Source organism: Acipenser ruthenus, chromosome 2, assembly GCF_902713425.1.
Source record: "Acipenser ruthenus chromosome 2, fAciRut3.2 maternal haplotype, whole genome shotgun sequence".
Lineage (NCBI taxonomy): Eukaryota > Metazoa > Chordata > Actinopteri > Acipenseriformes > Acipenseridae > Acipenser > Acipenser ruthenus.
Window position 1 is genome coordinate 86,326,307 of NC_081190.1, and position 72,089 is coordinate 86,398,395.

At 39.2% G+C, this 72,089-nt stretch overlaps 2 protein-coding genes across 2 annotated transcripts in view; both read left to right on the forward strand.

Moving 5' to 3' along the window:
• Positions 1 to 11,061: 11,061 nt before the first annotated feature.
• Positions 11,062 to 42,102, forward strand: LOC117408741 (neuronal acetylcholine receptor subunit beta-2-like). The gene is made up of 6 exons (XM_034014011.3): positions 11,062 to 11,332; positions 35,243 to 35,388; positions 36,016 to 36,060; positions 37,371 to 37,480; positions 38,106 to 39,057; positions 40,609 to 42,102. Exons 1-6 carry the CDS (start codon positions 11,281 to 11,283, stop codon positions 40,753 to 40,755), a joined length of 1,452 nt encoding a protein of 483 aa, XP_033869902.1. The 5' UTR covers positions 11,062 to 11,280; the 3' UTR covers positions 40,756 to 42,102.
• Positions 42,103 to 53,647: 11,545 nt separating this feature from the next.
• The window catches only part of LOC117409480 (neuronal acetylcholine receptor subunit alpha-3), a 25,257-nt gene continuing 6,815 nt past the window's right edge, over positions 53,648 to 72,089 (forward strand). The window contains exons 1-3 of the mRNA XM_034015602.3: positions 53,648 to 53,775; positions 66,437 to 66,576; positions 66,955 to 66,999. Coding sequence (XP_033871493.2) covers positions 53,718 to 53,775; positions 66,437 to 66,576; positions 66,955 to 66,999 — 243 coding nt within the window. The 5' untranslated portion in view covers positions 53,648 to 53,717. The remainder of the gene's footprint in view (positions 53,776 to 66,436; positions 66,577 to 66,954; positions 67,000 to 72,089) is intronic.

The following is a 72,089-nucleotide window of genomic DNA, read 5'->3' on the forward strand; positions in this document are numbered from 1 at the left end:
GTACTGTAAATCATGATTTTTACTGTTTAATCTTTTGGAATTACAGTCTGTGATACAATTTATTATTATTTTTTTTTAATTTAGTGGTCACCAATTATTTTGATTGTTTTTTTCCCCAATTTAGTAATGGCCGATTATTTTTAGGCTCAGCCAACCGCTACCACCCCTTCGCTGACTTGGGAGGGGCGAAGACGAACATACGCTGTCCTCTGAAGTGTGTGCCGTCAGCCACCCGCTTCTTTACACACTACAGACTCACCATGCAGCCACTCAGACCTACAGCGTCGGAGACAACGTAGCCCTGGGCAGCTTACAGGCAAGCTTGCAGGCACCCGGCCAGACCACAGGTGAGCCAAGGAAAACGAGAAAAATCCTGGCCGACCTAGCCCTCCTTCCTGCTGGGCGGCGCTCAGCCAATTGAGCGCTGCCCCCTGAGAGCTCCCTTCCTCGGTCGGCAAAGGAATAGCCTGGACTCGAACCGGTGACGTCCAGACTATAGGGCGCATCCTGCAAACCTCACGGAGCACCTTTACTGGATACGCCACTCAGGATATAATGATATAATTTTGCAGGTATATATGTGGGATAATTAATAGTGTGCACATGAATCAGATCATGTTTGAGGCTGAGAGAGTTATCATGAGAAGTATATGAACCATAAACATGTGTGTAAGCAGACATGAACAAAGTGGTCACAAAAAAAGTGATCGTGCAAAAGTCAAGATATGAACAAATTAATTTTGACTAAATATGCTTAGGAGTTTAGTGGTAGGTTGGTAGAATTAACCACCACTTCTTGAGAGTACCATTTTTGCTAGGTTCAAAAAATCTGCTTTAAGATAAGGAAGGAAACATTGACTCTCCAATGTAACTGGATAGTGGAAGTGCCCATAGCATAGTTGGCTACCATGTTTCAAAGCAAGATCATTGGGTTAACCCTGCAGCTACCTAAGTCCAAAATTAATAACATGTGAGTTTGAGGCTTAGGTGGAGCCCTTATACCTACCACACAGGGAGATGGAAACCATGTGGTTAGGATTACAGTAAGTTACTGTGATCATTGAAATTAACTGACTTTACCCAAGTCAAATCTGAAATACTTAATCATAGGAATACTGTAAACAATGAGCAGGATTTTGAGACTGTTGTCAAGAAGATCAGAAGTACAATAAAAACAGATTTGAAAACATTGGTTTTTATTCTTTTATCATCCATAAAAGTTAATGTGCCTAAAAGATCCCCCATGATTGATATAGGGAGAGATTAATCAAATTTCTACTATGAATATCAATTAAGTGAGAGCAATTTACTAGCAATTAAACTCCTATTTGTGACATGTTGTGTGAAACGAATGAGGCAAAAAATTTGGTAGAATTGAGGCAGTATTAAAAGCTTGACACATACTGTAAAACAAATATCTTTAATGAAACATCCTTTTCAAATATTTGCATACTCTTAAACATTCTTGCACCAATATTGTATAGAAAATATTAAGTTTACAGACAAAGTTCCTGTTTAGCTTTTGTAAAGTTCCTCAGACTAGCTGTACCCCCCCTCCGCTCCCCTGTTTCCAGAGCCCGCTCCTTCTCCACCCGTGCCCCTCAGTGGTGGAACGACCTATCCACGGATGACCGCTCAGTCCCTTACCACCTTCCGGCACCTCCTCAAGCATCTGTAAACCTCACAACTCTCGACTATACTGGACTATATGACACCCAATTGTACCAGTACCTGCATCAGCTTGTACTTGCACTGAACTGTTCCATACCTTGCTGCATTCAACTACTGCTTTTAATTATAACTACTTCCTGTATCTTGTACATGATTTTACTCTTATAGGTATCCGTATTCATTTCTTGTAATTGATCTCTGGCACTGCTCTGGCCTGGTTCTCCTCCTACCTCTCCAACCGCACTTACCAGGTAACCTGGCGTGAAGCAACCTCCACACCTCTCCCTCTCTTAACAGGAGTCCCCCAAGGGTCAGTCTTGGGTCCTCTCCTCTCTCTACACCCGCTCCCTGGGCCCCCTCATCGCATCCCATGGTTTCTCATACCATTTCTATGCTGATGATGCTTAGATTTTCCTCTCCTTCCCCACCTCTGACTCCACCACCTCCTCCCGTATCTCTACTTGTCTCTCTGCTATTTCCTCCTGGATGCACTCACCTCAAACTCAACCTCGCTAAATCTGACCTCCTTTTTTCCCCTCCTCCTCCTCCCCCTCCTCTGATCTCTCTATCTCTGTTCCTCTGGAATCTACCACACTCTCTCCCTCTTCCTCTGCTAAGAACCTTGGCGTCACCCTGGACCCCTGCCTCTCTTATTCCCAGCACATCTCCACTCTGGCACACACTTGCCGATTCTTCCTGAGCAACATCCGAAGAATCTGACCCTTCCTCACCAACTACGCCACCCATCTCCTGGTCCAGGACTTGGTACTCTCCCGCCTAGACTACTGAAAATCCCTCCTGGCTGGCCTCCCTGCGTCCACCACCCGTCCGCTCCAGCTCATCCAGAACTCCGCTGCCCGCCTGGTGTTCTCTCTGCCTCGCTTCTCCCACGCAACTCCACTACTCCGCTCACTCCACTGGCTCCCGATCACCGCTCGCATCCAGTTCAAGACTCTTGTACTAGCCTACAGATGCCTTGACCAGACTGCACCCAGCTACCTCCAGACCCTCATCTCTCCCTACACCCCCACTCTACCTCCTCTACACTCCCCTGCCTCCAGAGCCCGCTCCTTCTCCACCATCACTCCGCAGTGGTGGAATGACCTTCCTACAGATGTCAGGACTGCCCAGTCCCTGACCACATTCCAGCGCCTCCTTAAGACTCACCTCTTCAGACAACACCTGTAGAACTCCTCTGTTTTTCCCCTGGGACACTTATCACCCTTCCTTAAATGCGCTTTACTTGCTCTTATCTGCCCCCTATTTTACTGCATTTAATCCTGTACTTCAGAGTACTGTAATCTGCCAAGTGTTTAACCTGTAGTATTTTGTATTTAATCATATCCTGATGTAACTATCACTGTTATCTGCTGTATTATTGAATTGTATTTTGTCACACTTGTACTTGCTTGAACCAAAGTCATTGTATTTATCTTGCTCTTAATTGTATTATTACTTGTACTGTAACACTTGAAATGTATTTGCTTACAATTGTAAGTGGTCCTGCATAAGGGCGTCTGCTAAGAAATAAATAATAATAATAATATTAATCATACTTACTACGTGCTCTTACTGGACTTTACTCTTATAAGCACATATTTTTCTATAAGTTAACTGCTCTCAGTCAAACTCATCCTTATATGTAATTATTTACTCTTACTCGTATTTGAATTTGATCTTATCTGCTACTGATTTTCTTGTACTTTATAACTGCTCTTATCTGCAATGTGATATTCTGTAATGTGATACTCTACTATAATATTTTATTATGTGATATTTTGTAAGGTGATATTTTGTAACAACTGTAAGTTGCCCTGGATGTCTGCTAAGAAAAAAATAATAATAAGAAGAAGAAGAAGAAGAAGAAGAAGAAGAAGAAGAAGAAGAAGAACATAAGAAAGTTTACAAACGAGAGGAGGCCATTCAGCCCATCTTGCTTGTTTGGTTTTTAGTAGCTTATTGGTCCCAGAATCTCATCAAGCAGCTTCTTAAAGGATCCCAGGGTGTCAACAACATTACTGGGGAGTTGGTTCCATACCCTCACAATTCCCTGGGTCGACATTGTCAATACCTTTTAGAATTTTGAATGCTTGAATCCGATCACCGCGTAGTCTTCTTTGTTCAAGACTGAATAGATTCAATTTTTGAATCATAAATACTTGATTTTTGAATCATAAATACTTAATATTTGAATCATAAATACTTGATAGTTCATGAATTATCTGAGGATGTGCAAAGTTCTATAATGAGAAGTATGTTGTATTTTAGTTCACATTCAGCTCATGAATTGTATGATATACTCTTATAAACTTACGTTGTGAAGTTCCACAGTTCAGGTTATAGGGCAGGTCAATGTGTAAATGACACTAACAACCATGCTGTACAGTGTATGTGTTTGTATTTTCATAAAACAAGCAAACAAAAACAAAGAATTCCTTGTCACTCCATGTGTTTACTTCAATTAAAAAGCAGAAAGCAAGCATCAACAACAATGGTGAAAAAAGGTAAAGGATCACTCAGCTGACATTGCTGCTAATTTCATTTAACCTGGACTCTGCTGAAGCCAGATCACAACTGTCTGTTCTCCATCAGAGGCTTTCCTTTCTAAATGGTGCTTTCATGTTTACATCTATTCAACTAGGTAGAGCATGCTTAAATATAAAACAAATGTGATTTGACAAATTAGCTCACATAGTTGCCAGCTATTCACCAGCAATATGGACTCTCCATTGGACAGACACAGTCAAAGTCTCCAAATCTAGAAGGGATGTTTTTTTTATTTAAAATGTTTGCCAATACATGTAACTAGTGAATAATTACACTATGAATAACTATGCATCTAATTGTTTCATTTCTGGTTCAAATAAGTAGCACTTATATGTTACAGCCATGCTATCAAGTCAGACATTTAACCAACTAACTAGAACTTGTCAGGATCTGGCCAAACAGAATTGCATATTATCATATATTTAATTTATATATTTATTGTATTTATGTAGTGCTTTTTATACAAAGGTATCGCAAAGCACTGTACAGTACATAACAGAACAAAGAACAAACCACAATACATTTGTATAGCATGTCACACATACAACTGCCATAATCAGACCATTTAAATAACATATTTAGATAACAGTATACACATAATACAAAAACAACAATTTAAAAGTTACATTAAAACCCACTAAGATAAGAAAGCCATTTTATAAAAGTGCGTTTTTAGTCTTGACTTGAAAACTTTAACGGTCCCAGCTTCCCTGACAAACGAAGGCAGAGCTCTACAAGAAAAAGCCCTACCTCCCATGTTGCTTTTTTGACCCTAGGAATAACCAGCTGCCCCACATTCTGTGATTTCAGAGTGTGGTTTGGAAGATATGGGGTCAGTAACTCCTGCAAATAATGAGGTGCTAATCCATTCAGGGCCTTGTAAGTTAACAGCAAAATCTTAAAATCAATTATATACTGGGAGCCAGTGTAAAGAGGCCAAAACAGTGGTAATATGTTCACTTTTCCTGGTTTTAGTTAGAATTCTAGCAGCGGTATTCTGAACAAGCTGCAAGCGGGATAACACATGTTTTGGGTCACCAGAAAAAAGTGCATTACAATAATCAATTCTAGATGCATGCATTAGTCTCTCGGCATCAGATACTGAAATAATTGGTCTAATGTTTGGCTATATTTCTCAAATGGTAAAAAAGATAGTTTAGTAACTTCCCTAATATAAGTCTCAAATGATAGATCAGGATCAAAGATGACCCCCAAACTCTTAGTTTCTAGTTTAAATTTTGATGAGAGACTGCAAGGGTCGAGCTCATGTAATATTTCCTTTTAGTTGGTTCTGTGAGCCCACCAGCATAACCTCTGTTTTATCTGAACTCAACATTAGACAATTTTGTGACATCCGATGCTTGATGTCTGTAAGGCAAGTAGCTAATAACACCCTGTGAAAGTGATGGCTGACGTCAGACCAGAAACACAAAACCAAAACAAACAGGTAATGGCGAGTGAAACTGAGGCACAATGGTGCTCAGTGCCTTTTATTAATAAACAAAATATTTAAACAAAACACAACTACACAAAAGAAAAGGGCACACTGGCCAAACAAACAAACAATAAAGATAACATCAAACAAGTAGTCGTGCTGGTTTGAACCCACACAAATAGCAATTGTTTACCTCCTAACTCCTCACTCGTTCTCCACTCTCGAACCCTTCACTGTGCAGCCAAAGCTGCAGGTTCTTATAGTGGTGACCGAGGGATTAACTAGCTATTAATTATCTTGTTAACCCCTAAAGATGACTTTAGGACTGACTGTCAGCCAGTTCAATAATTACTAGCTGACAGTCACACATGCTTACAAGGAATTAAAACAAACAATACAAAACAATAACTTGGCGGACGGCATCTTGGTTAAAATCACCCAATAAAAGAATCCTATGATATTTGTTTATCAATATAGATAGCAGATCCCCAAATTCAGTCAGAAATAGCGGGTTTGACTTAGGTGGTCGATTAATAATTACAATATGAACAGGTAATGGACAGTTTAATGTCAAGGTTAAAACTTCAAAAGATTAATAACCTTCAACAATTTCCTATTTGATTCCAAGGTCACTACGGAAAACAGTAGCAAGTCCACCTCCCCGCCCAGTAGAGCGAGCTTTCTGGAATTTCTGGAAGAATAGTTAGGTGGAGAAGCCTCAATCAGGGAAACATTGTCATTCGGTCCAAGCCATGTTTCAGTTGAAGAGAGAATGTAAATGTTGTAATCCTGAATAAAATCACTAATTAACGGAGCGTTATTAGACAGAGACCTGACATTAAATAAACCTAGGCGAAAATTGGCCCATTCAAGAGCATGTGATTGAGCAGGGGTAATAGGAATTTGACAGTTACTGTAGCTCACACCTCTGTGTTTACACAGCGGGTAGTGGGAATGGCAGGATACTTAACCTGAATTTTTGCATGCCTCTTTCAAATGCCTGGTTTAACAGAATGACTGTAACATCTGTGTGTGTATGGATACTTTTATGTGCAATATTAACTCCAAAACAGAACTGAATGTAAATTCTGATATCATAGTAAATCAACAGAAATACTACTAGAAAGTATCTACCAAAGTTCAAACAGTTCTTTTTTTAATAGCATCTTAAAACCAAACATTCTATTTTTTAGTTTACAACAGAGAGGATCACAGAAAAGCTATGTGGAATGTTCTAAAAAACAATAGCCACCCACACAGTTAGAACATGGATTTTACAGAATTATACTATACCATAGGAAAACATGAAAATGAATACATTTACAGTAGCTTTTTTAGAAGATAATCTAAATTGTACCAAATATGAAGCTACTGTATTGTAAACCAATCTGAAAAAACAATTTCAAATCCAGTTTTTTTTTGTTTTTCTTTAAAGGGGAATATCACTTGTGCTGGTCGTGCGGCTTTCCTTAACTGCATCCAATATCCCTGAGAGACCAGCCTGAAATGATCATTTCTTTTTTTCTCAAATTCGTGGAGAAGACATAAGCCAGTTTGCATGCTTTGGCTTTATTGTGGATGTTTTCAGGTCCACATCAATATCGGTAATGTCCTTGCCAGTAGAAAGCCCAGCCTGGATCTGCTCTGAGTACCACATGGAAAACTGCTCTTTCATTGCCCTCTTAAAATCAGAATTCACGGCAACATCAAGTGGTTGCAATTCTCCAGTGCATCCACCAGGAACAAATACAACGGCAAAATTCGCTGCCTTCAGATGGTCGAGAAAATTGTTGCCTATTTCTATAGTCCCTCCATGTTCAGCTAACAGGGACGGATCATGATATTTCACTACACCTTTAGCAGTGCAAACAGTTACAGTGCTGTTGATAAGACACCCCCCCCCCGCACAGCGAAGTCGCTTAAGGTATTGCTGTACAACTGCATCCAGTTTACCCAGTTTCAGTGGGCAGCCCCGAATGCAATGCTCCAATGTCGTAACTTTGTTGGGATCCCCTCATTCCTTCAGTTTGTGACATTGCTCACTAGATACACACACAGTAAGAGTAGGCTACTTACGCCCTCTGAGTCAACCATTGGAAGCATTTATATATTGGAAACATTTACATATGCGCCAAAAATGTTGGCGATTTTTTTTAATACGCAAAAATCGCATAATAAAAGGCTTGCAGATATTTCTGGAGTAACAGTATCTTGCTTGTGGTAATGTGAGGGAGACTTCCATGCATTTGTGCACATTTGCTTAGCTTGCTGCACAAGCAGATGGTGGACAGCGAGGGCAGCAGTGATAACGGGTGAGAATAGCATTGGTTTAAATGGGTGCACATCGCTCCAGAAGGAATTGCTGCTGGAGTGTGAGGGTGGCATTGTAATGGGGGTGCATATATCGAGGGAGGACTGTAAATGTATAACTTTCTGATTTTGCCAAATTTGCTTACTTCAGTGCTTTATGAGGCCTTTTATCTTGTAAAATGTTGTCTTTGGTATAGTTGTTTATCACCACTAATCACTTCTGGCATTATACAGATACAGATTTATGCAATCATGCACTTGATAATATGCGCTTGTGGCTTCCTCCCACCATTCGAAACATTTAGACATTGTGCATTAACACCAAAGGTTAGGTTACATAGAGAAGCTTAGGCTGTTATTACAGACTCAAGTCCCTGAAGGCTGGCTAAATACTGTATACAGGGTTTAATGTCACATACAATCCATCCAAGTTAAAAAAATATGCCATTACAGACTGCAGTGTCCCCTAGTCATGAAAAATGCACTATACTATAGCACCAATATGATTGGCTGTAGGAAAGGACACTTCCACAGCAATGTATTTCTGGTCTCAGCACCAAACCGCTATTATTTTTTAAATAAATGTTCTTAACATTAATTTACAAACAGACCAGGACTCATATTATGCACTCATGAAATATTTTGTGTAAACAACTCTTTCAACACTGTACACATGCCTAGGACATATAAAACTCCACTTAAAACGGGATCTGCTCTAATAGCATCAGAAAGAGGACTTAGGACTAAACTTCATACTGAGAAAGAGGACTCAGGGCTAAACTCCATACTGAGAAAGAGGACAGGGCTAAACTCCATACTGAGAAAGAGGACAGGGCTAAACTCCATACTGAGAAAGAGGACTCAGGGCTAAACTCCATACTGAGAAAGAGGACTTAGGACTAAACTTCATACTGAGAAAGAGGACTCAGGGCTAAACTCCATACTGAGAAAGAGGACTTAGGACTAAACTTCATACTGAGAAAGAGGACAGGGCTAAACTTCATACTGAGAAAGAGGACTCAGGGCTAAACTCCATACTGAGAAAGAGGACAGGGCTAAACTCCATACTGAGAAAGAGGACAGGGCTAAACTCCAAACTGAGAAAGAGGACAGGGCTAAACTCCATACTGAGAAAGAGGACTCAGGGCTAAACTCCATACTGAGAAAGAGGACTCAGGGCTAAATTCCATACTGAGAAAGAGGACAGGGCTAAACTCCATACTGAGAAAGAGGACTCAGGGCTAAACTCCATACTGTGAAAGAGGACAGGGTTAAACTCCATACTGAGAAAGAGGACTCAGGGCTAAACTCCATACTGAGAAAGAGGACAGGGCTAAACTCCATACTGAGAAAGAGGACAGGGCTAAACTCCATACTGAGAAAGAGGACTCAGGGATAAACTCCATACTGTTCTATTGCAGAGAAAATGTGTAGCCCACTTTAGTAATATAGGAAAAATAACTCCACTCAAAACAGCAGATGAGTAAACCAATCTAATACACTATGTATGTCGTCCAGGATCAACCATACACATTTAGCATTTTGTGGTGCCTCCTTCAGAGTGGATGACACTCGAAGGTCTCCAGGCTAAAAGATTGTCTTGACACTTTGGTTTAATACTCACCTCCCTCACAGACTGTCTTCCCCACACCCAGTCTTTTCCTCCTTTGACTGCATTATTATAGTTCACATGTGTCTAGTTAGCTAACTGGTCTCACTATTGCTCTTCCCACTATTATGGCACCCGACTATTACACCTAGTTTAAAGTCAGACAACTTCCTTTCATGAAATTACGTCAAACTGGGCTGCATCAGCTGTGACTCCACCTTTTATATTGTAAATCAACACCTGACATGGTATGGTCCATTTTAAAAAGAAGTCAGCTTGGATAACTTTAAGATAAAACTGCTTTAACGACCAACTAACCAGTTTCATCATTCCCAAGTAATAAGTTGACAGTAAACAACAACATACACAGTGCAGACAGTAGGAATCATAGTTGAGTAATAACAGGACAGTGCCTGTTGTATAGGGACTAGTTTCTGAGGTACAATTGAGTGACTCTATTTAAGCAGTTCATCAGCTTAAATTTGGCCTTGGTCCAAATCTATTAATTTAAAAGCTAGAAAAGGGGGCTTTGGGAAAATATAAATTCATGCATGCTTTAATTAAATGAACACATTATTGATGTTGACTTCTAAAAAAATATTAATCCAATATCAGAATCGCTTTGTATTTGCATGAATTTATATTTTCAAAAAGTTCTGAATTTGGCTGTCTGTTTGCATCTGTCAGTTCACGTGATCATGTGCACATTTCCTGTGATTAGTTGGGAGTAGCTTTTTCGTTCTTTATTGCTTTGTACAGACCTTAAGAGATCAGCATTTGAGACGGATAAGTGTGTATCCAATTTGGACCCTGACATTAGTTGGGGTCCAAATATATTTAGTACTGCCTAAATATATTGCCTAAATGTTTTACCATTTTTCCAAATGGAACTTCCCCAGAAGTTTCCACCGTTATGTAATTTTTTTTATACAAACCTGTATAAAAAATGATGTATTATACCTGCCTTTTGAGTAATGAAAGGTTGGATGAGGGAGGGGCGTTTTGCCTATTTGATGCAACCATGTCTCTATCACATGGCAACGCACTGTGTATGGAGAACGCAGAACTGCGAAAAGGGGACAGCTTTAGACAGTGTATCGTTATAAACTGAAAAGAAAGACACCCAAGCTTCACAAAAAATACAACAAACTGCGTATTATTCTTACTGTATATACGGTTATAACTGTTAAATAGCAAACTTTGTAGGGCGGTCGATTGCAAATTCACTTCTGAAAAACAAGCGCTTCCACCTCAAGTTAAAAACTCTCTTTATCATTAAACGGGAAATGCATTGTTTAACTACCCCACGGGACTAAAGCACCAAACCACTGTGGAGAGCCTTCTTAACAACAATAAGCAAAAAAACAATCTTTATAGGAGTAACTGTGGTTCATGACAAATGAGAAGGTGACCGTTTCGCCAGTGACTGGGGTTGTATAAAGAGAAGGTGGTGAGTAATAGATTAGCACTCCCGTCTGTTTGTCCCACTTCTCTGAGCTGCTCGGGGATAGAACTACATCAGCAGCGCGTTTTCTCTTTAGCACAGACTACTTCAAATGCATCTGTGTTTGTTTTCTCTTACCAGCTGAGCGGAGTTTGTGAGATACATGGACTGAATCTGGCTCCTTAAACCCGTGTCTTTGGTTGGCGACTTCTTTGATTGGCTTGCTTTTCTCAATCTCTTCTGTTTACGGACCAGTGACAGGAGATGGCTGCTTTCTTGACCCTGTCTCTCGCTCTTCTAATCCTCGCCGCGACAAGTAAGTGATACATAAAAAAGACACTCATTAAACAAACCATACTAAACTTTATTTTTACAGTTGTAAAAAACAAAAACAACAAAAAAACACGGTATTTATAGTTTTGCATCCGTAGTAATGAACCGATGATAGTAGCCCACTATCTAAATGAGGTTCATTTCAGAGTAGCAGTAAATCTGTTTATGGGTTGTATGTTTTTTAAATTTATGTATTTATTTATTTATTTATTTTATTGGGAATTAATCTTTGAATGAGGTCATTGTGTTTAATATTTCAGTTACATGCTTAGAGAGATTATGAATCATTTTCGTTTAATCGTTTTAGTTTGTATGTAGCTTGCTCGTACAGTTGTAGTATTTTTTACGGTTTTAAAATATAAATAGAAAACATGTTTGTAAAATTATTGTGTGGAATATAACGATAACATTATTTATACAACATGATATTTATGCTTTAGGAGATTTAAAGATACAGTATACAATTTGACACATTTGAACCTATACAAACTTATTTTAACATATGAAAGTTAATGTGAATATATAAAGTGGGGATGAAATTTACAATTATATGTATATATGGCATACACTTCTAATAAAAAAAAAATGTGCCAATGGTTTTTAAGAATATTTTTTCACTATGGTGAGTAAAAAGTCATGTGACATGACATCTGTCAGATCTGTATGTTGAGTCACTGTATTTTGAACTCACGCCACCTACTGTAATTGCGTACTGTTGCTACTATTGGGACAGTAATCTGATGTTATAGAAATCTGTAATTTACGATTTTTTAAAAAATTATTTTATTTCCTCCAGCAATTTCTGTTCACTGATGGAAATATATATATATATATATATATATATATATATATATATATATATATATATATATATAGATAGATAGATAGATAGATAGATAGATAGTTATTTTGTATCAGGGTTGGCTGATTTAAATCAAGTCGATTTAAATCACTTGATTTTTTTTTTAAATCATTGATTTATTTTTCATTTACTGCCTATTTTATATAGTTTCTCAAGGAAAAGACATGAAAAGTATGTTTTAAAAACCTTTTAGTAACACAAACATCTTAAACGTTTACTATCTATAACTAAAACTCTTAGTTCAGATCACAGCGCAAATGCGAGCGCTATCGCGAATGGCGCTTGCCCCCGATTCTGCGACGCATAAATGGAGCGAAGACGTAAAAAAAAAAAAAACACTGCACTGCACTGGTATTCCGAAGACATGTCTTGCCTCGTTATAGAGCACCCGCCCCATCATTAACATATTAGCTGAATAGATTCTGATGACATTGCAATGGGGTCCAAATAGACAGTTGAGCACTGCGTTAAAACCTGCTGAAACCAGGTTTATTCAGTGGTGCAATCAGGAACTTTAACAATTGAACACACTATAAAAAGCAAAGTAGTACTAAGTAGCAACAGCGTGTGTTTGGACTGACACAGAAAGAGGAAATCAAAGAAAGAAAAGTAAAAGAAAAGAATGACTGGGATGAGTGAGGGGGATTTTTCTCTGGCGTACTCCATTGCTATATTCTTGTAGTTCACATTTAGAGGATGCCACAGTGATAAATAATTTGCTTTATTTATGTATTCATTTAAGATTGAATAAATTAGTTTGGTATGTAACTATTCACAAACCACCATTTCCAACATCCTTAAATTTAGTTTGGAGGTACTGTAGAGCTACAACTAAGGTACTACTACAAAAAATAATTAAATAATAAAAGAAAATCCATAATTATATATAAATATATATATATATATATATATATATATATATATATATATATATTAAATCGATTTAAATAAAAAAAAATCTGATTTAAATGAAATAAATCCGAATTGTTTGATTAAAAAAAAAACAAAAAAAAATGTCAACCTTGTTTTCTATCATATAGGTCTATCTGTTTTAACATCGATTGTTTAGGGGATCCAGATCTATTATTTCATTTAGATGTGTTTAGTATGTACAGTATGTGATTGATAGTAAACTAATAACCTATAGTGCCTTGTTCTTTTTAAACATATTTAATCTTAGTGTGTACTTTTGGGAAGTTATATAGTAGAAGCACAAGACTGACCAGCAATGCAGATAATGTTCACTAAACTGCACCTTATCAATATGGCAGAGAGACCCATTCCATTCATTAGTAGCTGGTGATTGAGGCATTTCTATTGCACATCTATTGATCTGCATAAGAGCTTCCTGTTTTCTTTGTAGAAGGTTAATTGGTTATTGTGTTTTAGGATTCTTTTTTTTTAATTGTGTCAAATCACTTTAGACCATTTAGAGAGTTGCTGTATTCGATTTGATTGTGTACACATGTCTCACATATCAGACAGGCCTTTCACTAACATCACAGTGGGCTATTGCCTTCACAATATTGATCATGGGTTAAATGATGCATTTAAGCAATGCTTTTCAAAGGAGTAGAGATGCTCCAAATAATTATAGTTGCTTTTCAAGGGTATTAAATTAACCCCATGAATATATACAATACATAGCTTTTTTTATATTATTTGTGTAATACCATTTCGCGGTGCATTGGTGAGTCGTGAGGGGAAGTGGTTTACAGCAGCAGCTCGAAGAGCGCCATTTATTTTGAAGGGGGAAAGAATGATAGCAAAGCAAGCCTCAGTCTCTCGATCGTGAACCTTGGTGACTGAAGGCTGGTCTTGATGACCCCTGAGACCTGGAAAACATACAATGTTGGTCCCCTGCTCACTGGAGAGCCGTGGTGGCGACTTGGATGAGGATGCAAACCCATAGGGGGAAGAGGATAGATGACCCGTCTTGGTGGGCAGGACTCACGATTGTGCCCTTGAAAAGGAAAATAATAGATATAGAGAAACCCCGACGTTTAGGTTGGCATCGGCTTTAGGGGTACCCTGAATAGGAAATATATATGGTTAGTATACAGTTATATACAGTGTCTTGCATAAGTATTCATCCCCCTTGGACTTTTCCACATTTTGTAGTGTTACAACCTGGAATTAAAATGGATTTAATTAGGATTTTTTGTCACTGATCTACACAAAATAGTCCATAATGTTAAAGTGCGAAAAATGACGGATTGGCAGGAGCACATTTTGGAGGATGCGTGTTCCAGCCTCTGTTCCCCGAGTCGCCAGGGGGCTGCAACATGGAACCAGGATACAAAAAAACAATTGGGCATTTCAAATTAGGGGAGAAAACCGGGGTAAAAAACCATTGGCGACGACTAAATAAAAAAAAATTAAAAAAAATAAGGAGCATTATAGAGCATGAGCTGCTACATGACAGAATTATTTATGGCCAGGGTTCCCGCTGGATAGAGAACCTGGAGCTGATAATGGTGGATGCCACAGAAGGCTAGAGGAAGTGTAATCACTATCCCCCCCAAAGGTTGGACTCCTGCCCGCACCAGTGAGGAGAAAGAAGACTGCGCCCTGACGACATTTTAGGATGAAACACAAACAAGACATATTAGAATAACTTAAAGGAAAGCCATCCACGCAGTAGAGAGGAAAACCACCTTTCTTTTTTCTTTAGGTGGAAACCTCTGGTGTTCCCGGTGGAGAGGGCGCCCCCACTCTCATTTCGATAGATCGCTGGAATGTATAGCTGTGGAGGGAAAGCTGTAGGATGATGAGACTGTAAACTCCGAAATCTCAGAAGAATGCAGTGAGACACAAGACTTCTGCGGGCTGTGAGGCTACGTGGCTGCAGCTCTCCTGATGCATGGAGTTGCTTAGAAGGCAGAGCTTCCGTCGAGAACTGCTGCAGGATGCGTGGCTGAGTTGCTGGACAATGCTGCTTCAAAAAGGCGGATCAACGGCAGGCTGAGGTTGAGCAGAATGCTGCAAAATGGAGTGTTGCTGTGTGCTGCGTGGCTGGGCAGGTGGAAGGAGCAGGGTTGAAAGGTGAGGCAGAGTGGCTGCTGCTTGCGAGCACCACTAGATGCTTTGCAGCTACTGACTGTGAGACTGTGCAGGAGAAGTAGGCTGCTTTGTAGGTGGGGCAGAACCACCGACTTGGCGTCTGGTAGAGGGAGTCAGGCGTGGATGCTGAGGCTGGCTGGGAACCTGACGTGACTGCTGAGGCTAGCTGGGAGCTTACTGTGAATGCTGAGGCTAGCTGGGAGCTTACTGTGAATGCTGAGGCTAGCTGGGAGCTTTCCATGAATGCTGAGGCTAACTGGGAGCCTGACATTATTATTCTTCATTTCTTAGCAGACACCCTTATCCAGGGCGACTTACATTTCTTACTTTATTTTTATTACATACAATACCCATTTATACAGTTTTTACTTTTTACTGGAGCAATTTAGGTAAAGTACCTTGCACAAGGGTGCAGCAGCAGTGTGTCCCCCACCTGGGATTGAACCAACAACCCTCAAGTCAAGAGTCCAGAGCCCTAACCACTGCACACTGCTGCAATGCTGAGGCTAGCTGGGAGCCTGATGTGAATGCTGAGGCTGGCTGGGAACCTGATGTGAATGCTGAGGCTGGCTGGGAACCTGATGTGAATGCTGAGGCTGGCTGGGAACCTGATGTGAATGCTGAGGCTGGCTGGGAACCTGATGTGAATGCTGAGGCTGGCTGGGAACCTGATGTGAATGCTGAGGCTGGCTGGGAGCCTGATGTGAATGCTGAGGCTGGCTGGGAACCTGATGTGAATGCTGAGACTGGCTGGGAGCCTGATGTGAATGCTGAGGCTGGCTGGGAACCTGATGTGAATGCTGAGGCTGGCTGGGGCGCCAGGGGTGCCAAGACGAGCTGTCTGGGCAGCTGGCGTAGATCGGCCCGGCCGAGAGAGCTTCGCATAGAATGGCAGATGCTGCTGCTGCACTGGGATGCCGAGACGAGTGGGTCCGAGCATCAGGAACATTGCCCTCCTGTCAGACCTGGTTGGGATTGCCATGTCCTTGTAGAACAGCGCTTTCAAGAGCTTGCTTGTAGGTCAATCCTTGTAATAGAAGCACTCTGCTGGCATTGGGGAATGTGAAGGGCTCTCTTCCAAGTCAGATGGAAGGAAAGCCTCGATCGGCGATCCATATCCGAGCAAACAAGCAAGAGGGATAATCCGAAAGAATGGTCTGAGATCCGAAGAGCGAGAGTCGTCAGCCAGAAACAATAAAGAGAAAGAGTCAAACCAGGTACGTAGTAATAATAGTAAGAAATCAGCAGCAATACAAACAAACTCAAAAGATACTGCGTAGAAAACAATGGGAGTGTTTTATAGCAGGCTGTAGATTGCATGAAAGTTCAATGAGATCGGGTTACAGATCTGTTTACCGTGCTGCAAGGGTATGTGTCATAAGCTGATATGGAAATCAGATTACAGTGAAACGCACAAATGCACCCCGAAATTCAACCAACTTTATCACTCAGAAAAATCAGTGATTTAAAACTTATTTTATTTTAATTTCTGTTTTGCTCCCTGAGACTGTGAAACGTCATGCGCCAGTTGTAGTGAAGAGATGCCTGTGAAGAGCCATGCAGGCAGGTTTCTAGGGAGAGTGTGGAGCTTGTGTCCCTACAGCTGAAACTACCTTTGGGAAATGTAAACAAACTGGTCTTCTTTTTAAGGAAGTAGAGGGCATAGGAGGATAAACAATGGAGTGTACCGAGGGGTGCTCTGGAAAAACTTGAAATCCCTCTATTTCAGATTCACATAACGTTGCTTAATGTTTTTAACAGGTTTAGTCCTTAATATTTCATTCTTGCTTTGAGCTTGCCTGGAGATGCTAAATACCTGCAATGGACTGCCTTCGTTATTCCATTTAAACCATGTGTCAATATGACCTTTCAACTGCTAGCCTCACCTACTCTACATATATATATATATATATATATATATATAGAGAGAGAGAGAGAGAGAGAGAGAGAGAGAGAGAGAGAGAGAGAGTAGGCTGACACTGAGACATTGATTTCATGCTTATGAAACCTCATGGGTTGTATAGTCCTTGTTTACTGGAATATGTTTAGGGCTTCTGATTTTCGGTTTTAACCGATAAAACCCGATAAAACACCCCCAATACAAAAAAAATTAAGTCGGTGGATAGCCAATAAACACCAGAAAACACCGGAAAAACTGTGGAAATGGTTAATCAATTCACGTTGACTTTACCCTATTCCCATTAAAAAATAAAACCTACTACAAAAATAATAATAAATACATTTCCCAGTGCTGCTGGGCAATATCCCGCCTTCCTGACTTACATCTATCATTGATTTGTTCTCAATACTTTAAACCCGCCCCAACTACTGAATGACAGCACATTCCTACATTTCTATTGGAGACTCTACTTGCGAGATTTAAAAAGAGATTAAGAAAGAGAGATGGAGGCTTGTTAGTGGGATTTCAAACTGTATTAGTTAAGATATGGAAGATTTAAAACAGAATTGTGGCAAAATGTACAAAAATGCCTACACACAAAAACCCCAGAAGAATGTGCCCGTGACCATAGGGATATTGTTGTGGAAGACAGCAATGGAAAGAAGGTACAATTTAAGTGTGCAAGTACTGCTGAGTTACTATACATATTTTGACAGAAAAAAAAAGCATTTTGGAAAGTAACCGAAAACACTAATTTCATCGAGTATATCAAAAGCGAAAGCCCCGAAAAGAACGATTTACATAAAACTCGAAAATAGCTCAAAATAAGCACCGAAAAATACAATTAATAATACCCAAAAAACAGAAGCCCTAAATATGTTGCAGCTAGTTCACAAGCTATGATATAGGAGGTTACAGTCTTATTATTTACTGTTGTCACACAACCCCTAAAAGATAATAGGCTTGCGCATGACACCTGTAGTTCAAAAACACATTTTCACCAAATCATGCCTCAGAACAACTGTAAAAACCAACCAGTAACATTAATAGATACAAACAAAGTCCAGATTTCAAAGGAAGAAAAACAATTTCAAGTAAATACAACATTAAAAAAAAAAAAAAAAAACTTTGAGTGATACACTGTACAAATTAAATTAATTTAACTTAATGTAAAATAAGGCCGATCTTTTTCACCTGTGAGCATTTTACAATACCTCCTATAAAAGAGGTTAGCTTATTCTTGCTCTGAAAACTATAGCAATTTAAACATTTAAAAGCAGTATACATCAGTTAGACTACTTTCAGAATGTGAATAGTCTGTGTCAGGAAAGCCAGTGTAGTGTTTTAAAGTTATCCGATTCATGCTTAAAGCAGATGCTTGAAACAGGTGAAGCTTGAAAAGAACTGGCCTAAAAGGAAGCCACTGCAGACGGCTGTCTTCATTATTTATAAAGAGCTTATTTTTGTAAATTGAAATTTGTAGAAAAAAATGGTTTTAAAGAAAAAGAAATCCATTTATGAACATCACTTACTATTAGTCGTTTTTTTCTTTATTTTTTTTATAAGAAAATGTATCATGCAAGCCAAGTAGAATGCTTCATGCCTCTGAGTTTGAAAAAACAGAAGATTATTACATTGTAAAGAGTTACTAACCACTGATTTAACATCTATGATTAGCTTTATTAACATTATTACTGCCCCACTCCCCTAATTTATTATTCTGATAATGTTTTCTTAACTTAATAAATACATACATGCAGTGCTATCCCGTTATAATGCGGTTGTCGGGGTCCATAATTAGGAGACTGGTCTTTTTGTGTTTCGTCTTATAATGAATATTGGCATTTTTGTTCCCGAAATGACGTATGTGCCAGTATGTCTATTACACTACTGTACCAGTGCCAAGATGTGATCACTTCAAGGAACGTGTTCTACCTTCAAAAGTACTCACTGCCAAATATCTTACGAAGAAATCTACATCACAGCATGAGTCAAGGAACCGTTACTAAGAGAGAATGTCTTGGATGGAAGCAAGCAGCATCATTCTAGATGGAATACAAACACAAGCTTAAATGCATGTAAGATAACCAATCAGATAAGCTCTTGGCAATCTCTTAGGATTGGTTAATTCGATAAAGAGGGTGAACATACCTCCTTCGGACTCTGTGTTAGGCAGATTTCAAATAAAATAGTATTTACGACATACCATAAAACTACACCTCAATTAGCATTCTTACAAGCATTGAGGAAAGCTTGGTTAAAATCCCAAACTCTCATAGTAAGATAACCCTTTCAGAGTATCTTGGAATTAACTGCATATTTTAGTTTCATTTTCACCATGAAATACGCTTTCGGAACATGCTAAATATTTGAGTAAAATAACTGTATAAAACACTTATATGACTGTTCAATATCTATAATACTCCCAGTGTTATGGTTTTACCTACAAGAACATTTCATGCCTATGTATGTTTATATTGTATTAGATTTAATACCAAACAACAACAAATATATTTTTTAGACATATCAAATTTATCTTTATCTGTTCATTAAGACTGTTATGAAAGTGTACTGTCCATTTTATCCACTAGATGTCGCTGTTGTCCATTAACCCTTAAAATGCCAGTCTTTTCAAATTCCTGATTCCAGGAAGTCTCTTTCCAGTATAATAAATTAATCAAGTCCCTTTGAAGCTTGGAGAGGATGACATTTTCGTGTGGCCTGGCAGATAAGAGGTTAGGTCTGTTTCTTTCTTTACAAAAACAAATGCAAGTTAAATGTTTTAAAGATTTGGACTATAAAACACAGACTGGCTTTCCAGTATTATGCTTCATTAAGCTCAATTCCCAATTAAATATAAAGCTTCAAAATATCATTACATGCCCCTGGGATCCGTAGCAAACAGCTATTGGTCAGAAAGCTGAGTAAACCTGTGAAGTCTTGCGTTCGTTGTAACTGCACTGTACTGAAATATTATAATGCAGATGTCTTTGAGACAGGACAAAGTAGGACACTGTGGCAAAGTGCCCGCCCCTGTGTGTATTTTGCGTGTTATGTGTTGTATGTTGCGTGTGTTAATGTTGGTGTATAGTCATTGGTACACGGGATATAAACGGGTCTGTGTTTCACGTGTATTTAAAAGTGTAGATTTGTATTTAGGCACGAGGAGGGCACAAATCACTTCACGTGCTGATTAAATGTAATATGTGAGCACGGGGTTGCACAGAATTAATTCACGTGCTGGGATTCAAGTGAATAATTAATTAGTAATTGAATCCCAGCACAACAGTATAAATAGGCACATTTTTAGTCACTCGGGGTTAGGTGTTCGGTGAGTGGAGAACGAGTGTGGAGAAGGAGAAACTAAATAATAAGAACGGAAGAACGTAAATATAAAGTAAATAGTGTTTTCACTCACCGTGTTTGTCTGTCTGTGCACTGTTTAGTTCGTTTTGTTTGTCCTTTTATTTTGGCATATAGTGCCGTGTCCTGTGTTTTGTGTTCCAACCTTTCATTTTCTGTTCTGTTCTGTTTAATTATTAAATACTGAGCGCAATCACGCGCTCAGCTTTACCAAAACCCCATCTCTCTGTCGTTTGTGTTCCTGTTTCTGGTCTGACGCCACCCACTCCGGCCGTCTTTGTGACACGTGGTGTCCTGCGTGGGATCGACAGCGCCTCCAGGACTCAGGCCAGAGCAGGAACCGCATTTTTTTGGAAAAAAAAAAAAAAAGTGTTGGATTACAAAAAAAAAAATATATAAATAAATAAAATGGGATGGAAGGAGGATAAAGAGGTGAAGGACAGGGAGGAGGAGTGCCGCCTAAGGGCCAGACATCCACGGCGATCTAACAAGCCAACGCCGGGGTGCCTCCTCTGCGACCAGGATCATCTGTTCGCCAACTGTCCCTTCCGCAGTTATGGGGAGGAGCCTGAGCGTCCACAGCCCGAGCGGGAGGAGCCTGAGCGTCCACAGCCCAAATGGGAGGAGCCTAAGCGTACACAGCCCAAATGGGAGGAGCCTGAGCGTCCACAGCCCAAATGGGAGGAGCCTGAGCGTCCACAGCCCAAGCGGAAGGAGCCCGAATGTCCTACGCCTGAGCGGGAGGAGCCCGAACGTCCTACGCCTGAGTGGGAGGAGCCCGAACGTCCTACGCCTGAGTGGGAGGAGCCCGAACGTCCTACGCCTGAGTGGGGGGAGCCCGAACGTCCACAGCCCAAAAGGGAGGAGTCGGGGCGTCCACAGCCCAACAGGGAGGAGTCGGTGCATCCACAGCCCAAAAGGGAGGAGTCGGTGCGTCCACAGCCCAAAGGGAGGCAAGTCGGGGCTTCCACAGCCCTGGGACCCAAGCCACCAGCAGAGGGAAAATGCCTGCTGGTTCAGCCCCAAGAGCCGGAAGGGGAGGAGTTACAGGCTCAACCCCCTGGAAATTTTGGGGGGGGAGAGGGGCAGGAGGCTGGTGTTCCCCAGCAGCCTCTATTCATGCTGATGAAGGCAGCACGGTGCGCACCAGCCCAGCCGCCACAGCGGAGGGAGCCAGCGCCGCCAGGAGCAGAGGAGCTGCCTCTGCCTCCGCCACCTCCACCGCTTCCTCCACTAGGAGCAGAGGAGCTGGAGCTGCCTCTGCCTCCACCACCGCCAGGAGCAGAGGAGCTGGAGCTGCCTCTGCCTCCACCACCGCCAGGAGCAGAGGAGCAGGAGTTGCCTCTGCTGCCCGTACCTCCACAGGGAGTACGGTGGCCGGAGCCCCAGAAAGGGGAGCTGCCGGCCACGAAGAAGGGGGACGAGGTCTGGAGACCACTTGCCCCAGCAGCAGTTTCGCTGCAGGAGTTCTTGTGGCCGGAGCCCCACAGGAGGGAGCTGCCGGCTACGAAGAAGGGGGAGGTCGGGGGACCACCTGCCCCCGCAGCTTTTTCGCTGCAGGACGGGACCAGCATGCTGTCAGCCGTGCCACTACCGGCAGGGGAGCTGACAGCATTTCCAGCTATGGGCCCACTGAAGCCTCCCTTCCCAGCCCGAGACTTTGGCCTGGACTGCTGGGTATTTAAGGGGGGAGGTGGCCGTTGAGGCCATGTGTGCTTTGCACAGGGGGGGGTATATGTGGCAAAGTGCCCGCCCCTGTGTGTATTTTGCATGTTATGTGTTGTATGTTGCGTGTGTTAATGTTGGTGTATAGTCATTGGTACACGGGATATAAACGGGTCTGTGTTTCACGTGTATTTAAAAGTGTAGATTTGTATTTAGGCACGAGGAGGGCACAAATCACTTCACGTGCTGATTAAATGTAATATGTGAGCACGGGGTTGCACAGAATTAATTCACGTGCTGGGATTCAAGTGAATAATTAATTAGTAATTGAATCCCAGCACAACAGTATAAATAGGCACATTTTTAGTCACTTGGGGTTAGGTGTTCGGTGAGTGGAGAACGAGTGTGGAGAAGGAGAAACTAAATAATAAGAACGGAAGAACGTAAATATAAAGTAAATAGTGTTTTCACTCACCATGTTTGTCTGTCTGTGCACTGTTTAGTTCGTTTTGTTTGTCCTTTTATTTTGGCATATAGTGCCGTGTCCTGTGTTTTGTGTTCCAACCTTTTATTTTCTGTTCTGTTCTGTTTAATTATTAAATGCTGAGCGCAATCACGCGCTCAGCTTTACCAAAACCCCATCTCTCTGTCGTTTGTGTTCCTGTTTCTGGTCTGACGCCACCCACTCCGGCCGTCTTTGTGACAGACACTCAGACAAAAAAATGAAATTGCGCGTTGTTGGCTTTGCTCAAAAGGCAATGCTTAAAGAGAGTGTGGAGTTAATGAAAAAACAGTACGTGACTGGAGAAGAAAGTGTTTATGGTCCGATGTAGAAAACATTTTGTTTGAATGGAGTACTTTAAGTGACTTTAATACATACTGTAACTTGTTCTTCATGTCAGTGCAACACAGTGGTACACTTGCAAAGTATGTGTATGGTTATGGTTCTGATTAACAAAACAAAATTAATATATTATTGTACAGCTGGAAGTTTAATGCAATTGTACTGCACCGTATGCAACGCTAAGATGTTTTGTTAACAGGTTATTAGATGGTGCACTGTTAGTTTATTGTTTTGTTTTTTGTTATTTTAATTGATGCAAGCAGCACTGTTTAATACTTTTCTTTAAATTTGTAATTCATACAACACATTTGTATAAGCCAATGCAGCTGGAACTATATTGATTAAGTATGGTTTTGGAAAGAAATGTTCAGTCACACAAAGATATGTTCTTGAAGTGTTTGCGTACTTGATAAGCTCAAATTAAATAGGTTAATACAGATGTGATGTAGGATGTATATCTTGATTTTGCGTATTGGTGCTCTGTTAATTATTATTTTTTAAATCCATTCAAGTATCAGTTGTCAGAGGTTTACACTGTTACTACTGGAATTTACAGTAGTAGTATTATATCTATATTTTGATGTATTTTGACACTGTACTTAAATTGACTTGAACCAATTATTTTGAAATTTTGAAAAATGGAAAAATGGAGTTTCTATTAGCAGCTTAACTAAAAACGAAAAACAACACTGTAAAATTATTAATTAAATAATTAATTACTATTAATGGAATGGGTACAAAAGGGAGGGAAATAACTGCTGATTCTAAATTTATATATATATATATATATATATATATATATATATATATATATACTGCTGTGCAAAAGTCTTAGACACATTCAAGAGTTACAAGTCTTAGACACATTCAGGAATTACATATATACCAATGTTATGAGCATCAACAATTTACTCAAAGCCTCCACTGGTGTTTTCCACTATTATAACAACTTAGACTGCTATTAATACAGCTTAGTTTTGGTGAGGAAACCAAGCTTATCATTTAGTAATCTTTAATTCACATTGAACAGAATCTTAAAAAAAAAACTTGTGATCTTGTTAAAAACTTGTGATCACAACAACTCAAAGTAAACTATACACAAGCAGTTAATATGAAGTGTCGTAGTAGCTAATCCATCACATTTACCCAGTGGTTCTCAACAGGGGGCGCGCGAGAAGCGTCAAAAAAATAAAAATAAAAAAGTAAAACGTTTCTTTTTTTATTTAAACTGTATACGTGACATGACATTCTGTAGATGGCGCGGGTTGATTCTATGGTAGTATTACAGCAGGTTGATTCTATGGTAGTATAACCCCCCCCCCCTCAAAATGTGCAAAATGTCAGACTTTTTCACAGCAGTGTGTGTATTTATATAAAAGAATAAAAAAGAAAGTCTCCATAGCAACTATAGCTCCAACTAGGTTGCTTCATGTTTACAAATTTGTTAATGACATTTTTAATGTTGAGGTTTTCAGAAGTTGCTTTTTGAATATATAAAAGTGCCAAAGCAGAAAGTCTCTCTTCCTTCATTGAACAGCGCAAGTAGTTTTTAATGAGTTTAAGACGGCTGAAACTGTGTTCTGCTTGAGCGCTGCTTACTGGTATGGTTACATAAATTTGATGCAAGATACACAAGTTGGGAAATGCTGCATGTCATTAGCAATAAGGAAAGGAAGACACTGATTTGTGGAAAGATCTGCATCACCTTGATCTGCAAAGAGATCCTTGTAGATTCCTCGAAAAGAAGAGTACTCATCAACCACATCATCAGCTAACAAATCGTCGCTGTAAAAATGTGCCAAGTTATTCACCTTCTCCAAAGAGTTCAAGTCAAAAAACCTTTCTTCAAACTGCTTTGAAAAGAATAAAACATATCCACTTTGAAACGTTCTCTGCTGTTTGTAATGAGTTTGTCTGAAGCCATTTCGCACTTTTTTGTTCCTGATACAATGTTGTTGCATTACACTCTGTAGCAAATTCATTTGGGGATCTCTCCATGTCTTCGAAGGCTTTTTCTGAGTGTACATATTTTGTATGTGTAGCACAGGTGTTAATGAGCTTGAGGACTGTATTCAGGTCAATCGATTCTTCTTGAAGATAATTTGATAGGACAAATGTTGTTTTCAAGATAATGTTCCAAAACGTTAACATGAACTTATTAGTATCCGATATAGCCAACAAACCCTGAGCTTCAGCAGCTACTTTTGGCGCAGTGCCCTTGAGCTCCCCTGATACAGTTCTGTGAAGGGCTTCAGTAATTGTGAGCATGCTTTGCAGCACTGCATTAGTAGCTTGTTTTCTTGATGCTCACCTTGTATTTGAAAGCCTCTTTAGTGTAAGAACAGTACCATTCAGTATTTTATGTTGTTCTTCTTCCAAAATGTTATGTCTTGGAAGACTTGACGTCAGAAAGGAGTAGTGCGTTTCTATAGTCCCGAAAAAAAAAGTTTAGCGCCGGGGGACACTGAGGCTGTATCAGTTAGAATGAAATTCAAGTTGTGCACACAGCAGTGAACATAAATTGCCTTTGAGCTGCAGGCGCCCTTGACTCTTGCTTGGAGCCATGAAAGGTGGCCAGACATAGTCCTGGCTCTGTCATAAGCTTGGCCATGCATGAAGCTAACAAAAAAAATATTTTTTTTGTGAGCGTGTGTATCAATAAATCATAGACCGCCTCAGCATCGCTGCTCCACAGCTTGTCAAATTTTATAGTGTTCAACGCTGTTGCCAGTTTTAGTAACATACCTCAATGATAAGGAAAATTGATCCACTCTGGTAATATCAGTCATGGAATCCACAATAACCAAAAATAATTTTACGAGTTTGACCGCTTCAGTTAATATTTTTAAAGTTTCCTGTGCAGGAGATGCTATAAACTTGTTCTGCATGTGGTGGCTTAGATATGTTTCCTTTGGGTTAGAGAGTTTCAAATGCTGGTCCAAGACAGTCGTATTTCGACATAACACTTCCAGAAAATTGCCCTAGTTAGTGCCCGGAGCCCCTAATACGGCATATTCTCTGTGACCCCTAAACGCCAAACCCTGCTTGGCTAAGAATAGTTTAGCATCTACAAGCCTTTTCAGTATGTGACGATTCTTCGTTGTATGCTCTCTTTCTGCTTTCACAAGTCCTGTAATTACAGTATGGTCTTTACTAATCCAATATTTAGTCATGAGAAATGTTTTTTCAGCTTCACGATGGATTAAAGATTTTTCATGTTTTTCTATCCTTTCTGTTGCCTTGCGAAAATGTGAAAATCCCTGATTAGGATCAGCCCGTGTCAGAATAATGTATTCACTTTTTCTGTCTGCAAATAGCCAGCAACAGAAGCAATTTAAGTGGCATGACTTTGAGTAAACAAGCCAGTGTCTGTCTACGGTGCAGGTACCACTCGCCACATCCGTGTACCAAGAAACCTTAAAACATTCGAAGATAATCGTCGCTTGGGATGTTTGAATACTTGTATTTAAGGCCCAAATTGGATTAGAACGTGCACTGTGGCAAGCATCAGAGGCTGATCTTTAACAAGGTAGGGATCTGTCGGATACAGTTCATGTGAATTAAGTTTGAATAACACGTCCTTCTCATCTGACTGACTACCATACCATTTTTTCATCACAGTCATTATCAGAGGTCTCTGAGTCACTTACAGGAGGCCTTTCACATGTGTCTTGGTAGCCGGTGGCCCGTTCATCTGCAGATCCACTCGTTGATGCTTAGTTTGTGTTATCGCTCACAGCAGGCGCTTCATTCTGAGGTGTCCTTGAATTTTTCAGGAAGAAGTTGTTTAAGGGAGTACAGGAGGAAACTGAAGCAAATTGTTTTTTTGCTTCTTTTTCTCCTTGCTTTTCAGCACCCGATTTATATTTTCTTCCGTCCATTGCTACTAGACAGTCGACACGCTGTGACATCATGTCCCCTGACAATAAAGATGTGCAACAACAGGGATATGCACACAATAACGCAGTTTCTTCCTGAGTGAGGTTGAGAAGTTACGGACGAAGGAGAGCTGATGTATGTAGTCTGGTTTCACAATAAAGTTAACGTTGTTAGCAAGCTTTATTAAGCATATGACGGCAACAGTATTCAAGGGCATGTTTGGAGGTGTATTTTTCTAAGTGTGTGTTCGGCCCACCAACCTTCATTTTCAGGGCCAGGGGGGGTGGTCGCCCACCGCGCCCACCTGCTGACTCCGCTACTGGACATTGTGACTGCTGACTCCCCTGACTCATTTTGGAAGACTGTAATTCTTCTGCATCTGTTTCTGTTATGTAATTCTCCCTAATATGTCACATCAAATTACCCCATCACAAACTGTCATTTGAATTCAGGTCTTCTGTCAGCTATTGTACAAGGCAGAAGCACATTTAGTCTTTATGTCTTTATAAACATGCCAATTACACCAGACAGCCTTAAGAAGTTCTGTGACAAGTGGATTTTTTTTTTTTTGTAATAATTTTTTCTTTGACAAACAACAGCTTCTGCCATGTTTCTGTTGCAGTTTGACCAACTTCAATGGATGGATTTTACAAGGGCATTACATTATTTTTCTTTTTGGAAAACAGTGACAGGGTTTTACCGTCACCACTTTGCAAAGTATGAAACATGTCTCTGGTGATTTTTTTTTAATTTTTTTAAAATTTTGAAACATTGGGTAGAAGGAGGAAAGATATGAAGCGTTTCAGTTGTCATTGTGTGGCATCCCGCTTCACATTTTGAGGGGTACATTTTTGTTCTTTTGGATCATTCAACCTGCTTGCAACTATTAACGCAGGCAGGTTTTTGGCATGGTTGCAGTTTTTTGGCTTGGCTGGTCTTTATGTTTACACCCATACTGATATTGTGTGATGGGGTGCCAGCTCACCCCTATAATTTGTGGTGGTGAGCCTTAAGTGCTTAATTGGTAATTATTGGTTTATTGGGCTCCAGCCACAGCCTATAAAAGGCAGGTGAAATCCTTTGTTAGAGAGGTGTGGTTTGGTTTTGGAGAGAAGCAAAGTGAGTGTTTCCTGTGAAAGAGTGCATATATAAATGCTTGTTTAATTTGATTTATTTTTGTTCCGTGTTTTGTTGAAAACCTTTGTTTTGGGTTTATACCTTTTGTTTGGCCCTCGTGCCTTTTTATATTGTAGTTTTTGTCAATTAAAGTATTTTTGTTTCACTGCATTTTCTGTCTCTGAGTCTTCCCTCTGTGACTATCCTGCCACATATTGTCAACTGTTTTTGGCATTTTTGGTTGGAAAGAAATCAATACAGTAAGGTTACATTGTAAGAGATTATGAAATAGATCTAAAGTACTTTTAGTACCTGCCCAGTCCTCAGTCCCTAAATGGTATAATTTAATTGATCTGGTCTCTTCTTATAATTAAATATCTGTGTGCACATGTTAATCAGTAAAACAGTTTTAGGTAGATCTTATGAAACTTTATTCCTAATTTTGAGGCTGGATTTAGGAGCATAACATTGAAAACTGAAGTAATATGTCTTTCTCAAAGAGTTAATTAACTTGTATTAAAGTTTATTTCATGCATTTGAAAAAGAGACACGTTTTTATTATTTCATTTAGAATTTGTGTATCCCAGGTAGGTAATTAGACCATGGGGTGCCAGAAAACATTAAAAGTAGGTCCAGATTCAAGGTTTTGGCCTTAGTACACGTTTCGGACATCATTTTATGCATATATACTGTAAATGCATATTTTGCAACTTGTATCGGCTCAATCTGCTACCACACATCCCTTCTAAATAGGAACTGTACTATGCGTACAGCTGTTATTTCACATGCCAGCAGTGGGTTCAAGTCAGGACAGCTGAATGGATGAATTCCTTTATTATCAAGACACCTTTTTGTGTTTCTGATATCTGAAGTGATGGTGGAACAGAATGGTCCTGTCAATAAGTCACCAATCCCATTTGGTGTCATGCAGCCCATTGATCATGAACTCCCTCCAGAATGCTTTGCAGTTCCCCAAATGATGTCTTGTAAACTTGTAAGGCCACTTTACTAGTTTGCTGCACAAGGATGGCCAGATCTAATCAATGAAACCTGACTTCTGTGGTCCACATCAGTGGACTGTGGAGCAATGCAACTGAGTCATATAATGAGATACATACTGTTTAAATCAGATGGACTGGCTGAGTGAACGGTATAATGGGGCTGTGAGCGCAGATTGGCCACATGAGGACATACTGTCCATCGCCACCACTGAGGAGGTGGACAAACAGGAGCTGGCGTACCTGTCTGAGGACATGGAGTCTGACAGCACCTCCCCTGTGGTTAAGCTCTCCCTGTTGGCAGAGCTTATACCGCTAATCAAGAGGGCCACTGCAATCTTGCAAGTACCCTGGCCAACAAAAGGGGAAACAAGGCAGTCGATTTTCGACGACAAGCCTACCGCCTCTCCCATATCCTCCCCAGTTCACCCCAATTTTCTTTTTGAAATCCAGCCTTTGTGGGACCGTCCAACAACAGCTCCTGCTGTTTCCTGGTCGATGGACCATTTTCTGCTGGTTGATGCTTCTATTGCGACCTTGTTCCAGGCACCTAATTTAGTGCTCCTAACTAAGGACACTGCCTGCCCTAACAAGCAGTGCCGGGTCTCTGAGGTGCTCCTCAAGAGAGCCTATTCAGCCAGTGTGTTCGCCGCATGGCTAGGGAATTATGACAGTATCCTGGTAGCCTACCAGTCGCATTTGCTGCTCCGTGTGTCCAAGCTCAACGGACAGGCTATAGGTAGAAACCTGGCTGCGCTGGTAGCTGCACGTAGACAGCTTAGGCTTTCCCAGGCACGCATACCTGACGAGGACAATGCACCACTGTTGGATGCTCCGATTACTCCAGGGCATAGGTTTGGTCCTGTAGTCAACGAGATGCTGCAGCGTTGTCACCGCGCACGGGAATCCACTAAGGAGCTGGTTCGCCTGTTTCTCAAGTGACCACCTCCAGTATGTAAACCAGCGGCAAATTGCTGCTCTAGGCCCCAGCAGCCTCAAAGACCATGGGCAGCCGGCTGCTCCCGCTGCCAGAGGTGGTGTTCAGAACCGGCCCAGTGCGGAGGCAGAAGTCGCAGGCCAAGCAACAGGCTAAGCAGCAGTCCTAGGAATTTGCTGCCACAGGCCCAGAGTCCCTTCTCAGGGAGCCATATGGACTATTGGCGTCAGAGTTGCGTCGCACAGTGAAGAACTTATCTGAAGCAGCAGAGAGGAGCAGCAACTGGCTGTGGTTGAGACAGAAAGATTCTGGCTGGGGATCTCAAGCACAATAGAAAGAAAGAAACGCTGATGTACAGGTAAGTAAGCTGGGCTGAGTTGAGTGGGGGACGGAGGGGGGTGATGCTGGGACGCCAGAATCACCGTCGAGCCCTCTTGAGGTGTCGTGGGCTAGTCGACGAAACACTGAGGATGGAAGGTGCCCACTTGAGGACCCCAGAGATGTACCCTACTTAGCTCAATCCAGACGGTTGTCATGCTGATGTGCTGGGGAGGCCGCACTGTGGTTGATCCCCGGAGCCAGCATCGCAGCCGTTGTGTGTGCTGATGTGCCTGGGAGGCAAAATAAGCTTATCCCTGGAGCCAGCATTACACTTCAGCCATTAACACCAGACAGAAGGATATCTACATCATCATATGGAAGGAAACGTAAAAGGATGGAAACACATATGGATCACATTAGTTTACTGTAAAGCTACGTCTTAGTTGGTGCTTATCTTGGCGAGAGCCAAGTTCAAATCAGCATGAAGTTTTAACATCTACTCTTGTGTAATGGAAATCAAATCGGGGTGACAAACTGGGCAGTGTACCTTCTCTCACGGAGAGTTCCCAGCAGGTCAGAGTGGAAGCTTCACCCCGAGGTGGTGAGACTCATCTGGGAGAGGTTCGGGAGAGAAGAGATAGATCTCTTTGCCTCCCAGGAATCAACCCACTGTCCCCTCTGGTTCTCCATAATATGAGGCAGGGACCCACTGGCAATAGATGCCGTGGCACACCAGTGGCCAATGCTTCTGTTATACGCCTTTCCACCACTCGCCCTGCTCCCACTGTGTCTGGAGAAAATAAGGCAGGACCAGGCCATGGTGCTCCTAGTAGACCCTTATTGGCCCAGATACTCTGGTTTTCAACCCTGATGCAGCTCCTGAGCAGCCAGTCATGGTGCCATGACCTGCTCAGTCAGGCATGAGGGACCTTATGGCATCCCGACCCATCGAGCCTGCAGCTCTGGGTCTGGCCCCTGAATGGCTGCATTTGAGCCGCCTGGGACTTTCCAACAGGGTTATTGACACCCTGCAGAATGCCAGAGCACCGTCCATGCGTTCCCAGTATGGGAACGAGTGGGATGTTTTCCAGACGTGGTGTCTGCCTCGTGGGTTTGACCCCACGACTTGTCCCATGGCAGTAATAATGCAATTTATGCAGGACCAATTTGATGAGGGGAAATCTCCCTCAATGTTAAAGGTCTATCTGGCAGCTGTTTCAGCTTGCCATGTCAAGATTTACTTGGTCTCCCCAGGAGCTCACTTCCTGGCAGGGCAATTTTTAAAAGTGTTTCGGCAGCTTTGTCCGCCTATGACAGACATTATCCCTCACTGGAGGCTTAATGCTTAATGCACTCATGAAGCCTCCATTTGAGCCCCTGCATTCAGCTGAGCTGAAATTATATAATTTAAAGTGGCAAAGTGAGATGCAGGCATTCTCGATAGCGAAAGCTAGGAAAAAGGTTACACTGTACCAATCCTGCCTTTTTGCAGAAGATCTCAGCATTTCATGTCAACCAGTCTGTGGAACTGGAGGCTTTCCATCCACCTCTTTTCCAGTCTCACAGAGAGCGACAGCTCCATACCCTCTGCCCAGTTCAGGCCCTGGCAAACTACGTTGACAGAACAAAAAATTGGAGGCAGGCAATTTTTTGTCTGCTATAGGGCAAAGTCTCATGTTCAAGCCCTGTCTAAGCAGTGGCTGTCCATGTGGATAGCAGACACAGTCAGGACTGCCTATGAGCTGGCCAACTTGCGCCTTCCAGAAAAGCTCACTGCCCATTACACCAGGGGCATGGCAACTTTGTGGGCTTTATTCCAGGGTGCATCTGTCGGAGATATAAATATTAATATTGAATAATAATATAATGCGCGTCATACTGAATGTTCCAGTCAATACACACACATGGCTGCACAGCGAGCTTACCAATTTGTTTTTCATTTTTTTTTTATTTATTTTTTTATTTGTCAGCTGTCTGCATGTTAATCATACACTGCAAACTAATACATCAACAATATCTAGACAACCATTTTAAACTTCCCACCTCTGACTCACATTTTACGTCATTGTACAGTATGAGGAATTCACTAATCGTGAAGCCGGTATTTCTTTGACTCCATTGCCGTAGTAACCAAATGCACGGCATTGACGCCAGACTGTGTACAGCTACCTTAGCGTTGCTTTGACTTGATAAAAGTATGAAATGACAGGGGAGGAAAAGGAAAATAAAATGCATATTTTTTATGGTAGGCAGTCAAATACACGATTCCTGTGAAAGTCGTTAAATTGTGAATTTTTCGTGGCCCTACATATAAGGCTAGTATGATCTGTGCTCAGTCTGTATCTAGTTATTACCTCATCCTCCTCACACAGTCCTAGTAGTGTCTGCCTGGTCCTAAATACTCTCTCCCTGACTCTTCTTCTCGCTCTCCTATGCAGCTCTTCTTCTGGTTCTGTGACACCACCTGGTTTCAATAAGCGGTACTTTTAACACACGCTGAGGCACCTAGTAAAGTTAGCACCCTTAAGTGAATATGGTTTGCATATCAAATACCTGCCTTGCAGTATTTTGTGACATAATTTGCATGCATTAACATTATTCATTCTATTTAAATGACTCGAACGCGGTACTTGAACGCGCTGGGTTGCCTGCCACTGGTTAGTGAATACAGCAGGTGTACAAAGCACACAGTAAAGGGGCTCTTTAGTGAATGAGGCCCATAGTGAGTAAATGAATAACCCAAAACCTTATCTGGAGCACAGATAGTGAGAACTTCATTGCAGGTTGTCTGTTCAACGTTGTTTTGTATTTTTTTTTTAATTGATTAAAACATAACGTTAATTGAACAGCATTACAAGGCCTAACAGGTTTGAACAAATGGGCAATACAGTGAGTGTGGCAACATAACCATTACTAAAAATCTAATAAAATGTTAGCAATCAATAATGTTTTCAGTTCAAGAATTGCAGTCTGTATTATCTTCAGTTCTCTATAGGAGTCAAAGGTTAAGCATTTCCATTACTTATGAATATCTTGCTGGCAGGAAAGTGAGGGATGTAAATAGCATTGCTTTATATTGGTGAACATTGGTTCTGAAGGAATACAAGGGTGGCATTACATGGGGTGCTACATAAGGAAGAGGAGAACGGTACATCATTATTATAATGCAGATCAACTTTAAATTCAAACTCATTCAGACTGAAGTTTTAAATAGATAGTAAAAAACCAAATATACAGTATTTAGGGATTCTTACTAATACCACTGTACGATTTTCTTTTACATTTCAGAATATATTGTTATACCAGCTGATGCCAGATCATCACAAAATGGGTTTACATTTTACATTTTGTCACGTTAGTCTACTTTTCAGTATTTCATTTGCGGTTTCTTTATAAATACACTATTATTGGAGCAGCTTGGGTGTCACAAAGTGTAAACTAGAAGTCTAATTTCTTTTTTGTATTACTATTGTATTCATGCATCTTAAAATATAAACATTTCTGGGATTACTCATGCTGTTGTTCACTGCTGCATTCTGTTGTTCACTGCTGCATTCTGTTGTTTACTGCTGCATTCTGTTGTTCACTGCTGCATTCTGTTGTTCACTGCTGCATTCTGTTGTTTACTGCTGCATTCTGTTGTTCACTGCTGCATTCTGTTGTTCACTGCTGCATTCTGTTGTTCACTGCTGCATTCTGTTAAGACGTTCTTGCCTTTTATTAACGTGCGTTTTCACAGTCAAAGAAATTTGCTCCAAGTTGGATCCAATTAATTGGAAGCCCTGTTTTCATGACCAAAGATACTTTAAAGAAATTTGATCAAAGAAACTGGATCCAATTTCTTTGGCCGTGAATACGCACCTTTCTAATCTGTAATTCTTTTTAATGCATCTTTTAGCAGATTCTAGAATATTCACCATCGCCCACATCCTTTTCTGTGACAGAGTGATGTGGCTCTAGTAGTCCATGCGGTTTTTAAAATGCCTTACTGTACAAATCCGGAAGTTGTTACTGTTAAAAGCCCATGATAAGTGTATTCTTAGTATCACTGAATGTTTTACATCTTGCAGTGGTTATTGAAACTAAGGCCTATTAACAATCATGTTCAGTAAAATATTTAATGGTTTACTTTTCATCCCTGTCCAGTTTAGTTGTATTTGGTAGCCCATATTCACAAAGTTTTGTGCCTGTTCAATTGAAACCTGATTAGACATCAAGAGGCACATGATGGGGATTATCAGACCCATCAGATCTGTGCAACATACTAATGAAAGGCTGATCTTATGTACCCGTCGCATCACTTTCAAGAACATTTTCAGCATACTGGGAATGCAATTTATGGAATGGCCTTTTTTCAGTATGTATGTCTTACATGCATGTGTTACCTATATCTTCAGTGCTACTCATCAAACTGTGTTTAAACTTGGTATGCATAGTGTTTACCACACATTCCTAAGATTCCTTGAATACTGTTTATAGAGACCTATAGCGCTTAAGAACATAATAACAAGATCAAATTTATGAACAAGAGGAGGCCAATCGAACCATTAATACTTCCGGTTCCAAGTTAATGATCTCAAAACAGGCGTCTTAAAGGATCCAAAATATTTAGCTATCAACAAAATGGCTAGGTAACACATTCCATAACCCTCACCACTCTGTGTAAAGAAGTGTCTCCTACTCTCTGTCCTAAGCCTGTCTCCTCTTCATTTTTGTGTCATCTGGACCTGGTTTCTCTGCTGTGCTTAAAGTATTAGTTAAGGTTAAATTTGTCAACTCCTTTTAGGAGTTTAAAAACTTCTATAACATGGCTTACAATAATACCTTGAAAGTTGGCTTGATTTTATTCAAATTTGCATGAATTATTTATACTGTACATATAAATTGCACCAGTATGGTGTTTAATGACACTTACAGTTGATGTTCTGTTTTGTATTTTATCCAGCTGCTGATGCTGCTGATGCTGAAGAACGGCTGGTGAATAGCCTGTTGGGTCCAGATCGATACAACAAGCTCATCAGGCCTGCAGTAAACAGAAGCCAGTTAGTAACTATAGCAATTAAAGTATCGCTTTCACAGCTCATAAGTGTGGTAAGTGGTGAGCAAGAAAGAAAAAATGATGAGCCACATGTGGATAACTTAATTATAGGGAACATAAAAAGCTAAACAAAAAAGATAGAAAGTACCAACTATGCATGGATGAGTAAATGCTAATACCATTACATTGTCAGGGTATTGCTTTGATTTCCTTCAGTCTGAATTACCTCTCCATGTTTTACCATCACTGCAGTCAAAGATGGCTTTCCATTTGTGTACATAATGTATACAACTAATTAAAACATACTTGTTATATACATATATATATATATATATATATATATATATATATATATATATATATATATATATATATATATATATATATTACTTTTTCAATATAAATATTTTTTTTATGTTTCTATGTTTAAATCAGGAAATTGGAATATTTTAGGTATAACCTTGCTTGTTTTCAGTTATTCTAGGACAGCTGATAGTATTAAAGTAATCCACTTGGGTTAATCTATTTTGAGGGGCAACATAAAACACTGTAGCAAATGGAAATTGAAAACAAATGTTTGAAGTAATCCCACAAGGAGAAATGATTTTCCTGTATGTCTGAATTACCCAATCTGCAAATCCTATAAAACCTTACAAATGTATTCTTGCTGTTTTTGATAGAATGAAAGGGAGCAGATCATGACAACAAATGTCTGGCTCACCCAGGTTGGTATAATATCTGCATTCTTCTTCTTAATAATACAGTGTATTTTGTTTGAAGTGATGATATGTCTATTATACTGTTTTTATAATTATGTCTGGAAGGGCAACACAATGTCACAACTAATTAGACCATAATGTAAATGTTGTCCCTAGTACTATCATTTAATATCAAAGAAATACTTACAAAGCATACAAAATGTCCAGACATTTTGGTCTCTCCGTTTTTTAGTTTTTATTATTAAATATCAAAGTGTAACGCTTAGTTTGTTTTATTGTATTTGTTGAAAATCAAGATGTACCATGACATAATTAAATGGAGCAGTTTAAAATTGTTTAGGTTACCTTGTAAAGGCACAACCGTGTGGTTTGCAAGGGTAGTCATACAGTCAGGGGAGTGCATAACCTGGCTTTGTGAAGTTGCCAATATTTGCTAGGGATTCCACATTGGTTCTGGCGCTCCCACAGGACTTACTCTTCATCGCGCTACAGTGGACCCATCTAGCCAGGCGCTCGGCGAGCTCAAAGCAGACACCTGCAAGGCCGGCCTTTGTTTTCCAAGGGCCAGTAGCTCATCGACATTCGCTGTAGGGCTCATGGGTGTAAAGAGGTGGCTTGGTCTAGGGATTGGAGGACTGACCTTCAGTTCTCTTGAGCTGTTGTGGGGGGTTGCTACGGTGAGGGAACATAATTGATCATTCTAAACTGGTTTAGTCTTTAACTGTCTTGTTACTGTACTTATTTGTTTTAAATATGATTTGTGGTTGGTTTCAAAGACACCAATTAGCCAGAAAATAATCTTCCTTGCTCAATGTATTATTCTTTTACCTCCAGTTAGATCTGTGCCATGAGTTCAGTCTTACATTTTAATATATATACATGAGGGAAACATGATTTGATTCTTAAATAATTTACTAACTGTAGTGATAACAAGGCTGCAGCACCCTGGTTACCTAAAACTTTCTTTAACATGACTGCAAACTCAATTAAAATGACATTTTAAGCTACTTACTCTTTAATATAACCTTTTTTAAAGGAATGGAACATGACTTAAATGATGCATTGCACTGAAATTGAGTCAAATATTACAGTTGAAAAAATCATTACCACTACTGCAGTTCATAAAACTAAACTAAAATATAGTACAGTAAATAGAGAGCATAAATCTTGTTGTACAGTTAAGTCAATATTACTGTCAGCAAATCTTCAGGTTTAATTTTCAATGATTAAAACCTCTCCAGTGAAATTCTATATAAATACAGTGTTTAAGTAGCAAGTCCTTGTTCATTTTCATCACTTTATTTTTAATTTCACAGGAGTGGAATGACTATCGTCTGATGTGGGATCCCCAGGAGTATGAAGGCATTAAGAAACTCAGAATCCCTTCACAACACATCTGGCTACCCGACATTATTCTATACAATAAGTAAGATTGTGTGCATTGCATGCATCATTGTTCTATCACTGACCGCTATGTCAACTCTATTGAACCATTTTGTTTATAGTAATGTATCTCACTACACTTGCATAGTAAGACTTTGTCATTGACTGTTTTTGAAGGCACCGTTTTCCTTACTTTAAAACCTGGTGTCTGGAAAGGTAATTGTAGTTTAGTTTTAAAGTCAAAAATGTTAACCAAAACAAGACTGAGATTTCTGTTTCTTTTCTAACCTCCCTGTCCAGACCTTTCCCCAAGTGATATCTTTTAAAATAATTGTGCTACCCAGTGTGAATACCTGTGTCGTTGCTGTGTGATTTAGACATTGAGGTCCACTGATGTGACAAGTGTATGAGGTACCCACATGTGTCATTTATAGCCCCCCGGGCAAGTTTCAAATAACTATGACTATAACTATGACTATCAAGTAAAATGTATTTACTTCTTTAAACGTACACCTGTCACCCAGTGTCACATAGTAATATTTTCTTCTATCTGTACTGAACACTGTATTGAATTGTTCGTCCTGCAGTCTTGTAATACTGTATGTTTAATGAATTCCATCTCAAGTCAGACAATGGTGTCATTTTAAATGTTTTCTATTCCTTTAAAGTGCTGATGGAAACTATGAAGTCTCCTTTTATTGCAACGCGGTCGTATCTCACAACGGTGATATTTTTTGGCTTCCCCCGGCCATCTATAAGAGTGCATGCAAGATTGAAGTCAAGCATTTTCCTTTTGATCAACAAAACTGCACAATGAAGTTTCGCTCCTGGACCTATGATCATACTGAAATTGACCTGGTTTTAACAAGTGATTTTGCAAGCAGAGATGACTTCACTCCTAGTGGAGAATGGGACATTGTTTCTCTACCAGGGAGAAAAAATGAAAACCCTGAAGACCCAACGTACGTGGACATTACTTATGATTTCATTATTAAGAGAAAGCCATTGTTTTATACCATCAACTTGATTATTCCTTGTGTGCTTATAACGTCCCTGGCAATTTTGGTATTCTATCTTCCATCAGACTGTGGTGAAAAAATGACACTGTGCATTTCAGTTCTTCTTGCTTTAACTGTGTTTTTGCTGCTAATCTCAAAAATTGTTCCACCAACATCACTAGATGTCCCACTGATAGGTAAATACCTGATGTTTTCCATGGTCTTGGTAACTTTTTCCATTGTCACTAGTGTTTGTGTGCTGAACATTCATCATCGGTCACCGAGCACTCATACAATGCCGCAGTGGGTAAAGAGAGTGTTTCTAGAAAAGCTACCAGCTTTATTATTCATGAAGAGGCCAGACAATACCAATATACGAGAGAGACTGCATAGAAAGCAACTGAAGTCTTGCCCTGATCTTAAAGTAAGCAAAAGTGATGGTGAGTCAGTCTATGTCAATGAAGAGTCTGCCAAGAAGTGTGGCTGGAAAATAAGTGACATACCTGATGATACAGAGTTCAGGAAGAGAATGACCATTAAGTGCAACCCTGGTGTCGAGGAGGCTGTGGAGGGAGTGCGGTTTATTGCTGAACACACGAAAACCGAGGATGATGATCAAAGTGTGAGTTTTGTTGTCTTTTTGCTTATTTCTTAATCAAAAACTCAGTGGTTTAATTTAGAGAAAAATAACCCCTTCAGGAACAGGTTACACTATTTAAAAAAAACTAAAAAAACTGCATGATGTATGCAATCTGCAATTTTCAAGTATTTGTTAATGCTTTGACTATGAGTTTAGGAGATGCTTTTCAGTTTTAGTTGCTTGCCATAGACACATGTTAAAGTGTTTTTATATTAGTAAGAATCTGCACCATCTCGTGCACAGCAGTGCAACACCAGTGCAACACCAGCAAAACCAAAGGAAACTCTTTTCACTCTAGATTACTAGATGTCGCTGGAACTTATTTCTGCAAGGACACTTTGACTGATCTAGCATAGAACTGAAGAGTAGGAGAAAGCATCTTAACACTGACTTTAGGGCTCCCTAGTGGCACATCCAGTACAAGGCGCTCCATGTAGAGTGCAGGATGTGCTCTATAGTCTGGACGTTGCGAGTTTGAGTCCAGGCTATTCCACAGCTGACTATGGACGGGAGCTCCCAGGGGGCGGCGCACAATTGGCCGAGCGTCGCTCGTGGGGAGGGAGGGTTAGGTCGGCCAGGGTGTCCTCGGCTCACCGCGCACCAGCGACCCCTGTAGTCTGGCCGGGCGCCTGCGGGCTTGCCAGTAAACTGCCCGATAGCTGCGTTGTCCTCCAACGCTGTAGCTCTTGGGTGGCTGCATGGTGAGTCCGCAGTGTGAAACAAAGCGGTTGGCTGATGGCACACGCTTTGGAGGACAGTGTGTGTTCGTCTTCGCCCTCCCGAGTCAGCGCAGGGGTGGTTGCGGTGAGCTGAGCTTAAAAAATAATTGGCCATTTCAAATTGGGGAGAAAATAATAAAAATAATTTGCAACGACTAAATTAAAAAAAAAAACAAAAAAACAAAAAAAACACTGGCTTTAAAAAAAAAAAAAAAAAGTATTTTCAGGAGATGCCCTTTAACAGTGTATTTAATGGCAGTGCTGTTTCAGTACAATGCCAAATTCAGTTGTTCTATTAGGGAAGCAAGATGTACAAGATGCATAAAACTCCATGTGAATATTCATGTTGTCAAAATGCACCTATGACTGTAGAACACCGAGTGAAATCTGCTGACCGGTTACATCTGGCTCTGTGAGTTAGTTGGTATCCAGCCCATTTCCTGGTTAATATTAAAAAACAATAATTTATATTGTTTTTTATATTTTATTTTTCTTTTATTGTCTTGCTGTTTGACCTAAATAAAAAAAAAAATATCAAAAAGCAAGTGAAACTCCTTAAAATATAAATCAAATGACCCAGGACAGAGGCATTTGACAACCAAATGCAAATAACATTTCTGAGGTCTATTTAATGACTATAAATTGAGGTGTATCTTTATATTGCCACCATTTTAATGTACGCCATAAATCTCCCTGTTTTGCCAATATGTGAATTTATTATAACCTAGGTGAAATTCAGGCGGTATGGCAATGGCTTCCTGCCATCACTATTTGTAATAATAATTTTTCGTTTTCTTTTTCTTTTTTTTTTTAGATAATTGAGGACTGGAAATATGTTGCCATGGTTATTGATCGTCTTTTCTTATGGATATTTGTTTTTGTTTGCGTGGTTGGAACAGTTGGACTTTTTCTTCAGCCTTTGTTTCAGAACTACACCCCAAGTATGGCTGATGGCGAGTAATTGCCCCATGTATTGAAACACTGCAACCAGATACCAATTATAAACTTTACAAAAAAGGTCACATGCTCATCAGGAACTCAGGACTTCTTTTGATGGCACTATATTATCTTTTTTTTTCAAATAACAACATAAAATATCAGTTTTTATTTAATCACCATTTTCTGATTATATAGATAATAAATTGTACGCTTTGCCTAGCATGCCAAGGTAGCCTTTTTTTGTTGTTTTTTTTAGCAAAGTGAAAATACAGTTAACTACTAAAGTCTTGAGTCGCTAGGTTGCTAAGCCCCTCCCCAAAAAAACACTGATCTTTAACAACTGCAGAAGACGGTGAAAAGACAACTAAAGAGACTTTACATCTATGTGGTGTGCATAAATCACATTTGCACTGGGATTAAATGTGTTATTTGGCTGAAGTTCAGTAGCAACTTATTATAGCAAATGAATATAAGGGAAGCTCGGACACACTGATTCACGATCAAAAACAATCCCTGAAACATCTGGCTCAAAAGTAATGTTTTTTTTTTCATTTTGTTGTGTCAGATTTAAGTATATTGCCATTTTGTTTGAGGAGATTAGATTTTTAAGGATTTTTTTTTTAAGTTTAATATTGTCACAAGCAAAATATGGCAATACATGAAGATAGAGCCTGTTAACTCTAAAAAACAACATGTAATAGTTGTTGCTTCCTATACTGTATCGTGTGAAATGTGTACAGATTTCATTAAAGTTAGCACAATGAAAGTCATGCCACCAGGACCATAATGACCATAATTTAGTTAAAAAGAAAATAATAATTGAAAACAAAAACAGAAACACACGAAAAAAATTGATAAGGAGGTTTAAGGATGAATGTAGGTATGAGGCATCAAAATGTATGATGACCATGTATTGCTGTTTGAGGTGTACATGATCTGTCTTACTGATCTATGACAGATTATTTAGAAATCTGTGATAGGGTTAAAGATCTTGCAGCGATCTGTGAAGGGAATAGACCACATCGAACTCCACAGAACGCATGGTGGGGACGTTACTCACAAGCAGAGCTTTGATTATATTATTTTCTATTTCTATTTTGTTGTTAAAAATATGTGATTGTCCAATAAAATGTGTACATTTCATGTCCAATGCACCAGACTACAAGGTGCAGTTCCATTAAGAAAAAACAGTATATTTATTAAAACAGGAATCTGCACTTTTTCAGTGTAGCCTTAAATGAAATTGTTGCAACATAACTATATAAAGTGTTTAATGAGCAAGACTTTTAAATGTAAGTAAAAAAAAAATACTCTGTATGACAAAGATATTAATTTGTCTTTTGTTTAAATAAAATATGTTACATCTGTTTCACTGTGTAGTTAACCTGATTGCTTTAAAAACTTGGGTCACCTCTCAATGCAATGCAGTAAATATGCTTCACAAGTAAATAGCTTTGCATCCAGTGTCTTATTCACTAAATGTCATTGTAATTCAGCCTCCCGACAGTAGAAGGCATCAAACCAACTCGGGACTTCTCTTACCAAGATCTCGTGACCATGACGAAAGTCATCTTTATGAGGGGCGGCACCTTGGTGAGGGGCGGAAGTACGAGTATGTAAATTCCAGCCACTGGAGTCGCGTGAGGGTCAAGGACACTTGTTAGTTTGGAATTGGTGTTCCATTGACTACCGGGGCGGGGCTTTGCATACTAAAGGGAACGTGCTACTGTGTCCAGGGTTGGTCCCACAAAGTGTAGGTGGAGGAAAGGCTGGAGGGAGAGAAGCAGTGCCGGGTTCTCGTTGTTTATTATCACGGACGGAAGCTTTACTAACGTTGTTCTTTTTGTTCTGATTCCCGTTTCTTTGTTCAGCATATCAAGAATAGGACTAAGAAGCTTCCGTTCCTTTCATTTGGTTTCTCCAGCACTCCCTCCCCCACATCCTTCTTTTGTTTGTTTATTTTTGCGTGTAAATATTAATAAAGTAAATTTTTTATTTTTACACGTAAATTGCTGTCTGGAAATTCCATTATTACTCACACGCCTCACAGTCATATATCAAGTAATACAGTACAGTATATGGGAGGTGTTATAGATTTGCAAGTCAAAAAAACATTTTAGCACAACTTGTATTCCAGTTTCCCTCATAAGAACATAAGAACATAAGAAAGTTTACAAACGAGAGGAGGCCATTCAGCCCATCTTGCTCGTTTGGGTGTTAGTAGCTTATTGATCCCAGAATCTCATCAAGCAGCTTCTTGAAGGATCCCAGGGTGTCAGCTTCAACAACATTACTGGGGAGATGGTTCCATACCCTCACAATTCTCTGTGTAAAAAAGTGCCTCCTATTTTCTGTTCTGAATGCCCCTTTATCTAATCTCCATTTGTGACCCCTGGTCCTTGTTTCTTTTTTCAGGTTGAAAAAGTCCCCTGGGTTGACATTGTCAATACCTTTTAGAATTCTGAATGCTTGAATCAGATCACCGCGTAGTCTTCTTTGTTCAAGACTGAATAGATTAAATTATTTTAGCCTGTCTGCATACGACATGCCTTTTAAACCCGGGATAATTCTGGTTGCTTTTCTTTGCACTCTTTTTAGAGCAGCAATATCCTTTTTGTAACGCGGTGACCAGAACTGAACACAATATAAGAGAAAGAAACACTAAGTTAGCCACAGCTCGGGTGTGTTTTGATTTGTTTGTTTAAACCTTTTTTTTGGTTTGTGTGTTTGTTTTGTTTTATTAAAAATAAAAGTGAGCTAAAGAAGCGCTGAACCACAGTTTTTGAGTCTGGGCACTAATTCAAGGGGCCAGCCTTGATTTAAGGACGCTCTATTACAGGGATGTACAATGAAAAGTTTTGAACATTGTACCTACATCCAAAAATATGGCTATGGGTAATTACAAGGGGCTACGTAGTCAAACTGTTGTAACTTCCTGGGGAAGGGATCTTTTTTTCCTAATTGGGGTGAAAATATACAGTAGGCAGAAGCTGTAACAATCTTGTTTTGAGGGCCTTCTGTGAAATTATTATTTATTTTATTATTTATTTCTTAGCAGATGCCCTTATCCAGGGCAACTTACAATTGTTACAAGACCAGACCCTCACAATTCTCTGTGTAAAAAAAGTGCCTCCTATTTTCTGTTCTGAATGCCCCTTTATCTAATCTCCGTTTGTGACCCCTGGTCCTTGTTTCTTTTTTCAGGTCGAAACAGTCCTCTGGGTCGACATTGTCAATACCTTTTAGAATTCTGAATGCTTGAATCAGATCACCGTGTAGTCTTCTTTGTTCAAGACTGAGTAGATTCAGTTATTTTAGCCTGTCTGCATACGACATGCCTTTTAAACCCGGGATAATTCTGGTCTCTCTTCTTTGCACTCTTTCTAGAGCAGCAATATCCTTTTTTTAACAAGGTGACCAGAACTGAACACAATATTCTAGGTGAGGTCTTACTAATGCATTGTAAAGTTTTAACATTATGTCCCTTGATTTAAATTCAACACTTTCACAATATATCCGAGCATCTTGTTGGCCTTTTTTATAGCTTCCCCACATTGTCTAGATGAAGACATTTCTGAGTCAACATAAACTCCTAGGTATTTTTCATAGATTCCTTCTTCAATTTCAGTATCTCCAATATGATATTTATAATGCACATTTTTATTGCCTGCATGCAATACTTTACACTTTTCTCTATTAAATGTAATTTGCTATGTGTCTGCCCAGTTCTGAATGCTGTCTAGATCATTTTGAATGACCTTTGCTGCTGCAACGGTGTTTGCCACTCCTCCTATTTTTGTGTCGTCTGCAAATTTAACAAGTTTGCTTACTATACCAGAATCTAAATCATTAATGTAGATTAGGAATAGCAGAGGACCTAATACTGATCCCTGTGGTACACCACTGGTTACCTCGCTCCATTTTGAGGTTTCTCCTCAAAATCAGTGCTTTCTGTTTTTTACTTGTTAACCACTCCCTAATCCATGTGCATGCATTTCCTTGAATCCCTACTACGTTCAATTTGAGAATTAATCTTTTATGTGGGACTTCGTCAAAAGCTTTCTGGAAAACAATAAAATGACTGCTTTATTTACAGTAGAGTGTAGTTTATTTCTTACATAGCTGTGTACTGAATATTGAGAGTTCTTAATATTAACAACAAGCTATAACAACAGTGGATTAAAACATTTAACTAAAGCTTTAAATAAACCTTTACATAAAATTCAAGGACAGAAAATGTCCTTGAATTTGGTTAGAATATATATATATTTTTTACTGAAATGCAGGGGTCAAGTGTCTGTAATGACCCTGTGTGGTATGGTATGGTATTAGTTAGAACAAAACCATGAGCAATAAATGTTTGCCTTTGAAAATATATCTGTTTAGATATTAGAAATCAACCAATTACAGCTTTGTCGAAATCTCAGAGTACACATATCATCCCATGCAAACACACATAATAACATAATGTGTTGTGAGTGTCGCCTATTGCTTATGAGATTTAATTTCTGCACAAAATAACATATTTTATACAATAAGACACAGCATAGCAGCATCATTTATATCAGGATACCTATTAGAAATCCTAGTGTGACTGGTTTCATGCTGTCACGTTGATGATCCCGCATGCTTCACAGAAAGTATATGAAGTTGTCACAATTCACAAGCCATTACATGCTGCAAGGGCCATACCGTACAAAAAGGGACACATTAAAAAACGCCATGAGAAACTTAGTATTTTAATTGGATAATTAATATTGAATTAAGTCAAACTACATTAGACTAGCTCTGAAAAAGTGAAGACCTACAAACAAAATACAAATGTAGGAAAGTCCATTTTCTCCTACTTGTACTTGCAACATTATCCCAGGCCCTTTTCTTGTGTAAAAAGTCATTTGGTTCTTAGTTTGTTTTGTATGCTCAATCAGTAACACAACGCATGTAGGAATAATACAAAAAACATCACAACCCACAATAATACCATATTGGTTGGAATACAACGGATAATGGAATAATATTTTAAACAGCACACATGTCTATTAGTCCACTACAAGAAAGAAAGACAAGAGAACAACAATCTACAGCACAACTAATGACAGATTGTTTGGAATTAACAAAGTAACACCTTCAGGGCACATCCCAGAACACAGTTCCCACTTAAGATCTCACCAAATCTACACTTCTCCCCTGTCCGCTCATCTTTTTCTTGTTTCTACTTTTTCTTTACCCTTGTAAAAATATATATTTATTTTCCCCCTTTTTTCCTTTGCTTTTTTTTTGTCTTTGCCTTTGGCTTGTTGAAGCCAGCTCCATTCACACTTCTGCGGTTAGTGTCCCATTCGTGGATAATCAGCACACACACATTCCTCTTATTGGGACCATTAAGAGATCAATCACACTTGATCAATCAGGGTGGAGTCCAGTGAGAAATATGTGACTCTGATCTCATTTCAACATTGAAGACATTGAGAAAGAATTCTAGTCAAAATGTTCTGAAGGAAAAAACTCCACTTACAATTCTAAAATGAATAAAAAAAAATAAAAAAAAAACCTACCTAAGACTATTTCAGTTCTGGGACTGTAGTCCTGGACAAGATTTTAAATGTGACAAACAAATACATTCCCTAGTATAGAACACCCGTAGCTAAGTCCCTAAATCGGGCATTAGCAACATGTTTTGTGTCAGTACGGAACAATTTGTTTATTTCTGGTTTGGTAACTTTATTGGGTGCAATTTTCCTTCCTGAAATATGACTATTTTCAGTACATAGTGTTGAAAATCTAGCCCTAAATATCTTCCTATATTCGTAATTGCTCCAAAAATATGTTAATAATCAACATATCCACAAATTACTACCATAAACCACCAATGTAGAACAATGGAATGGGTTCTTTGATCTTTATTTTATTCTAGAAGTATCTTTCTGTAGTGGTGAATGTCAAGACTGACTCAAATTCCCATCCTGATGTTACATATTTACAACCACAATTTGTGACTCGCATGCATTATAAGAGATGTTTGTTTTCATGACCTTGGTATACAAGGGCCCAGCAGCAGTATTTACATTTGGCACTTAGTATCAACTGAATTGTGCCCAAAGTCTTAAAGCAGTATAGGATAATTTATTAATTGGTTATGCAACAGTTCTGGTGGCAGAGCTATTTTGAAACCATTTATTTTTCCTTGTGCAAAATTTACAAGCTTATGGTACCATATATTTTTATCTATATAAATCAGAAGAGAAATTTTGAAATTTGAACAGACAAAAGCATGCAAAAGAAAATGTGTCTTCCTGTAGGAGGATGCACTCATCCTCAACAAGGTTTATGTTTATAAACTGCCGATAGTTTGCAGTCAGTGTTCATCAATTGTTAGATCTGAATTCCTTGGGAGTTCTATACAGCAGTCTGTGGGTTTGGAAAAATGATTTTTGACTGTCTGTAGTAAGGGAATGTCTATTCTTCCAGTTAATTGACATTGATACGGCCAAAAGTGCTGCTCCACTGACAGTCCTGTTGGCCTTTGACCCTGTTCTTCTGAATTTGTTGAGAAATATGACACATTCCCAAGTCACCGATGACTTACAAAAGAGCTGTATCTATAGTTGCTGAAAGTAAACTTCACAATTTATTGGCTTGTGCATTATGTCTGAACTGAAGATAAGCAATAAGGCAGAAGGCCTTTTTTGTGTTTAAAAACATGTGTGGCACTGTTGAATGCTGGTGAAACACATTCTAACACAACACAGGAATCTGTGATTATCTCTAAGAAATACAGAATGTGAAGAAAACTGCAGAATTCAATGGTAATATTATGAAATGGTCTGAATGAACTAGTTCTGACAGGGGTAAAGGCTGTCGCACCATATATAGAATTATGAACAGACCGCATTACTCACCTTGGGGAAACAAATTTATTCAGCAGGACCTAAACTAGTGCTGCATAACAAATAAAAAATGCAAGAAAATAATAATAATAATAATAATAATAATAATAATAATAATAATAATAATAATAATAATAATAATAATAATAATAATAATAAATGTTAACATTTGGCTCATGACGTTTTGTGACATTACCCTGCACCAGGTGGTAAATTCGCTTCTTCAAACCCTGTTGTTTAAATAGCAACAGCAAAGCAATATGAGACATTGATAGAATTCTACCACTAGGTTGCTTTTCCTTTTTTTTGACATGTTGGTGGTATTTTGTATTTCACAGGTGGTTTCAAGTCAGAAAAGGTTAGTCTTTTTAGAGCTACAGAAATGAACAAGACCATTGTTTTATGAATGATTCAAGATAGTTCAGATTTTGACTTGGTCATCAAGGCCAGTTGTCATGGTTGACTAAGGCTGCATTTACAGTGGGTTCGTTTCAAACGGACTCGGTCTGGTTCGTTTAGTTTGAAACAATGTATCAGTGTGCTTGCTGTTCACAGTTATCCGCGAGCAAAGGGACCGAGTTCGTTTGAATGCAAGCTAAAGTTCTTTTTTATTGGTCCTTTTCCATTTTTTTCATGACCGAGTTTCTGTTCCAATGCAGTTTGCAAATGCACTCGCTTAGTTTATATGGTCTGTGAACCGGATGGTTACAATATGTTGCAAGGTACTGTATCTTGCAAGATGCATTATTAGCTATTGAAGGATTGCTCCAGTTTTAATAACATGTTTTAGATTCTTACATATTGCTGTGGAAGAAAACAGGGGAACGGGGGGAGCACTTCGCTAATTTAATGAATACATGTGTTGAAGTTACGCAACACTGCACTGTTCTTCTACTGTAGGCATTCATTTTACTATTTTTGTGAGTTTTGTCCAGTTGTTCGTCTTGGATTTTAGCTTCTTGCTCTGTCCATGAATTAGGGTTATCATATTTGCAGAGTGAAAAACTGGAATTGTTTTTTTCTTCAATTCACTGACGTCGTACCAACTCCGAAGCCATTAAAATAACAGAGTTTATAATAACACAATAATAGTTTAAAAATGAAACATTGGGTATTTATTATAGATGATAACAACACATTATTTTCTATATATTGTCATCTCAAAACATGTTACATATGTACAGAAATCCAGATTTAAAAACTAAATCAGCTATTAGTGTTACAATTTTATAATGCTTTTAGTTTATTTTTAAACACTTCACTGAAAAAATATATTATAGTAACTTGTGTAATACATAAATTATAAACAGACATTTAGAATTCCACAGAAATCACTGGAAAAGGTAGTGAGAAGTGTTTTGGATCGGCTGCCAGCTCTCAAATCATATGCAGCATCTCAAGAGAAAACAAAAGATCTACAGTTGCAGATTAAAGATGGTATTAAGTTATCCAAACAGAGTTGCATTTATTGTTCGTATACTCTACCTTGCCCCTCTTTGTGCAATTGTACACGTTCTTGCAGCAAGAACAGAACATTCTCCAAAAAGTAATTCCAGCTCTCATATAATTCTTCAAGAAATTGCTCAGCAGGTTCATAAAAGCAGAAGTTATTTTATCTTCTGCAGTTATGGATGTACTTAGGAAACTAAAACCTGTTCATTGGTTCACAACCAAGCAGTACATCACCAGAAAAGCATTGGTTTGAAATTTCTCAAATGAAATCTGCTTTCACTTGAAAACATCTGTTACCGTTCAGAAGGTGAGCAGATGCTTCTGTTTTTCCAGCTGACCCCCTTTTCAAGAACACATTGTTTGTTATGTACGGGATATATAATAGATCTGAAAACGGTATGGAGATTTCTCTTTATAACCCACAGTCATATCCTTTTCAAAAATAGGTTGTACTTTTGTTTGTTACCATTAATATATACATTTTTTGAATCTTTGTCAACACTCTGCCAAACACTTGAAAGCAAATGGAGGATCTACAGTTGGGTCTACAAAGACTGGGTAGTGATGTTGAAGGCTTTGGAATCAATTTTGTTATTAGCATAAACATTCTCTTTGATCCCTAATTGGTATGCTTTTTGTTCTTCACTTGTCTCTTGACTTTAATGCAGTTTTATCGAGCCTCCCTATAGATTTAGAAAGTTGTTGCTGCTTCTTGGTTCTTATTTACTTTTCTAGACTTCTGTTGGTTTTCTCTACCCATTTGTAATTCATTTTTACTGACAAAGAGTGATTCATTATATAATTTACAATAATGCCCTGTCACACGGCTGGCTGAGTGGTGCCGTCAGATCCAGGAAATGAATAACACACAGGACAGATTAAATGAAATGATGAAGACGCTTGCTTGTGCCGGTTTATTATAAATAAAAAGGTTTTAATGAAACACAGGACACGGCACTTTACGCCAGAATAAATAGACAAACAAAAACGGACTAACATTTAAACAAACGGTGGCTGAACAGACAAACAAACACGGTGAGTACAAACACTTCTTCTTCTTCTTCTTCTTCTTGTTTATTTAAGCTCCTCTCCACACCCGTTCTCCACTCACAGAACACACAACCCCGAGTGAGTAAAACGTGCATCTATATATACTGTTGTGCCGGGATTCAATTACTAATTAATTATTCACTTGAATCACAGCACGTGAATTAAATATGTGCGACCTCGTGCTCGCATATTAATTACTTTAAATGCACGTGAAGTGATGTGCAATCCTCGTGCTTAAATACAATTATACATTTTAAATAACTCGTGCTGCACACACCCATTTATATCCTGTGCAGCCATCTCTATACACCAACATTAACACACCACACGCAACATACAATACAGAAATGCACACAGGGGCGGGGCACATTGCCACATATACCCCACCTTGTGCACAGCACACATGGCCTCAACGGCCATCTCCCCCCTTAAAAGCCCAAAAGTCCAGCACAAAGTCCTGGGCCAGGACAGGAGGCTTCAAGGGGCCCACAGGTCGTAAGGCTGTCAGCAGCAATGCTGACAGCGGGGTGGCATACTCCTGCCACTCTTCTGCTGTTGGTGGCAATGCCGGCAGCTTCCCAGCTGACAGCGGAAATGCTGTCAGCAGAGACATTAACAGTCCCCAGAGCAACAGGCAGCCCCGGGCGATGCGGAACAACAGGCTGCCCGGGCGATGCGGAGCAACAGGCAGCCCCGGGCGATGCGAGGCTGGCATCCTTGGGCGAAGCGTGGCTGGCATCCTTGGGCGAAGCGAGGCAGGCATCCTTGGGCGAAGCGAGGCAGGCATCCTTGGGTGAAGTGAGGCTGGCATCCTTGGGCGAAGCAAGGCTGGCATCCTTGGGCGAAGCGAGGCTGGCATCCTTGGGTGGTGCCAGAGTCAGGACCAGTCGTGGTGCTGTGGTTGGCCACTGTGGCAGTAGCTGCGGCGGTGCTGGCCCTCTTCGTAGCCGCTACAGCCGGGCTGTTTTCCGCTGTGCTCCCCTCAGCAGACTATGCAGTAGTTGCTGAGGAATGCCAGCATCAAGTCCTGGTACTTTTTCTTGTGAAGGGAGAGGCAGCTCCTGCACCTCTTCCCCTGGTGGTGATGGAGGCAGAGGTAACTCCTGCTCCTCTCCTCTTGGGGGTGAAGATGGCGGTTGGGGAAGTGATACCAGCAGGCATTGACCCTCTGCTGGTGGCAGTGGACCCAGCAGGCATTCACCCTCTGCTGGTGGAAGTGGACCCAGCAGGCATTCACCCTCTGCTGGTGGAAGTGGCGGAGGTAGAGGCAGCTCCTGCTGCTCTGCTCCTGGCGGTGGAGGAGGTAGAGACAGCTCCTGCTGCTCTGCTCCTGCCGGTGAAGGAGGTAGAGGCAGCTCCGGCTGCTCTGCTCCTGCCGGTGAAGGTGGGAGCAGCGTGTAGTCTCCTGGCGACGAAGGTGGGAGCAGCGTGTAGTCTCCTGGTGACGAAGGTGGGAGCAGCGTGTAGTCTCCCCCTATTGCAGGGGACTGGTGTGGCTTTCCCCCTATTGCAGGGGACTGGTGCGGCTCTCCCCCTTCCCATTTCCTCATATTTTCCCATCATTTATTTTTGTATTCTTTATCGAGATATGTCTTGTTCTGCTAATCGTAAAGAACAAGATATTCTGCACTGCTACGTTCACCCATCTTGCCTGTGATATTTGAACCGCAAGTCTGCAATACAAAAATAGCAGCGAAATGTCAGGCGTAAAAAACACAGCAAATAAACGCTAAAATGTGAATAGCCCTTAAATGTATTATGTTAAAACAATGCGCATAAACATACTGAAACTGTCTTTTGTAGTCCGGTTAAACCTTAGCTCTTTTTTATCTTTCTGTCTTGCTTTGCTACTATGAAGTCAGCTATTTATTTTTGGTAAAATAAAATTATTTTATATTACAGTCTTTCTTTTTTATATGGTTCTATAAGAACTCCCTGTCATCGCTATTGCTCTTTTAATCAAAAAGGATGGATAACGTCTAAGGAAAATTATGAGCATTGTGACAATTGTACTAGAAACTAATTGCATTGCAGAACATACAGGATTTTTTCCTAGCTTCTTGATATAGTCAGTCTAAGTATGAGCAGTCACTTCACAAATAGGGATACTCGTCTACACTGTACACTTGACATACACATTTGCATTCGTAATTGTGGCTGTGAAAATGAGCAAAAAAAACATGAAATTCATGTTAAAATGGTACTCAATCTTTTTTTTTTTAAGCACACCCATTTCTTTAACTTGATTATTTTCCTTTCTATATCTTTGCATTACCAACTATTGGACATCCATGGTACACTTTAATAAATCACATGTGTGAAATGAGAAGTATTTATTGTACTTACATCTACTTCGGTCTTGTATTTCTGTCTGTCTCAGGTGTTGTGGACTCCATATTTAAAAGACATTTGTATTTTTTTGGCTTTCTCCAAACCATTTGTTTTTCTAAAATATTATTACTGTAAGAATGGCTAATTAAAATAGATTCTGTTCTAGAGATTAGCAAAATAAATCCACTGGCTTTACTTTTAGTACATACTGCTTGTTTCCTTCTTGATGCAGTCTGAAAGCATAGCTTAAATTACATTTATTTGTGTTGTTATCCAAGGGCAAGCAGGAGTAGTTGGGGGAGCTGTTGAGGGAGTACCTGGGTCTGTGGCCAAGGACAAGCCCACTGTCCAGTTGCTTTCTGTAAATACAATTGGCGCCGGCTAATCGGGCGACTGGTAATCGGGATTGTTGCTTAAATGGGATAAAACTCTGGGAGATGGTTCCCAATACTATTTATGTCGTTTAATTGGGACGTTACTTCGTTTAATTGGGATACAGTATTTTCAAATGATCAACGGAGATCGCTTTTCACTGCAAGACAGGTCGTGTAGCAGAGTGCATGTGGTTACGCTGTGACTTGAGTAAATTGCGTAAACCACGTCGAAGTCTTGAAGAATGAGTCTCCTGTGGTTTCTGATTCTTTGCTTTTGCAAAGAATGTTGGCGTGTCAACATCGCAGGTGCGATTAATTTTGTTTAGGAATAATAATAATAATAATAATAATAATAATAATAATAATAATAATAATAATAATAAAACAAACAAACAAACAAACAACATTGACTCGTATTTTGAATTTTGTATTTAACATTTAATTATAATGTGATGTGATTTCATTATTTTTGTTTTCAATAAGAATCAAATAAGTGTGACTATGTCTCAACTGCCTCTCGTTTAATTGGGACAGCTGCTTATTCTGGATATTTTTCCTTCTGAACAAACAAAAAAACAAAACAAAATAAACAAACAAAAAAAAACAGAAGTTAATTAAAAACTGGGTTAAAGGCTTTGATAATATCCCCACCACGGTTATGTTAAGGTGCTTCAGCCATTTAATTGAAACTTTTTTTGTAGGTAACGTGTAATTTGTTATTTTTTTGTATTTGTGTCGCTCCCCTTTAAGAGAGATAGAGGGAGGTTGTGCCTGAGGCTTGGGACAATATTACCTTAACATCACAGAGACCGCACTGACAGAGTAGCCAAGCAAGCTGCGCTGAGGCTTTTTCATCTGCTTCAAACAAAACCTACACACATCCAAGCCAGATGAATTCAATCGGGAAACTCGCTTTGTTTCTGCTTTTTGATTTTATGATAATGAAAGGTAAGATACATAAAACGTTCAAACCTTTGAATATGAATCCCGTTTGCCAGAAGACTCGTTATAACAGACGCAGGTGAATACGAACAACGTTGCGGTAACTAAAAGCATTTAATATGTGAAGGGAAACGGATTAGTTTCAGTATTGGAGAAGTACAGCTTTTTAATAGCGCTTTATAATGGTTTGAGTAAAGACCGCGTGATAACAAAACATTTTTTACTTCACTAAATATTTAATTATAACTTTATAGCGCCTAAAACAGTGTACAGGTATTTAAGAAATTCAAAACATTAGTCATTTCTTATTAACATATATAAAAAGTGGATAAACTGTTCAAATTATTATTATTATTATTATTATTATTATTATTATTATTATTATTATTATTATTATTATTATTATTATTAGTCGTTGTCGTCGTCGTCGTAGTAGTATTGTTATTACGTATTTGCTAATTAATAAATTATGGCTAAAATGTTTTATCTATGTTATATCACTAGAGCAGTTATAAACAGCAACAAATGGATAAAGTATTTAGCCAAAATAGTAATCATCGCTTAGCTATTATTTATTTATTTATTTATTTATTTATTTATTTATTCATTTATTTTAAATTGAGAAATGTGTGTTTTGATTATTTTTATCAATTGAAAACTGTTCAAGCCTTTCTGCTTCATTTTGTGTCTGGCTATGATGCTGCATTAAATGAGAGTGTAGGTGTGTGATGCATTTCCCAGACCAAGTGAAGTTACATGATGGGGAAGAGTCAGAAGAAAGCAGGATTTTTTTGATCTGTTTTGAGGATAGGGATAGTAAACCAGTTTTAGCAAGTGACAAACCTGTTAAATGTATCAATAAATTTAATATGATAATACAAGTAATCAGAAGCCACTTTGTTGGTTTGGTTAGTGATAGTAAATAACTAGGAATGCATTTCTACATGTTCTGCAATTTACTGAATACTATATAATAATCTTAATAATAATATATGTAATTTTAGAGAACTGATGTAGGTGTCTCTATCCTCCACTAAACAAGTTCATATACAGTACAGCAACTTAAAATGTACTCACTAGTAAAAGTAATGCACCACAAATAGGGTATTTGGTCATGTTAAGTTTTGTATTTGAGCTTTCATTCCCTATCTTGATTGGAGAGATATTGTATGAAAGAGGGGCTTGAACTAAACATGAGAAATGCTGTGATTGAAGGTTGTTTTCAGCTGCTCTCTGTGGAAAAAAAGTATGAAAATATGTGTTGTGTTAATGGGCTGTCCCTCACATTAACTGGGTACAATAATCAGGCACACTAAAGGATAGCTTGCAATAAGGGCCATTTTATGACCACACCTGAATTCAATGAAAGTTTGTGGACATGTAGTGTCATGTGTCCTATGAAGGAGTTACCTCACCGTGTGACCCAGTCCAAGGTGGTGAACTGGCCTAGCAGTAATGCTGTGACTGATCACAACCAGCAATTGGCTTCATTGCATTGGTGGCACCATCATATGACTCTGTGGCGGAGTGTCCCGCCCCTATATATATATATATATATATATATATATATATATATATATATATATATATATTTATATATGTGCACTATTTTGTTATTATTTGTATTGTTTGCGGCGTGGATAAAAGCGCCGCGTCTTTTGTTATTATTTATAATGTAAAAACCCCGTGAGGATGCGTGACTGATCAGCTACTGATTATTTAAGTAGCTGACAGTCACGCATCCTTACCAAACGCGTGCAGACGGTATCTCCCGAGTTAATTGATTACACCAATTCATTGATTAATTGTTGCTAATCGGGAGATGGCAGATCACTGTATATAAACCTGCAGCTCTCTACCCTTGGGGGAGAGTGTATTAGGAGTGAGAGCGGAGAGAGCGAGGAGAGAGAAAACGAAAATTAAAAACAACTGCTAAACCTTATTTGTTTATTTGTTTGGCCAATGTGCCCTTTTGTTTGTTTGGTGTTTGTGTTTGTTGAAATCTTTTGTTTGTTTCATCATTTAATAAATACACTGAGCGCCGTAGTGCTGCAGTTTCACCACCATCCATTCCTTGTTTTGGTTACTGTTTCTGGTCCGTGACGTCATCACTGACGCAACCACTCGGCCACAGACTCAAACAGCGAGTATGGCTTTTGATTCTACATGTCTGGATTAGAGTTTCACATGCAACAAATTATCATTGTCTATGCCACAGTTCATACTTGCCGCCTGGAGAGAGGTGAACCGTAGTGTGTGACCTTGCATGCTTTAGTTGCTAAACACCTAGGTTGATGTCCCGCCACTGCCTTTCTAACATTCTTGAAAACTCCAGAAAGCTGTCATCATCCATTGATATCCATGGTGTCCCTTTTGTGAGAGGGTGATCATTGATGTGCAACAGTGCTCCGGATCACTGGTGTGTAACAGTACAATCATTCTGCTAGCAAGAACATCATCAGTTGCAGAATTGTTTTTAAAGGAGGATGGAAAACCCAAATAGACCACTAATCCAGATAATGGACATGGAACATTTTCTTTGTTATAAATAGAAAACATCTTAGAAAAGCCCACAACAATAAAAATGTAAAATGTATTCTGCCTCTTTGTCCACACACCCTTCTGCTCCTTGGTACCATATTCATAGTTTCTTTTAGGTGTATTTGCATTGCGGCTCCAACTCGGTTCTTTGCCACAGTGGATCCCCTTCGCAAACATTACAAAATGGCAGCACATAGGCCCTGTGGTAAATGGAATGTGCAGCATCATCTGTGTGGTGATGCCTCTGGTCATTGGGTTGACAGAGGACATGACATCCTTTGTTGCCTGCAATTCTATTTTGAGCCAAATTAAATACTTACACACTGCAAGTCATCCTTTTATATAAGAACTAAATGAAAATTGAAATGGAGCCATGCTTTGATGTTACTGTGCTTCTACTTTTTGATGCCTAACATGTAGTGCTCATGATTTTAGAACATTTTATCAATATATCCTCTCATTTGTTTTAAACAGTCAGTAATAGATTCCTGTGCCCACTTTCATACCCTAATCCTAACTGTAAATGTTGATTTTTCTGACTACATGTTTTTCCACAGGTATGTGGCAATGATTCATTGAGCCTAATTATCTGCATAATATTTTGCTAGATATGTTTAGCTCATTGCTTTCATTTGCCTTATTTGATGCCTATCAGTTAACTGCAGATGTTGCTTTCTCTTTTGGCAAAGATGTGATTCTGCATGCATGAAGTTGTTTTTATTGGAGGTTTACCAGTAATACTACAGTTTGTCCCAGATGAAGTCACATACACTGATGCACCAATCAGTCTGGCACAGGCTACCCTGTCTCTTACAAACACATGGCTATGTCTCCACTCACGTTTTGAACAGCTACTCTGTATAGTCTCCATTAAATCCACCATTACTCATCATGTGATAAAACGACTCTGCTTTAATCTAAACTGGATCTAAAGTCTATGAATTGTTCCCCTTAAAACAGGTTATTCAGTGGTAGGTTGTGATGTGAAAAATCAAGGGTTCTGAAATGTACAGAAATGTTGAGCCCTGCCATTCTAGAGAATGAAGATGTCCAACTCATAGCTGCCTGAAGGAGGCAGTAATCATTGAGGAATGATCTGGCATTACCCCCCCTGCCGATAACATTTTAAAATGTTGATTCTTACTAGTTTTATACAATTGCAGTTGTTTTAATAATCAGACAAAATGCTCTTGCTTCAAATTAGGGCCCTGCATTTACAGTTTTTACCCTGGTCAAGAAAACAAACCTTTGTTACACTGGTACATACAGCATTGTGACCTTCTCCACTGACTCCACCATTGACTTTAACCTTGACCTATAACCCCTTGTAGTGGTAGCAGTGCTTCATCTGCCAAATCTAGTTTCTATTTGGTCTAATTCAAGATTGCTATAAAACTTGTTTTGTTTCATGTGGAGATGTCATGTCAATCAGTGTGTTTACATGGCCTGTAATATTCCACTAGTATTCCGAATACTGAAAAGTCTGAATATATATTCCACCATGCAAACAGCATATTCCGACTATGAAGCGTAACCCACAACAGATAATAACAAGTACACACAGCAGTAAACATGACGGCACATGCGAGAAAACGCAGCTACTTTTGATGAGGAGACATCACTTTTATTAGGGATTTTAAAGTCGTAAAACAGCTTGATGGCAAACAGAGATATGCAGATGTATTTAAAAGGATGGTGGAAAAAATAATGATGGGGGATTTGAGAGAACTGTGGATCAAGTTCGTCATCGAGGTAAAGTTTTAAAAGCACAGTACAGGCGCTCCTCGACTTCCAACGCTTCCACTTACGACGCACGGCACTTACAACTCTTTTGCATTATTCCTCTGCTCCGACTTTACGATATCCACACGGCCTTTACAACACGGCGAGACACGAGCCATGCGTCATGTGCGCATGCTCGGTGTCCAAACTGCAGTACCTGTTGTGGTCGCCCTGAATCAGTCACTTTTTTAAAAATGTATTTGCCCTAAACAATGTCTGATAAGACCAATGGACTCAAAATGAAACCTAAGCTGTGAACTCTGTCACATGATGAGGGGCTTAAATTCAGGCAATCGTATTTCCAGCTAGGAATACCGCATACACACACTGAATACGTCACTGGAAACTGTACCTGGTAGGTGCCTGAGTAATATGAGTGTAACCACTGGGGTGCCAGTGCCCTGAAATCAACAGACTGAGTGTAAAGAGTTAAATATTTGCATGAGTACAATATAACGGGTCATTTTTGTAAAAATATATTATCTGTCCAAAGAGTCAGGAACGTAATCCCAATTTATAACACTGTTCCTATGGGAAAACGTGATTCGACTTACAACGCGACTTTCAGGAACCAATTGTGTCAAAAGTGCAAGGACTGCCTGTACTATAAAACAAAAAAAAACCCACAGAACAGAAGTGGGGCGAATCTATCAATTTTCCCTTACTTCAACCTTATGAATGACATACTGGGTAATCACCGACCCGCTATAGCATGCAAAAGTGCATCTCGTGAGATTGTGCACCCCTTCAGCACAGCAGTGTGCCTTTAACATGTGCACGACATGCGGTGTAAGGGTGTGACGGTCCGAAATTGTGGACTGTATCTTTAAGCACTTTTATGTAAATAGCAGTCTGTAAAAATAAAGGGTGTGGGTAATGGTCAATATTATTTTTCTTTCTATATTCTCATTTTGTTTGTTTTGCGTATTATTTTGATATCCTGTATTTATATATTATTGAATAACCATACTATTATTAAATAGCTGTGAACAGGTTAGTTAAAGAGGTGCCAGTGCACTGTAGTTTTGCTTAATTGGCTTGCAGATTGATAGTCCAGCGATTTTTATAGTTTTTTTTTTTTTTTTTGGTTAAATAAATTCATTATGTAATTGAATACTTAAATCTGTATTTAATTCATTGCACTTACTGGCAAGACAAGTAATACAATGGTACACACTTTAATGAAATCTCCCTGAGTGATCATGAAATGTGAACAATAATTACTATTTCTTTATAAGTGGATTTTATGAAGAACAGCTACTGGTTATTTATGTGTTGAATGATTGCTCACTCCTGATTTTTCTTTGCTGACCGTAGTACATTGTTCTATTCTTGAAAGCTTACCATTATCCTTATGCTGTCTTTAACCCCTTGTGGCAATGTGCCCCACCCCTGTGTGCATTTGTGTGTTATGTGTTCTATGTTGCGTGTGTTAATGTTGGTGTATAGAGATGGCTGCATGGGATATAAATGGGTGTGTGCAGCACGAGTTATTTAAATTGTATATTTGTATTTAAGCACGGGATTGCACATCACTGCACGTGCATTTAAAGTATTTAATATGTGAGCACGAGGTTGCACATAATTAATTCACGTGCTGGGATTCAAGTGAATAATTAATTAGTAATTGAATCCCAGCACAACAGTATATATAGACGCACGTTGCCTCTGCCTCCGCCACTGCCCGGAGCAGAGGAGCAGGAGCTGCCTCTACCTCCGCCACCGCCAGGAGCAGAGGAGCAGGAGCTGCCTCTACCTCCGCCACCGCCAGGAGCAGAGCAGCAGGAGCTGCCTCTGCCTCCACCACCGCCAGGAGGAGAGCAGCAGTAGCTGCCTCTGCCTCCGCCACTGCCAGGAGCAGAACAGCAGGAGCTTTCTCTGCTTCCCGCACCTCCACCACAGGGAGTATGGTGGCCGGAGCCCCAGAAAGGGGAGCTACCGGCTACAAAGACCGGGGGAGAGGTCAGGAGACCAGCATCCCCCGCAGCAATTTCGCTGCAGGAGTGGACCAGCATGCTGTCAGCCGTGCCACTACCGGCAGGGGTGCTGACAGCATTGCCAGCCATGGGCCCACTGAAGCCTCCCTTCTCAGCCCGAGACTTTGTCCTGGACTGCTGGGTTTTTAAGGGGGGAGGTGGCCGTTGAGGCCATGTGTGCTGCGCACAAGGGGGGGTATATGTGGCAATGTGCCCCGCCCCTGTGTGTATTTGTGTGTTATGTGTTGTATGTTGCGTGTGTTAATGTTGGTGTATAGAGATGGCTGCACGGGATATAAATGGGTGTGTGCAGAACGAGTTATTTAAATTGTATATTTGTATTTAAGCACGGGATTGCACATAACTGCACATGCATTTAAAGTATTTAATATGTGAGCACGAGGTTGCACATAATTAATTCACATGCTGGGATTCAAGTGAATAATCAATTAGTAATTGAATCCCAGCACAACAGTATATATAGATGCACGTTTGACTCACTCAGGGTAGAGTGTACAGGGTGGAAGTACGGGTTTGGAGACGGAGGTAAAGTAAAATAATAATAATAACAACAATCACAACATCATCATAACTCACCGTGTCTGTCAGTTTAATCCGTTTTGTTTGTCTATTTATTTTGGCTTAAAGTGCTGTGTCCTGTTTTCTGTTTGTTCAACCTTTTTATTTATTTGTTATTAAACACTGAGTGCAGCCATTGCACTCAGTTTCACTCATCACCACCATCTGTCTGTGTGTTTCTTCCGGGTCTGATGTGTCACCACTCAGCCAGCCTTGTGACACCCCTCTACACCTTTTCCTCTAAAATGCTAAATTGCTTCTCTTTTCCTCCTAACAAGTAAGACTAACTTTACAAATGGGTAATTATTGCTGTGGGGTTCAAATCTTACCCAGTGCCTAGATAATACACTGTTACCAGGGGAGACGATGAAAAAAACCCTGAGTGTAACATTTTAAAACTAGAACAAGAAGAAACAAGCACATAATATACATTTTCCTCTTTGCAGGCTTGTGTGTTTATTCACACAACTTTTTATTACAAAATTGACGATAAGTGTTTAAAAAACTTGGTGTTGTAATCAATGTTTTATTAAGTGTAGCACTGTATATAACTAGTAAGTAGCAAAAATGACAATACAAAAAGGAAAAATGTATTTATTATGTAAGGGGTGCACTATCTCACGGGATGCAGTATTGCACCGGCGTGGTGCGGACATCGGGTTTGATGAAGAAAGCTACTCTGACCAGCTGATTGGCGATACTGAAGGAAAATAATTCTATCTGTATGTCATCACATTATAATATATATCACATACACATTATCTATTTATTTGTTTACTTATTTATTTGTTTTTCTAAATTTCTAAAGTGCCACTCACCAGTATGTATCGGGGCGCTGTATAGATACAGTGTAAAATGCTCTTATTTGAGTATAAAAGAATATACAGAAAACAAATACCAATACATGCTAGATCTGCAAATATACATCTACATTTAAAAACAGCAAACATTTATTTATTTATATACAATCACAGCTCTCGATAACAGAAATTCAATCAAATGCTCTTTGAAAAAGCAACTATACATGTGATGACTATATATATAAGTGGTTAGGGCTCTGGACTCTTGACCGGAGGGTTGTGGGTTCAATCCCTGGTAGGGGACACTGCTGTTGTACCCTTGAGCAAGGTACTTTACCTAAATTGCTCCAGTAAAAACCCAACTGTATAAATGGGTAATTGTATGTAAAAATAATGTGATATCTTGTAACAATTGTAAGTCGCCCTGGATAAGGGCGTCTGCTAAGAAATTAATAATAATTTGCTTTATTTATTTACTATGGTTATTATTCTACTGCACATTTGTTTACTGTAGGCTGTGTTGACAATGTGCTTGGCTAAATGGGCAACTCATCTTCAATCTGTCTCCTTGTTATATTAATAAAGACATAAGCCTTGCTACCCTTGTTCCACACTAAACATCATTGTTTTTTTTATATACATAAAAGGCAGTACAGTATAAATAATAATAAAAACCACACGCATGCACCTATCCTATCTTCAGGTTACTGCTATCTTCTGTTTCATTGGAAAATAACGTAGTGCTTTGTTTTCTTGTACATCTGAGATCCTGTCTGAGCTCTTTGGGATTTACACATTTGCTTCCAAATGATCCAAACTCACCTGAGATAAACACCAATGGTCCTGAACTGTGTTAATTTAACCCCTTAAAGTACACAAGGAATTCATCGGTTGTTCAAGCGGTTTCTTCTTAAAATACATTTGAGAGTGACTCAGTTTTCATGAGGAAACTGACCATTTGGATGACCAGATCCAACCTTTCAGTAAATTTTGGACCCTGTTTTCTGCACCTTATTGCAAAAAGAAGAAAGTTAGCATAATTTGTGTTTGTGGGACACGTATGTCCCTTGTACCTTAAAAGGTTAATAAGCCCAGTATAAATGAGTCTGTATTAATCAAGCCAGAAATAGAAATGGATGAAAAATAAATTCGTATTTGTACATGCAGGGAAAAACATCAAGATTATCATTTCTATAAGAATTTTTTTTTTAGAGTTATAAAATTGTGTTGTGAACACAATAAGTGGTATCTCTGTTATTTTTTATTTTTTAGTGTTTATCACTTAAACCTAAAATCAGATCCCAGATTGAGTTCAGTTTATAAGGGTTTAATGTGACCTATTTCACCAGGGATTTATGGAATCAAATAACTGACTTAGCCTATTTAAAGTAAAACAAATACAAATGACTAAACAGCTGCAGTCCATATCCGTTAAACAAAACAATTTGTAAAATGGTTAATCTACTTTACAAGACTACTGGAAAATGTTTTTAAATGAGTAAAATACAAAACAATTCCCAGCTACTATGATTGTGTGAATCACTAAACCAAATTTAAATTAAGACGAAACAGATGGAACACAAAGTATGTAAATCAATAAATGACTGCATGACTGATTCTGTCATAAATTGGTCTGCAGTCCCAAAGTGAGCAGGAGGTGTGCTGAGAGTAGAACTGATAAACAGGCTGACACTCACTTGAAATAAAAAAAAAACAAAACTGAATGTTTTGTGCAATGAAGACACGTTGGCAGTCTCAGCATTAAGCCCTTTTTTGGGAGCTCATCGCACACTTTGCTGCATGTAGACAGTTCATAGTAATGTCCCTTAATAATTTTAATATGGTAACATAAATTAAATTATGACCAAGACAAGACGGGGTGTTCTGGTGTCTGGGGCTGTTTTCTTTTCTGTTTTCTGAAGCAGTTTGTTGATGAAAGGTGCTGGTGCTAATACTACCAGGCATACGCAAACACTAATTTAAACCTTTGTTAAAGGTATCCTAAGTGAAAAGCTGAAACTGTTGAGTCTGTCATGTCTGTGTAGACCTAATAAATTAAATAAGCAGTAAAGTGGATAACAAGCTGCATAACAATCTAAAGAGATGCTGCATGGACCAACTTGATAGTGATTTGAGGAAGACCGCGCTTACTAAGCACCTAGACTCAAAGGGACGTTGTAGCCTACCGCGTGTAGTCTTGTGCAAATGTCTGGAAGATGCTTTAAATGAGATGTTGCTGTGAGCATGTCGGTTTATTTTTATTAAGGTAGCTTCATTTACTGCATGTTTTGAAATTAGTTTAATTTGTCTGATTACTTTGTTGCTGCATTGTATCAACATATTGATTGAATTCAAGTGTAAGGGCCTTATCCATATAGTCATATGTATTTATAGTGATGGGGCGTAATACACAAGCATACTAAACGATAACTTTGCAGTGTTTTTTGGCAGTTGGATTCTCATCTTTACGCATTCGCTCAGGTGAAGGGCCTGCCTCCACCAGCATTGCACTTTCCAGCACAGACGAGACACTCAGCCGACGGTGTCTGTCACACTTGAGATATAGCCAAAAGGCATTCAGCTCCATCAGTGCCCGAACTCAAGGGTGCTGGAATCTCAGGCTCCGGGGCGAGCTCAGAGCTGGGGACCGTTACCGGAGTAAGTTCTGGGTCCTGATCACATTAGTTTACAGTAAAATAAGCTATGTCTACGTTGGTGCTTATCTTGGCGAGAGCTGAGTCCAATATCAGCATGAAGTTTTAACACCTACTCTCATGTAATGGAAATCTTAACTCGTCTGAACAGGATAAATACTTACTGGTTGGAAAACATAAATCATGTTTGTAGTCTATTTGTTGCTCTAAACCTATTAATGGTCGGTAAAATAACCAGGCAGTAGTTTTTTATAAATCACGTGGTCATTTTTTTTTTTTTTAATGGCTGGAAATTAAGGCTATCTTGCATGGTCACATTCAAAATTGTTATTATAGAATAAGTGTTCCTAAATATTTAAATGCTTACGTGAAAAACAGTAAATGATAAATTGTAGAATATTTTGTTTTGTTTGTCCCACCATTTAAAAACATTCTACTTTTACCATCAGTGAATTATCAAACAAAACAAAAACATAAATACATGTAAAAATAACAAGACATGTCAAATGTCCCCTTCTTATACTAGACAGAGCAGAAATTCTTATTTTTGATGCAGCTGGTCTTATTTTTGATGCAGCTGGTGTCTTTTTCACTGAATAAGGCAAATGTTTGCTGTAAGTGATACATATATGTATATTTACAATATTTTTTCATAAATGGGAATTTTCACAGGGAACTACCTATTAGATGGCAATGGGTACATTTAATGGAAATCGTGAAATCTGTGAAAAAAAAGCCTTCATTATCATTATTATGAGTTTTCAGGTACCTCGCATCACTAGTTAGGCATTCCTTTAACTTAGGAGAATGCCAAATTCTTCATGGAGTGCATCTATGTCCACTCCTTTCATGCTGTGCACGTGAACAGCATCAGAACATTCATTTGCAAGAGCTAACTTGGACATTTTGCTGTGAATGTCTTCAGAAAAGTCGTCCCTGTTGTGCAGATACGTTTTGCTCTTTCACAAAAAGGCCAGGAAGTCCTTTTCACACCTTCCAGCAATACTTTCAGGAAGTTCCTTGAGCTTAGAATTCAGTGCATATCCCAAGAACTGGTCCCGTATCCTTCTCTCCAGCTCCATAGTCACTCCATCCATGAGCTTGTATACTGCAGGAACACTAAAACTCTTGGTTGCTAAAGCCTCAATACAGTCACTGAACAGTTGCAGAGCATGACTCAATTCAGCCACCTCACTATAAGTCCCTTTGCCCCCAAAGCATTTTCACAAATGACTCCCTAAACTCTGGAAATAGCTAGTAAGTGGTTTCCAACACTTCAGTAATCTCTCGATCACTGGTAAAAGAGACAGCTACCTTGTATCAATGTGTCTCCAATAGATGCACTCTTCCACCTCAACACAGCCACACAACTCCTTTCTTAATTGTTTTAAGTCACAATCTTTCCAATAACAAAACAGATTTAGTTCTTGCAAAGACAACACTGATGTCTCCCATGGTAAATTGCAGAGAAATGTTATTCGTGGCAGTTGAAGATTTTATACATTGGTTAATGATGAGAGAAAAAAATCACAGTGGCTGAGACAACTTTGGATACCTTTGAAATGTTACAGTTACTATGACGCAATGTAAAGATACATCTTAGCAAGTCTGTCCCCAAACCCCTCTCTTCAAAGTAAATGGTTTTGTCAGTGATATGAAGCATAGGGGCAATGAAGTTGAGTGGATTTCATTTTACAAAACATGTTGCTATTGTTAAGGAATACTTGCAGAAACTGTTTGTATCACCTGTATTCTATTTTTAAGTGACCTACTTCCTTAATCCATGCAAACTGATATACATATAATGGAATGTTTATATCATTTCAATGTTTTATTTTGATCCTAATTGACTTTCCCCTTTTCAAATTTAAAATGTGATTTCAGTTTGTCTTTCTGGTCTCTTAGATCTCTAGTTTGTTTAAAGTTATTATACCTTGTAACAGGGGTGTACTGTTACTGGGTGGGTATCCGCTGAGAGACACAGAGGGTTTATGATTGAAACAGGCAAGCTTTAGCACAAATCTGAAATGTTTCATATTTTTTGCAAACCAAAAAGAAATGTTTGTTTAAGTGTTCTTTTAAACCTTGTAAATTGTTATCATTAATAACTTGGAATAAAAGTAACTGGTAAAAAGCTTTTTGTTCATCCAAGTTACTATCTAACCTCTCACTGTGAAAACCTGAGTTCTAGTTTAGTTGACAGAAAGAAAACCTGCCTTCAGTATTAAAATCAGATTAATTTATAATTAATTTGTAATTACATGGTAACTGGTGGTAACAGTAACAATGTTCTCCTCTCTGTTAATAAAACCATATTTATATATTTTTTGAACAGGTTGTTTATCATCGAAAGGTGAAGACCGTTTGTTCAGGAGGCTGTTCCGCCGCTACAATCAGTTCATCAGACCAGTAGAAAATGTTTCAGACCCAGTAACAGTTGAATTTGAAGTGTCTATTTCACAACTGGTCAAGGTGGTAAGGAACCATTTTATGCCATTTGTCATTGTCATAACTATTGGACACTCAATAGTGCTGAATTTAGAAACAGTCTAAAAGAAAATGTAATTCAATGACAAATGTTTTGACTAGTCTTTTCTTAAGACATTAATATGTATGCATGAATGTATGTATGTGATATTATTATAAAGCAAAACATAATGGGGGTGGGGGGGTTAGTCACAGATGTGTCTTGTTTAACTTAGCCATTTATATTCCACTAATGTGGATTTTTTTTTGTAGATATCCCTTCTTCCTTTCATCAGATTCCTAGATTTCAATTGGACTTTGTTTGTGTGAAATGTTTTTGTCAGATTATGCTTACATCACCAGGCTTGAAATGCTTTTATTTTCTAGGATGAAGTGAACCAGATAATGGAAACCAATCTCTGGTTGCGGCATGTAAGTTTTATATTTATTTTTGTCCATTTAAGGCACTTTGTTTTATCTAAAACGAATACTGCTGAATGAAGACTGTCTAATGCAAACATTATAGCAATCTGTGCCAATATTCATATAAAAAATGTCCTCTTACTGGTATGAACTACCACTTCAGCATTAAGCTAAATGTCAAAGTTTGCTTTATTAAATGTTTAAACTGATCCATTAGTCCTTCCTGTCTGATGTCTAGAATATATTTTAAAATGGCTTGGGTGAACAGAGCACTCAGATTGGCTGGAGAAGATTTCAAACAGTGCTGTCATTAAACAACAGTGCACTAGCTGGATCTCTGTGCACTTTAGCCCTTGATGCATATGTAATTCTGTATATGCATATGTAATTCTGGGGCATTTCTGAACGAAGCCACTAAAATTGGGAGGGGATTTTGCAAATGAGGTCTATTAAATATTCTGTCTAATTTATTAAAGCTGCCGGCATTTGCTTGATTATTTTAAGAACTCTGAAAAGCAGGCGTTAATTTGCCACAGTCAGACAGTAGGCTATATAAAAGGCAAGGTGATGTGGGAGACTTGTCTGCAGTAAGAAGGAGACATCGTTTTCAAGGACAAAAGAAACATTTAATAACATTTTGCAAAGAGCTAATTTTTTAATCCTTCCGGTCAAGTCAGTTTGAAAATTGCGGTTTATAATACCATATTGTTTTGCAAACTCCAATTTTCAATACGTTTCATAGCTTACATGACAAAAAAGAAAGTCTGCAAATAGAGAATATAGAATCCATGTAAAAAAAGGTTCTTAGGCGCACCTAAAAAGGTCTCCCCACAGTGGCAAAGTAAGGTTCTAACGAGAGCCTTTACTTCTAGAGTGTAGGTATTATTATAAGAACGGTGGAGAAGATTAAGAAAAGATGGAGCAATATTCCGAGGCTCACTAAAGAAAAAGTCTCATATACATTTAATACAATGAGGGCTCATCCTCCAACGTTATTTTAGTAATGCCTACAGAATTTATGTTTTGTAATATGGCATTCTGGTATTTAAGATGACTAGGTTAGTTTGTAGTTAGAGCACAGCTGTACAGTACAGCTGGTTGTAGGCATATCTGAATGATGTAGCTATATTATAGACCATACTGATGCTATTAAAATCATCCATAGTCAGAAATACAGACATACATAAGAAACAGGAGAGTTGTAACTGCATAAGAATTTCAGAAGAAAGAAGTCGTACATAAACTGAAGACTGTTCGTATGAAGCTGTATGGAGTTATTGTTGTTGAACGTATTGCTGTACAATGGAAGGATTTTCCACCCGTTTGACTGCCATGGATGCCAATAAATAAAACGTATTGTTTCTGAAGTTTGAAAAGTCTATACGCCTGTGTGACAGGGTCTTCCTCGTGTCACGCGTGTGGGTAGCCGCTGTTCAAGCATACAGAGAGACAGACGTGGTGTTGTTGAAAACGCCGGCACAGGCGCGCAGGTTTTATTCACAAACAAACACAAACAGAAAACGAAAGTAAAATAAAGGTGGTCATGTGACGTTACCAGCGATGGTAACGCACAGAGGACTAGTACATCAAGCTGTACAAAAAGTGCAAAATAAAACACAATACCACAAACTATAAATCAAAGGTGCCGTGAAAACGGCAGGCCTTGCAGCAGCCCTGAGCCATCTCCCGCGGATGTTTTTAACCTGACAGACACTCGATCAAGACCTGCCCACCTGCTGATTGAGGTCCAGCCCAGCCAATCACCTGCTGCCCTTCCCCTCAACCAAGCCTAGCAGGCAGCAAGTCTCAATCGAGCGTCCGTCTGTAAACAATAATTCAATTAAACAAATCAGCTCCCAAAATGACACAAAATAAACCCATTCCCCATACCAATTATATCAACACTAAACACACACATGCAGGGCAATCGCCCTGCTACAGCCTGGAATTATTCTATACGAAATAAGAAATTGAACTAATATGCAAAGCACAGTAACTGGATGATGCGTCGTAATGTATAAGCAACCTACTACAAACTCTGAAGTGGTACATTTGTTTATTAAGAATTCACCACACATTTCATATTTTATTCCTTTGTCCAGGTGATGTATTTTGAGCTTGTAACACATCTTCATGTGTTACAAGTACTGCTTGTACCAAAATCTCCAATTCCATATTGGTAAAATTCAGTTTTCGCTTCCGAGCATCCTCATCACCATGGCTAGTACCAGGCTGAGGTATTTGTGTGCCATTCATTTTCATTTTCTTTTGTAATGTGCAGCCTACACACGCAGGGTTGACCCAAACCTGCTATTTATTGTGAGAGGTGTGTAATTCTCCACCGCTAATTGTTTGATTGCCTTCCCTAATTAGTCTTATAAAATAGGTCGATATTTTGATGCCGAGTGTGGCCGTATTGAACACGTACATTACAAAGCTTTTTGCGGTCGGTTTTTCCCCTTTATTAATTTGGGTCTTCAGAGTCTTTGATCACCCCAAGAAAAGCATTCCGCAATCTTGCTTTTTGGAATAATTAAAAGACCAGAGTCCAGACCGCAAATTCTGTGAAGGAATATAGTTGTGTACTAAATATTTTATGTAGCATAGAGCCAGTCCGTTTAGGGCCTTATAGGTTATCATCAGAATTTTGAAATCGATCCTAAACTTGACAGGCAGCCAATACAAAGATGCCAAAACAGGAGTTATATGTTCGCAGGATTTAGATTTTCTTAAAATCCGAGCAGCCAAATTCTGAACATACTGCAGCCTGTTAGAGACACCAGCAAGCAGAGCATTATTTTACAGAGCAGTTTTTTTCTGAACTGGACCACCTTTTTTTTCTGATAAGACACTTCAGGCTTTGCGTTATTGTGAAATTAACAGACGCCATTAAGTGGTTTTGGCACTCGACTTTGCTTCCACAACAATGTGTAATTTGACATCAACACCCACCTTGCGTGACCTACTGCTTAAAGAATGCACACATCTTTTTAAAATTTGCAACCTGAACTTAACAGTGGGTCACCTTAGAGGAGCTTACTGAGGTGTATAATGTGGTTAATGAGAAGTCACTCTAGTTCATTTTGTTCATATCCAAATCAATTTTGCTGAGAGTTGCGGGCTGGCAGAACTCAATCTCTTCAACTCCAAGTTTGAGATGAGTTTGAGTTTTACAGTCTGGTTTTCATGGTGAAGGTGGAAATGTGCCATCAGTGAGCTTTATGCTTTGCTTTTACAAAAACAAACAGAAAAAAACCTTTAATGGTGAAAGTAGCATGGCTTCTGTCTCTGGTAACAGCTGGAAGCAGTAGGTGAAGGATTCATCATTTCCCCCACTGTGCAAGCCTTTCAGCTTCTATAAACAATTTAGTCACAGCTCCCTGCACTGATGGGAGGTATGAAACAGAGTTTACTTCTGCACTGGAAGAACTGTGGCAGGCCTCAGCAGGGTTTTAAATACATGAAAGCGACTGCAGGTCTAACATTTCTAAAACCTTGCCAAACAGACTCACATTATTCAGTCTGTTCAGAGCTCTGTCAAAAAGAGAAGTTAACTGACCAAGAATAAAGGAAGATGGAATAGGGATGAGGGCAAAGATGCAATCTGATAATTGCAAGATAACCTTATACAGTTTCCGCTAGGGCTTGCTGAAAGTGGTCCACTTGCAATGGTCACAGAATACTGACGAACAAATCTCAAAGCTTAGCGCACATCTTGAACAAGGATCCTGAGACTATTTATAAAATGGATAAGCAATTTTGTAAGCAACCAGTTGATCACATACTATTAGTACGTTTACACTTACAACTCTGTTGCCTTATACCCTTCTAAAGAGTCTTATTAAAATTAATTGATATGCATTGTGGTTCCCTGAGTTTACAAATTATTGAAATCCTTTTTTGTTTTATGGTTAACATGGGCCCTTATTTGGCCACTAACAAACATGTACTGTGGTACACAAGTGTTTTCTTTCTGATTAGATTCAACCAAGGAGACGGCTGAGTAACACTAGGGGCATTGCTCACAATGTGCCTCTGCGTGAGCCGACTGCATGGGGGATGGATGCGTTCACAGTAGAGTAAGAAAGAGAGTCCAGTCGGCTCTAAGCCTTCCCTGGTGTAGGTCAAACTAGGACTGCTGGGTTTACACTACAAAATAAAATTGTCTTAAAAGCTAAGCTGCCTCAAAGCCGGCTTAAAAGTTGCTAGTGTAAATATGACACTTATCTGACATCTGCAAGAAGAGCTCTGTGGAAAGTTTAAAGAGGTCTGAGAGTGAATTGGTTTGACACTAAGTATTTCTCATATCCCTGATGCTGCAATAATTTCCCTCTACTGCAGAAAAAAAGCTGACAGCAACAAATTTACACTCTGGACTTGTCCTTTTTAACCTTCATTTTCTAGCCTTCTTGAGTTCACAGTAACATCAATTTCATGTTAGTCCCATGTTAGAAGGTTGTACTATGGTTCTATGCTGCAGGCTGACAACATACTGAAACACCCTTAATGTATGTATTTTTTTTTTATGTATTTATTTATTTTTTGCTTCTTACAAAGAACTTACTCTGAAAGTATATTCTATTATATACATTTGAAAGAAGCCCTTGGACAGCATGAGCTGTTTAAATACTGCTTGTCACCAAGACACTGACGTTCACAAACGTGGAACATTTAGCACACTTCTCCAAAACAGTCATTATTTTCTTGTTATTAAGTGGTTGAATTAATCATTGACCATGTTAAGGCTTCTGCAGAATAGTAACAATGCCAGGTTTGGACGGTTAATACTAATTCTGATTCCTTCTTTGGAGGTCAGAAAACTTACAAGGGAAAAATTATCTGTAGTTTAAAATGTACAGTAGCTACGTGTTTATTTAAAATGTGTTACTTGCCTTGAAGGGATTATTTGTGGTTGGTGTTGGCTCACTTTGGTTTAGAACTCACTGTAGAAGAATGATTCAGTTGAAGATGCTCTCTTCATACATGCCATTTGCTCTGAGACTCTTATTTAAGATTGATGGAAACATGTCTACTATAATGCTATAAATATTAAAGTGAAAGCTGCGCAGCTAACTCCATCTGAAGTATCAAGGTAAGAG

What these genes read in the sequence shown, in the direction of transcription:
- LOC117408741 (XM_034014011.3), top strand. Translation starts at nt 11,281, where the DNA reads ATGGCTGCTTTCTTGACCCTGTCTCTCGCTCTTCTAATCCTCGCCGCG. An exon ending in TTTCACAGCTCATAAGTGTG is followed by an intron (nt 35,389 to 36,015) that starts GTAAGTGGTGAG and finishes TGTTTTTGATAG; the next exon opens with AATGAAAGGGAGCAGATCAT. An exon ending in GACATTATTCTATACAATAA is followed by an intron (nt 37,481 to 38,105) that starts GTAAGATTGTGT and finishes ATTCCTTTAAAG; the next exon opens with TGCTGATGGAAACTATGAAG.